Genomic DNA, 72089 nt, shown 5'->3' on the forward strand with positions numbered 1-72089 from the left:
AGGCCTACTAATGGCGCACCAGTTTTGCCTACTAATGACGCAGTAGGCGCACTACTGGTGCGCCATTACTAGCACGCCAGTAGTATCTCTACTCCTAATGTCTCAGTTGGTAGGTCGCGTTCCGGGTTTTATTTTCGTCCCACCTAACCCGGTCTATTTTGGTACTTCTTTGGTACTACTTCCCACCACCCTCCCAACCGCGGAAAACCAAAAAAAAACCCGCGATGGAGTCCCGCACCTGCACAACCTCCCATTCTTATCATCTGAGATGAACGCAAAAAAAACTGAAAAACCGCTGGCCACAGACCGTCGAAGATTAACCAGCGAAAAAAAACGGCATTGGTCTCGAACGAGTACTCGTGCCCTCGAGCGAGGTCTCGTGTGGATCTTGCGAGTGCCCTCCTTCGCCCGCCGCCCCCCATCGGTCCTTCCCCGCCATCCCTCCATTGCTCCGGCGCTGGTCCGCGGCACAACTCCCCGCTGATCTCTTCGAGGATCCGGCGCGGATCAAAACCGCCGGTATCCATTGCGCCGGCGCGGATCCCCTTCTGGACCTGACGCTGGACAGGTCCAGGATGTGGCGCCAGCTTCAACGGCGTACAAGATCCGCCCTCCAGGTATCACGTATCTGAAATTTACATCCAGATCTGGAACTTACATCCATACACAAAGACAATGGTATGAACCTACATACACAAAGATCTAGAACTTATTTACATCCAGATCTTGAACTTACATCCATACACAAAGACAATGGTATGAACCTACATACACAAAGATCTGGAACTTACATGATTTCATATACACAGTCATCACATACACACTGCCAGCACATACACACAGACATATCTGGAATTTACATCCATACACAAATACAATGGTATGAACCTACATACCAGATGTGAAATTTACATGATTTCATATACACAGCCATCACATACACACTGCCAGCACATGCACACAGAATAGATGCAAGCCGTAGATACACAAAGACAATGTTATGAAACTCACAATATACAAATCAATAACATAACGACAGCCAAAACCAGTGAACAACTATAAACCGTAGAACTTAGGGAACCACAGCCAAAAAAAAATGTGACTGCGTGTGAAAATAAAAGAAATATTTCTTTGCAGGTAGGACGTGCCAGAGTTCTTCAAAACATTTGATGCAGAACGTTTAGTGCAAAGGAGAATGATATATATTTCACTCTCAAAAATATAACCAAAGGTTATCCCAGAATCAAAAGTTCCCACTTGTTGTGGGGTCCTGGGAAAGGGAATTTTTAGGTTCTTACCCAACATTTCCCTTGTTTGATTTTTTAAGTGGAGATACTGCCATTCTCTTGAGAAACAAGCCCAATAATAAGGGTTTGGTTCTAAAAGTAATCCTGGACCTCCAGGACACAGATGGAGATAATTTGTTTGTTAATGATAGCTCAACGAGAAATTAAAAAATGATAATCAAATTAACGGTATAAATACGAACCTAGCGTTCCGTATCATGTGCTCTGGTACGGGTCCCAAAACCCTCTCCATCATTGCTATGTGTTCCAGGTTCTCATGTGTCTGAAACAATGTCTCCCCCTATAAACTTTAGGGTTAGGACCATATGTCAAGGTAAAAGAGGAAAGACAGGCATCACAAGCAATCTAACCGAGCATAGCTCAACGAGGATGCAACCAACACTCCAAATATCACATGGCAAACTCCAGCCTAAGCCTGCCAAAGGAATATTCCGTAACATCAGAACACAGGATTCCACAATTGGAGTAGAAACATCAGCCACTGCTACAGCAGTTGGTCTAACACCAAGGAAAAAGGAGAAAAGATGAGTTCTTATTCAACAAAGAAAGAACAGAGTTCAGTATAATCAATATTTATCAGTAGTTCAGCGGGGTAGAATAAGAGGATCATTGTGCAGGTTTCAGCTTGACATGTATAAAACGCACTGTACAATTTAGACCAATAAATACCCAACTGTAGTAACCACTAACGGGCACTCTACATGTGCCTTTTGCTGAATGTGTTCTATGTTTAGATTAAAGTTCAAGATCTGCTTAAAGTTCAAGATAGAATAAAGTCGAGGAACTCAATGATTGACTGTTGATGCTTTGAATTAAAGTACCTTCTTATTCATGCCTTCTAGTTTGCCATATCTCTTGCGTTCATGTTGCATCCATTATATCCATCTGATCATCTCCCAGGCCTCAAAAACACCAGAGCCAGCGGTCATTTCATTTGCGAATGGGTAATGCAAGAAGCAAAGCCGGTGAACATGAACAAGAAGACGGCATAGCTACAGGTGGTGTTCACTGTACTATGAATACTTGCTTTTCTGCTAATTACGCTTCTTGCATAATGTGTTGCAGATCAGACGAGCCTAAAACATGCTGAAGAATACAACGCAAACTTGATACCCGTTGATGAACAAGTAGATGCTATTCGCGCGATTGAACCAGGTATATAAACTGTGAAAATACTGTTATGTGATGCCTGACGTGCAATTCTAACAATGACTTGTACCATGCTTAATGTCTTGCAGCACCTACGAGCGTGACAAAAATGAAAGATGGTAATCCAAACATCATATCCATAGCTGCAGATGTTGATCCTTTTTACACGACGGAGACAGGTACATGATTGACTGCGTGCATACCAGACAAATATTGAAGTTGTATTCATGCTTACTATACTCTACAGAAGGACCGGAAAGGGTAAGGCCTGGGTACCATGATGATGGTCAAACATTAACACCTACGGCTAGCCTAACACTCCATCATGCCATTCATAACATGCAGCTACGAGATAATTCTCAAGGTATCCATAGGCATGATATCCACCTTCCCAACCGTCGTTTTATTTGTTTTCTTATTTGTATTTATACATGCAGACGACACTGCTTCCGAACATCATGAAACTCTATCATTAACTAATGAATGCAAAAATACGCGGATAATGCAAGGGCGGAGTACAATGCAAGGAAACGTGCAGCTTATCGGATTAAACGAAATGAGGATATTGTCAGCTTACAAAATGAGAATCAGCCGGTAGTTGCAAAATCTGGTAAGCTTGATGGACACTCTTAGTTTGATGTGCATACGTATGTTGTTTAGTAGGTAATATTGTGCTTATATCCCGGGTAACAGAATATATGATGCACAATAATTTGCCATTTATTAGATCATAGGGATCTTATCAACGCTCGTAGGCGGGCTGCTTATCGCAACAAGTTGTCAGATGTTTTGGGTAACCAACAAGTCATTGGGAAGTCTGCCCGTCGCCAGTCTCTATGTGATATCACAAATGTTCTCGAAGATAGGGAGAGAACTAAACCTAATGTCCAAGATGAAAATGCACTTGCCCTTCATTCATCAGGTAAGCTTAAAGAGTATTATCCATGATATTCTGTATGTCAAAACCATTTAGCTGACATGTGTTTGGACAACTTTTGTTCACCAGACAACCCAGCTAACTCTAACTATACAGCATTCTCTCATGATGCGTCAACGTTTTCTATTACAACTACGGGCCTTTCTGGTCTCGTTAATGAGAATGAAAGTCAAGGTGATCATATTTTGAGTACTCATTGAATAAATTGCTCACATTTTTCTGTTATATTCTCTAATATTTGTGTTTCCCCCTAATGACATCAGATGCAGTAGCAAACCAGTATTACACCCAAGAAACAGAGGATAGAACGGAGGCAGAACGCAAGAGAGACCATAGAAACGCACTGAGAATGGCCTCCTATCGGCGGAAAAAGCTACCTAATGTCCTAGATGAAATTGCAAAGACCCTTGTGTTAACAGGTATGGTTCAAAATGTTTTTAACATTATAGTTGGTATCGTCTTAACCAATTAGCATAATTTTTTTTGGTCAAATCTGGTTCACCAGACAACCCAACCAGCTCGGAGTCATTTCCAGTTCAAATACGGTGTCATCTGGAATCATCTGTGACACCGAGCATCAAGGTGATCATAATGTTCCTAATCATCCACCAATTTCGTGGGTGTATCTGTTTTATTCTCTAATATTCGGGAATGTAATCTTGTAAGACACCCAAGAAGCAGAGCATAAAACGGAAGAAGAACGCAAGAGAGACCATAGAAACGCCCTGAGGAGGGCTTCCTATCGGCGGAAGAAACAATCTACCGTCCAAGTTGAACATGCACACAACCTGCATTTATCAGGTATGCTAATAATGATTTAGTCATTATGTTAAGACCGGATTTTATCAATAAGCAATAATATGTCTGGACAACTTTTGTATGCAAGGCAACCACACTAGCTCTAACTATACATCATTCTCAAATGATGCGTCGGCATTTCCTGATTCAATAGAGGTCTCGACTGGGATCGTTAATGACATAGAGCTACAAGGTATTGTAATTTTGTTCTACTATAACAGAAATTGCTTCCATCTTAGTTCCATGATTTTTTTGTTTTCGGTAATGTTTGTAATGGCTCCAGACGGGATCTTGAATGACATACAAGAAACAAATGAAAGAACTGAAGAAGAACGCAAGAGAGACCATAGAAACGCCCTAAGGCGAGCTGCTTGTTGGAGGAACAAGGATAAGCGTATCCAGGATCAAAACAAACATGCATCTGCTACTTCAGGTATGCGCGTACGTTTAATATCCGTTTCTATGGCAGTCCCTGCTATTCTATATGTGACTCCTCCAAATCCGATAAATCAGAATTAACTAAATAAGAATTGAACTTGTTTTTGATCCAGACGACCAAAATAGCCCTAGCGTTACAGAATTAACGAAAGAGGGAGCAACATGTCCCCCTTCAACTTTACACGCGTCTGTCATTCAGGACACTGTTCTAGCTAGGAGGCAGACTGACAATGAGCGGAAACGTAATTTAACAAACGATCAAAGGGAGGCGAAAAACGCAAGGAGCAGAGCATGCCACCAGAAGAGAAGTGACGAATTAATGTTCGTGGTCAAAGAAATAATGAACGAAAAAAGACGCGAGAGGAGCGTGCAACGCCGCAAAAGCATGTCGGCGAATGAGAAGGGGGAGTCAAGTGCACAGAGGAAGGCCAATTATGACCGAAGGAAAAAAACACCGTGCAAAGAATGCATCGCAATCCCCCTTACAGACCTAGCAAACTCAGACTCCGAATGTCTCACATGCCCAAGCCGCGCATCACCCGTCTCCCAGGCCGCAGAAGATGATTCATCTGATGACGATCCGGGGACGAATATGCCGACATACTCTGCCGGTGCCACTGGTAAGAATTTGCGAATGTCAGTTTCTTAAGCTCATTCTCAGCATGTTGTTCTAACATGATTGTGTCCGTTGTCACTATCTGTATGACGACAATGCAGAGGACATCGATGTTTTCCAAAGCGGCACCATGCGTCATGAGCAGGAAGCACATGAATTGATTGATGAGGAGTACTACATGTTTTGCAACGAAGGTATTGCAAACCCTGCACTATTGACACTTTGGAGCTCTATTGTTGCCTCATTTATTTGTTGTTAGTGAATTGTACGTGATTTTGCAACAAATCCCCGTAGGGTCCGATAATGACATATTGGATGATGATGAGGAAGCGAGCAAGTCTACCGATAAACTTAGCGAGATTGATCCATTTGACACTGTCTACTCAAACATTCCAGACAGCACTCACGTCCTGAAACTCGATGAAAATTGCAAACACTGTATGGCCAGGAAGTTTGAATCTGAGACTGACGGCTTCTGGTGTCGCAATGGCCAGATCCAGCTTAAGCAACAGGAACCAATCCCAGAGCAAAAGAGGCTATGGTCCAGCATGGATGCAGATTCGAGACATTTTCGGAAGAACATACGGTTCTTCAACGGGCATTTCGCCTTCACCACCCTTGGTGTCAGCCTTGATGAAAACTACACAAACATGAGGTCTGGGGTGTACACATTCCGAGCTCACGGCACCATCTACCACAATGTCCATTCGTTCGGGCCTAGCTCGCGTCCAGAACATCTGCAGTTGTACTTCTATGACGACGACCCTAACCTAGATCATCGTAAGGCGGCCACCAAGCAATTAGACCAAGATGTCGTGAAGAGGTTAGTAGACATACTCAAACAAAACCCATACTCCCAGCAATTTAGGAGTTTGGGTGCACACAAAGACAACCTCGATGATTATAGGATAGACCTAAACACCGATAAGAGGCTGGACCAAAGAAGGTATAATAGACCGGTGTCCTCTGAGGTCGCTGCAATTTGGGTTGAGGGCACTGACCTAGCAAAAAGGTTTGACCGCAAGATAACACTGTGGTAACAATGACGAAAGGCATAGTATTCGTGTGACCTCAGGGGCATACGACCCGTTGTCTTATCCATTATTCTATCCAATGGGGGAGCTAGGTTGGCATCCGAAGCTACCCAAACGTAATGTTGATTGGGATGTTGTCCAAAATCCTCGTTTGTCTCATGATGATGAGGATGATGCAGGTATGTCGTTTTGTGTCCCACTTTGTTAAAAATATCTTGTTGTGTTTAAAGATAATGCTCACGCGATCTAAATCAAACGTGTGCAGAGGGGAATAGCAGGTTATGCGTCTCCGTTAGAGACTACTACTGTTACATGCTGCAAACAAGGCCTGCAATCTTCAATCCAATTCTCTGTGGAGCACGCCTACTGCAGCAATGGCGGTTGACATGTACATTAAGATTGAGAGCTGTCGGTTGAGGTGGTACAGGAAGAACCAGACGCAGATTCGTGCCGATCTGTATAAAGGAGTTGTTGATGCAATAACATCCGGGGAGACCCGAGCAAGCGCTGTTGGGAAGAGAATAGTTCTCCCTGGAACTTACCCTGGTGGCGACCGCGACATGAAGAAGAGACATATGGATGCCATGGCAATTGTCCATACATACGGGAAGCCTGACATCTTCTTGACCATGACTTGCAACCCTAAATGGGAAGAGATAACAAATGAGTTGCTTCCCGGACAGACGGCGCAAGACCGACCTGATATTGTGGCTCGCGTGTTCTATGGCAAACTAGAGGCTATGAAAGATTTGTTGCTCAAGAAGATGGTCCTGGGTGTTGTTGTTGCTTATGTTTACGTAGTCGAGTTCCAGAAGAGAGGCCTCCCCCACGCACATTTTTTGTTGATCATGGATTCAAATTATAAGCTTCTTGTCCCAGAGCAGTATGACCGACTCATTTCGCAGAGCTCCCAGACAAGCAAAAGTATCCGGAATTGTATGCAATGGTGGTAAAACATATGATGCACGGCCCATGCGGTGCTCTCAACCCGAAGAATGTTTGCATGCAAGATAATGAATGCAAGTGCAGATACCCGTGGCCGTTCAATGAAAACACGATACAAGGCAAGGACTCATACCCAGTTTATCGTCGTAGAGACGATGGCAGACGCGCTAAGGTTCGAGGGAAAATGTTGGACAACCGATGGGTTGTGCCATATAACCCTTACCTTCTGCGGATGTTTAATTGCCACATCAACGTCAAGGTCTGCTCTAGCATAAAGGCTGTAAAATACATTTATAAGTACATTTATAAGGGCCATGATAAGGCTTCTTTCAGCATTAACCAGCCAGACGCTGATGGTAACATTGATGAGATCAAGAGATACGTTGACGCAAGATGGGTCACCCCTCCGGAGGCTATGTGGAGGATATTTGGTTTCCCACTGTGTGCCAATTACCCGCCTGTCTTGTAGTTGCCTCTTCATCTCCCGAATATGCACGGGGTTGCATTCAATGCACAGGCTGACTTGAAGAATGTTGTATCCTCCGAGAATGCTTCAAAATCCATGTTAACGGAATATTTCAAGGCAAACGAAAAACACCCTTGGGCAAGGCATATATTGTACAAGGATTTCCCCGGAAGCTTCACGTGGGAGAAGAAGAAGAAGTTCTGGAAGAAGCGGGTGGAGCGTTTTCAGATAGGTCGTATCGTGTCTGCCAATCCTGTCGAGGGGGAGCGATACTACCTTCGTGTGTTGTTGAACCATGTTACGGGGAAAACATCATTTGAGGACTTGCTCACCGTCAACGGCGTTGTATGTGGGAGCTTTAGAGAGGCCGGTGAAAGGTTGGGACTCATCGAGGCAGATAACACGCTCGACGACTGTCTTACTGAGGCGGAGCAGTGGGCTATGCCATGTTCTCTTAGGAGGCTCTTTGCAACAATATTGGTGCACTGCGAGCCAGGCGACGTGCGCGGTTTATGGGATAGACACCTCGAGCCTATGTCTGATGACTTCCGTCGGACACGCACGTCCCCGAACGAGGTGGAGCAGATGGTGTTGCTTGACATTAGGGGTATGTTGCAGTCTATGGGTAAAGACATTATTGATTTCGCTCTTCCAACGATCGATGATGCATTTGACCCAACCGAGGGCGAGGCCAGAGAGATCATCGAGGAATCAACTGTTGAGTTTGACGGAAGTGACACTAAATTGTCATCTTCCCTGAATTTTGAGCAAAGGGCTGCATACGACGAAATACTAGCGTCTGTTGAACATGGTGATGGGGGTATATTCTTTGTTGATGGTCCTGGAGGTACGGGGAAGACCTTCCTCTACAGGGCGATGCTCGCCAAGGTGAGGCGCAAGGGCAAGATTGCTATCGCTACCGCGACGACGGGTGTCGCTGCTTCTATCATGCCTGGCGGCAGGACTGCCCACTCAAGGTTCAAAATCCCACTGAGTTGCGATGATGGAGCGTCGTGCAACTTCACCAAGCAGAGTGGGACCGCCAAGCTGCTAAGGGTGGCCTCATTGATACTATGGGACGAGGCCAGCATGACTAAGCGACAAGCGGCTGAGGCATTAGACAATAGTATGCGCGACATCATGGGAATACGCGACCGACCCTTTGGAGGAAAGACAGTTGTTTTTGGCGGGGACTTTAGGCAGGTGCTTCCGGTCGTCAGAAGGGGGTCACGGGGCCAGATAATTGATGCAAGCCTCCGAAGTTCTCATCTATGGAAGAGTATGCGGCAGCTTCGGCTCATCACCAACATGAGGGCTGGTAATGACACTTGGTTTGCAGATTACTTGCTCAGGGTCGGTAATGGCACTGAGGAAGCCGACGACCAAGGCAACATAATACTCCCTGATGATATTTGTCTGCCATCAACAGGTGAGGTTGACGACCTGGAGAAGCTGATTGACCACGTGTTTCCAAGTCTAGATGACAACATGGCATATTCAAGTTACATGACATCTCGCGCAATCCTTTCCACGACAAATGACAACGTCGACAAGATAAACATCCGCTTGATAGAGCATTTCCAAGGAGATGAAGTAATCTACCATAGCTTTGACAGTGCGGAGGACGACCCATATGGCTACTACGCTCCTGAGTTTCTAAATGGATTGACTCCCAATGGTCTTCCTCCGCATGCACTCAAACTAAAGCTGAACTGCCCTGTGATACTTCTAAGGAACATTGATCCAGCTAATGGTCTGTGTAACGGGACTAGGCTTGTTGTTAGATGTTTTGAGATGAACACCATTGATGTAGAAATCGTGATTGGACAACACGCTGGTAGGAGGGTCTTCTTTCCTCGAATACCTCTATGCCCATCTGACAACGACATGTTTCCTTTCAAGTTTAAGAGGAAGCAATTTCCTATAAGGCTTAGCTTTGCTATGACGATTAACAAGGCTCAAGGGCAGACCATCCCCATTGTTGGTGTGTATCTACCTAATCCAGTGTTCTCTCATGGTCAACTCTATGTTGCTTTGTCTCGAGCCACCGCGAAGAGAAACATTAAAATACTTATTCAGAAGGAGAAGCCAAAGGATAAGGCCAACAAGCAACATAACAACCCGAAGAAGCGTAAAAGACCGACCGTTTCCTTGCTGACTTCAATGAAGAACATCGTCTACAAGGAAGTACTTACAGGATGAAGTTAGGTCGTATAAGACCTGGTGGAATTATATATGCAATTTACTCTTCCGATGGTCAAGAATTGCTGTAATGCGGTTGTATGACATATTTTTTTCATTTGGTATCTCGGTTGTTAGAGGTATACACCAATAAGTTAAAGTAATAAATCCATTTCAATAAATTTATACTGTGTTATGTGTAATCTGATTTTGTACATGACACACAGCGTACTGTGTTATGTGTAAGACTAGAATCAAAAATAATGATTGGCTTCATGAAGATCTGCATAATGTTTAATTAATATTTAACCTTTATCACTGTTATTTGCTTTCCACTATCGCAATTTTTCTTGCAATGTATATGTCACACAGCGTACCATGTTATTTGTAATTTGATATTCCGAAATAATGTTTGGCTTCATATAGAGCCGCTACCTGTTACATTTACTTTGTACAGTTTGATTAAAACCTGTAGCATGCATGTGATGTCATCATTTAGCATGCAGATTATATTTGATACATTGAATTTCAGTGTGTGATAAATTTATTTACATACTCATTAAATGGCTAAAATCTTACATGTTGGCCTACTGCCTTGAGCTTTATGAGTGTGTATGACTGTAATATATCCTTTGTTCAACCCAGTTTTAAATGGTGTACATTTTTCATGTACAGCTATAGCTATGAAGGTCTCTTTTTATTTAGTTCCCTAATTCTTGCTTATTTTTTGATGTTCTCATCCCTCTTTGAACAAGGAGATGTAAGTAAATGTTACAGCTGGCACAAACTTGAATGAAATGTTGATGCATTCAACGTAGACTTGGAAATGTTACAGCTGGCACAAACAGTATTCAACGTGGTTCTAATAAAATCGCGTGTATAAGTAAATGTTACAGCTGGCACCATCATCGTTGTTATATCTTTTCTACTATCGCAATGTTTATGGCAGTGTACATGTCACCCACCGTAGTATTTCATGTGTAATATGTGATTCAGATATAATGATTGGCCTGAAAAATACCTGGAACATGCAATGAAACTTTTGTTTTACGGCAAGTGATCATGTCCATTGTTATTATTTTGATATTTTGATAATATGGTTGAATGTAAATTTATTGGCGTCCTTATTATCCCTGTATGTATCTGATAGGTCAGAAGTATAGGATTACGACTGGTCTTAATTATAAGACCAACACACGCAGAACGGAAGTTTGTGCAGCTTTTCAAGATATATTTTCCATATGTACATCTAATAAATAATAAAATGGTAGCCTGTGTTCTTGCAAATATGTTCAAATGCCCGTGCGACTTTGGAAAAAAGATTGATTACTTTTACTTTCATGCGTCTAAACTAATTATTTATCAGTTCAGTTCAAGTTTCATTTTTATTTTTTGCATTGGTTCATGTACCTTCATTAGTTTACTGCGGATCTGAAAGAGTTCTAACCTAAAAAATTGTACAAGGCTGCATTAAACGATTGGTTCAGAGAGCAAGCATCGTTCTGCAGTATCTTAAGGACGCTTGTTGGGCTGAGGGTGGTCGACTTATAGGTTGCACCCAGCCAAGACGATTGTCTGTGCAGGTATCAACTGTTTAAATGTTCATCAAAATGTGTATCCTTCTCTAGATGCCATGTAATACTAGGTTTCTCTTTTTACCTTCTGACATGAGCATGCACCAGATTATTCTTTTGGGTACGTCCCTAGCAACTAGCATGGCGAGTAAGGATCTTAGCTAATTATCTAGAGCAAGCTTATGTGTTACTTATGGATATGCTGGTGCAACATGAATCAAACCCGGGCAACATGAATCTAAGAAATAAATTATTAGAGATAGATAACTCCTAAAAGATAAGCTTGGAGGACTTTTGCAGAGCTCCCAGCCACGGAGATTTATCCAGCTTCCACTTTGTTACCTAGCCGTTTGTGATGACAGGGTTGCCATGTGGTAGTGGCCATAGTGCCCAAAAGTGTGTCTGTAACAGGAGACTTCATCCTGCAAAATTATTCATGTGCTTCGGCAGTGATTTCTAACATTCTATACGGAGCAGTCATCTGATAGAACCCTGTCTGTACTAATTAGAAGATGGTAGCTGAACTTTTGTTTACTGCATTGGTATTAGAAGTATCTGTGTACACAAGTGCACAATTTGTCTTAGATATAAAAATATATGAACGCTTTGCATGCATCATTTTGTTGCCAATCGTCACATTATGAAGTGTTCGCTAATGTCTTGGAGGTTTAATAATATGTGATATTCAATAAAAAAAACTATTTAACAGTGTCGTCATATTTCGGAGCCATATACCGTGAAGTTCTGAACTATATATTTGACTAATATATATTTGATGACCAAACTGTCAATAGTGGACTTCAAATGGTAACCTGTCTACTCTCATTTGAGCTACACGTATGAATCTCTTTCAGTGTAGGTTCAAATTTTTTTATATACAGTGCAGCGCAAAAAGGAAAATACGTTTACCTTGACAGATGCTATCGCATGCTATCATGCATTATGACATTCCAAATATAATATAATTTATTTTGTACATGGAATCAAGGACTGCCGTATGCCCGTGCGTTCTGTTTCTTTCTACACACGGAAACAACAATACTTCAAGTGGCGCGGGCTTTTTGATCGTGGTGAGGAGGACAAAAACGGAAGAAGAAAAAACGTTGTGTTTCTTTATATTTCTCGAAGGCCCGTGTTTGACGTATATTTGGGAAATAAATTAATTGTTTCTTACTATATATCTGGAGGCAAAGTTTGGAAAGCAGACAAAAATTAGGAAATATATAATCCGGCGTTGATACATCTGCCGGGTGGAGCATGCAACCAAAATAATTTTATTCCATGTTTTCGTATAGTTTTTGTTATGGGATATTGTAATTACGGAAGGATATGGGCCACCTTCCGAGTACATGCCCACGATTCCTCCCAGCCAAGATATGTCAATTAGAACTATAAATATCCTTAAAGTCATTTCCTTCCAAAACGTTATAGTGTCCAATCTCCCGGTCCGGCCTTTCATACGTTCAATGTGTTTCCCAGTGTGGCCATTAATATTCCCTTAATCGGATTTGTTTATAAGGAAAGTTAAATTATGGATCTTCCGAAAGGGAAAGGGAGACATATATAATAGATATATAATCCGGCGTATAATTATTTGCCCAGTGGAATATGGAAGAAAAATATATGCTTGTCCTTTTATTAGCAAGGATTTGTAATGAAAACATGCACGGATGGAATGATAAGGGGCACCTTCCAATCCATACAACATGCTGATGCGTCACCGAACTGGTGCCGGACGATTCCCCTCCGGCACTCATATATATGGTCCGGCTGTGAGTCCACCGCTGTCCACTGCCCCCTCGCTCGCTCGTCCTGGTGCTAAGACGACTTTCTGCCCGTGCCAATGGCTGCAATGCCGATTTTTTATGGAGTGAACGACGCAGTCGACTACATATACAACTACGTCATGCTTTCCTCAGACGAGGAGCTGTTAGAGTTAGTTCTGCCAGCCTAAACTCTATCTATAATTTATTTGCAACTGTTAGCTGCAGATCAGTACCATTGTATTATGCATTATCGGCTTCTTATTTTAAACCCGAGTAAAAATCTGTTCTTTCACCTAATCCACGTCGATGAGTTGGTCACGTTCATAAGTTGTTGCATGCATGCACTGGTTAGGATCATGCGATCCTTTCTAAGTCCATAAGGTTCTTAAGATCTAACGTAGGCCCTGTTTGATAGCAAAGTATTTTCTAAGTATTCTAACAATACTATAGTTTTTTAGATTATCATAGTTTTATTTACAATAAGGTGTTTGGCTGTCCTTTAAAACTGTGTTTTCAATACTACGGCCCCGTTTGGATGCAAAGTATTTTCAAAGTATTACTAGAATACCACAGTTTTTTGAAAAACTGTAGTTTAGAATACTTAGAGGTGTTTGGCTATACCAAAAACTGTAGCTTCATAAACAGAGGTATTCTTGATACTGTGGTTTTTTTGGAGTATTAAAAAAAGATGTCCGGACCTCTTTTTTCTCAAACTGAGGAAAACTCGTTCGTGTCATCCTCTCGTTGACTACCGTACATCTTGGTCTGTAACCATAACTAGCCATACTGCAGTATGGTTTCGTAGTATTGATTCATTCCTCTCCAAGGCATGCACCACCAGGATACTGATTCATATTCTTTGTAATTAGCTACGGCCGATCAAGTCTCCAACTTCCTAGAAAAGATAATACAACGTTGCATGCAGCCGGGTGGTCATTAGTGATCTGGTCGTGTAGCTCGGTAGGTGTATGAAGCTAGATTAAAGTTGTGTAACTATTGGTCAAAACTACAGTAAAACAACACCAACCAAACATATCGGTAGTTTTTCTAAAACTGAGAAAATTGCAGCTTTTTAAAAACTGTAGTATTCATTACACATGCATTGCAATATCGATGTTTTGAAATACTACGGTATTTTAAAAACTGCGCTGCCAAACTAGGCCACAATATTTACTAAACCATGGTTTTTTCTCTGTATTGAAAAAAGAGCCCCACACCTCTTTTTAAAAAACAGAGCAGCGGCAAAGAACGACATGGCACTCCGTTATCCTCTCCCCTGCTATTCTCAACAACTCGCCTTTGCTCCCTGCCGCGGCCCTGCCCAAGCGTCATTTTTTATAACCTGCAAGCCTTGAGCATGGCTGTGTAGTGGAGTTCAGTTTCTGCAAGCTTGGGTTGTTATGCATGCGGATGGTAAGGAGTGGCCAGCTGGGTAACTAGATAGAAAAATGCCTCTATGGCTGTGTGCATGGCCATTCTTTGGCCGATCGCTACATGCAATGGCTAGCTCCTCTAGAAAAACGGATGTGTTTAAAGCAGTACAACTAATTTTACAACGCTGTGTCAAACAGCTTCTCTGTATTGTTAATACTTTAAAATACTCTGCTATGTCAATACCACGGTATTTCATACCAACTGACTAAACTACTGTAGTTTTTGATACTATAGTTTTTTTAGTACCTTGCTATCAAACGGGGTAGTGGTTGAAAAATTCTGGTCATGCGCTAATATTATCCTTTTACATTACGCCATGTTAGTATCATCCACAGCATGTTATTTTAAACTACAAATTTTCTTTGAACTGTAGTATATTGCAACGGGTCCTGGTACATGATACATGTACCATCTATAGATTTTATCATCACTGTAATAGGAACAAGTTGCAACCGGACATATCATCGTAGATTTGGTTATCTTACGAAATAGTACTTATGTCCTCAAATGATACTACAACTTCAATTTTTAGGTACATACATTTCAGACCGTTCTAAAGTTTTGAAAAAATATACTATTGTTTGCCCACACATTTAAGTACAATATTTTTATGATACCCTGATTTTATCATCCCGGTTTGTTTGCAGCACAATATGGATAAGGAGCCATCGTCCGTTCGTGATGGAGTTAAGTCTACGGACTATCCAAGACACCATGCGAGCTGATACACGGCTCAATCCGAGCTGCTTCGACCTTGCAGTGCGTAAGCTTAGTAGCGACGCTATACAGAGGAACATAGGAACAGACTTTGTTGGCTCCACGCATATGTTTGATTTGCAATTCCATGGCCTAGCACGGGTGCTGAGTCAGACTGACTTATGCCAAGCTGAACGCACCAACTTTTTGATTAACAATGTCATTGTACGGCCTTTGCCGAAATACAATGTGCTCATGACCCCGTCCATGGTAAGGATTTTCCTTCTTAAATGTTGGTGTTTATACTATCTGTTCACCACTAACTTTGTATACCTATTGCAGTACCTATTGCAGTTGTATTTGGTGGATTCCTCCTACGGCCTCCTTGCAGTTAATATTGAAAATAGGAGGACTCTCCTGATTGATCATGCTAATGAGTCATTCCTAGGCCCAGAGGACTTTCATGACAAGGAACTTAAGAAGGAAGCCCTGATAGTTCTGAAAGAATTTGGCAGTGTATTGCAACAGGAGAGGCCTGGTTTGAATCCCCAACTCGTGGATTGGCCACAAGATAATACCTATATTACAGTCCCGCGGTAATAGTTTTAATTGGTCATGCACAATATAGTCTCACTTGTATAGGTTCTAACATATGGAGTTTTTTTTTGTCACAGCCTGGACTCTGGATTCAAACTCCTACAGGAGATGGCTCACCAAGATGATACTCTCGGGCATAACATTTCCAGGACTTCGGTAGGTGTATATATAACAAGTTTTTCTCTTCCATATCATTGTTGAATATAAATTTATGTTCTTCCACTCACATAGGTTTGTTGTGCAATTCATTCTTGAACAATTTATTCCCTACATATATATATATATATAACAATTCATTTTTTATATTTTCTAGGATTCAATACAGCTCAGAAAGAACTTGCTGGTCCAGATGCTGACGATCAAAGGCAATGAAGCAGCTGGAAACATCCCAGCTGAAATTACAGCGGCCTTGAGGTTTTTGGACGAATGATTATGGACTAATTCATATTGAAATGTCGCATATATAATAAGCCAATAGAGCTTTGTTAGGGATTAATTATTAGATTATCCTTTTGGCAATATGAATAATGTATCGGATTATATATATGTAGGGAATAAATGCTTCGATGGCACCCTCTAGCTTCGTATTTGCTTCAACGTTGTCTGCTTGTTTTGGTTCTATCTATATAATTTGTCTTCTATGTATATTTTGTACTATCATACCCGTGCGGTCAGGAGCAGGTTTGTTGCTCCCGGTGAACCGGAGGCATTTTGAAGGTAATAATCTTTTTGAATGCCCATGCTGATCAGATGATCAAATGACATTTTCTGAAATATTTTTAAAGTTTAAATAGTGATTAATGGTGGCATCCACTAGCTATGTTGGTTGTATATCTATCTTTCCTTCTATCTAAATTTTATGGTTGTAGACCAGATAGTTTGGACCAGGTTTGCTACAGGTGAACCTAAGTACTTTTGTGTTGGACCATGGCAGGTTCACAACGTACTCAAAGTCCGGCAGGTGATGTTTTCAGACATTCCGTGCCTCGCATCATATACTACCTCATATAGTATAACTCCATCCTATACGAGGTTTTCTTCATCGAAAATAACCAGCTAGAGAATAGTCAACAAACATATGACGGTCATGCAGGCACCATACACTACCTCGTATAGTATAACTCCATCCATACACGCACTGTTATACTATACGAGGTTTTCTTCGTCCGAAATAATCACATTCCAGCTAGAGAATAGTCAATAAACATATGACGTTCATACGGCACGTACCTTGCATATATTCTTAAATTTTGAAGTTGTCCTTGATCTTGCTCTCTCGCCGTTGCCTTTAATTCCAGCTAGCGAATAAACGCTGATTATCTTTTATGTGCTCCTGAATAGAGTAACAAAAATGAGAGAGGAATAGTTTTTCTTATTGATCAGTACGTACAGTAAAAAAGTAAAACCACGGTAACAGTAGATATGTTAGTGTGCAGGCTGTGAATTTTAATGAGTTGCATACAAATCAATGATAACTTCATAATATAATGAGTTACATACACCACGTTGTAGAAAGCAAACACATCTAGAAGACCACATGTATATTAGTAGTAGAATAAATAGCATTTCTTGCGGACAAAAGCAATGAAATAAGTTGATATTCTTTATTCACTTCAGTGCAGATGCGTCCTTTGTGTGTGCTTGTGGGTGGTGAGATGCACCAACCTATTCAGCATATTCAAGAGAAGTGAGACACATAAGATGCTACATGAAAGCTGTAGTTTTTCAGCTTTAAGAGCTGCCCGTGTGTTCTTATGGGTAATAGAAATCATTTTAGACAAACGTGTTCTCATAAAATTATCAACAGAATACGGTTGACACTTCACCCATTTTTGGAGAGGTTGAATCTAAGACACAGAAAGCAGTGCAAACCAAGCAAGATAGTTTTACGAACTGAAAGAAGGTTATTCAGGTGAAGCTTGTGCTCTGAACGGGGCCCCATGTCGGCAAGTTGGCAAAGTCACTGGGATACGCAATATAGTAAAAATCCATGGAATTATGAAAAGGCAGAGTTATGAATGCGAAAGAACTGTTAAATGCATGCTATATTAGGCAGCTTGTAGACACTTGCCATATCAATCACCAACTATTATCTTTCATAACACAAGATTTGTGTAATATAGTTGTCCAGTACATGAAACTTGTGGGTAGACGAAGTAAACAAACATGTGGGTAGGCTCATAATTTAATGCCTCCGTGTATAATACGTCCTCAAACCCGTTGCAAGTTGTGAGCAAGTTAGCTAAATTCCTGAGCTAACCACTGACTGAAGAGGAGGATAGAGCTCTGGTGTTGCTAAAGAGGTGGTGAGACTCTCCAGTTTTGATACACTTACCAGCCTATAAGTTAACCAGGTTGGGGCCGTTAGCCACGGAACAGAGTTTACTTTGGTAATTCCTGGTTTATAGGAAATCAGGAGTAGGGGACTGGGTGAACCACATGAGCCGTGAGATGGGCGAGAAGTTAGACTGCATCAGCCAACAGAAGCTTCACTAGTTTGGGCTTGTGCTTCAAGTCAATTTTGTTATATGTTATGCTATCAATACCATAAGCACATTACAGAATGTTCCCTACTTATATCTTACTCAGTCTACTGTATAATGTTGTCAAAAATCTGATCCCAGTGTTGTGCAACAAGATTACAAGTGTGTGCATTTTATCTGATACCTGTGTCAACTGTACACCATAAGCAAGCTGGCATTTGAAAACTACGGTATTTTGTATAGAAAACAAATTAAGTAACGATTTGATCTCAACACATTTTGCCCGTACACTTTTGCAGGATCAATAGAAAGTAGTGGATATGAAAATTAGATAAAAAATGTTTTGTTTAGGTTTGGCCCCCTCAGACTTGTCCATCAACATTCTAAAACCATCAACCTTGTGGTCTTATCTGAGGTTAAGTGGTTTTAAAGATGACAGTGGCCTTGTATTTGACTCAGGCCGGGCTAAGTGGTTTCAAAGGGAACCTGGTGGGCTAGTTGCTGTTGTACTCACAATATCACAGACCCCCACACATATATAATCCCAGGCTTGCATATACGATGCAGTGATTGTTCGACATAAACTTGCGAGTATAGGATCCTACTACTACTAAGCTACTATACTAATCAAGTCAAATTTTGTTCAATTTGCTACCATGTAGTTGTGTAGAGGATGTACCTGGCTGGGCAAAGTCGCTCGAGTCTGCTCTGTCTCACCATAAAAAATCACCACCGTGGCCGTGTCTTGGCCGTCGGGGATACGTCTTCGCCCTGGCCCTTCCTGTGAGGCCGGGTCACGGCTCCTCGATACATCAGTGAGGAGGATATCAGGTCATGGAAGCAAAAAGGAAGAATTTTCTTCAAGTTGCTACCAAGTGGAGGATGTACCTAGCTGGGCAAATTCGCAGGAGTCTGCTCTGTCACAGATGGGCTGCAGCAGTTCCACGCCCCCTTGTCACCAACTATTGTGCAAACAACAAAATCCGAAGGCTGTTAATTGCCATCTTTCAGAAACAAAACATTTAAGATTGTTTGTTTGTTAATTTTACTTGATTTATAGTACATGTTGAACTGATTAGATACACATAAATTATATAGAAAGTTCATGTTTACCTCTTCAAATTGAACAATATTAAAAAAGAAAAAAAATTAAATAGACTAATAAGATATTTCGTTTTTATATCGGAAAATTTTATAAGAACTAATAAGTAACTTAGTGGCATGCAATCAATGATAAGTTGTTTATTTAATCAATACAACAATTTAATTCTTTAGTAAGTTCTGATTTCTGACATATTTTCAAATTTATTAAGAGGTGTGCGTTTCATGAAAAAAGGAAAGCTATCTGCACCATACATAAGTACATATCTGAAAAAGGAAAGATATCTGCACCATACATAAGAATATATCTGAAAAAAGGAAAGATATCTGCTACCCAGCCTTCCCCTGCATGGCCTACCTATATATGTTAACCTCATGTGCCATCCCTCATCCCCCTCCTTACTCTCCCTTCCCCCATCACAGATATCAAAGGATCAAAATACCCAGACTTGGAGGACAAATTCCCGAGGAGTACCTTCTGTAAGCAAGGGGCATCAAGAAGACGAGTTCCTCTAGGTATGCAAATTTCTGGATCTTTCTCTTCTGTAAAAGGGTAACAGTTATTATATTAGGATCATGTTTGTTCAGTCATACCATCAAATTCCGAAAAAAAAACACCAGTGGAGATAGTGCCATCTTATAAAAAGATCATAGCCAATACAATTGACTGTAGATCTAATCAAGCAGTCCTATTAGGTGGGCTGCAACTGAATACAAACAGTTTTTTCAGATATTATAGGCTAACAGTCTATTCTGGACATCGCACGTGTGTCATACACCTAACTTTTGAAGTCATGACCATAGTTGACTGCCTAACTTTTTAATGAAATCTCATATATATATTTCAGCCAGAAAAACAAACAAATAACTTATTAAGTGTTTCAACATGCCAGAAAACAAACAAATATAATAGGACTGCTTGAAGATATATATCATCAGAGTCATAGTATTAAGTCATTACATGTAATAGAAATTGCTTGAGGACAAAATGCTTCGATGGAATAGTCTAAAATTATTCACAATGGATATGTAATACTCTAATACCAACTATATCCCTACTATATCAAGATAGAGCAAGTAATACAATGAATATAACAAATTGAGGACAGTGTCAAAGCACATCATCTGGACAAGCAAGCAATAAGAGCAAAGTTGGGCAGGAAGATCTGTTGCTTATTGATGCAGTACGTAGAAGGTTGCATAGTCAAATTAAAATAAACTACCACTGGTTTTGAACAAAAAAACTGTACAAAAGTCAAGGGGAGTAATTGTATATGACATAAATAAAAGAATATATAAGGAATACAGATTCAGGCATAAGTTCCAGGTAAGCATGGTACTAAAGTACAGAAAAAAAGATAATATGCTACTCATAAAATTATATACAATTTGCCTGTTTTCCAATTCTTTGTGAACTGTTCTCTTCCTCTTTAAGTACTTTTTGAACTCTTTGTATAGCAGCTCTAGCATTTTCAATCTCCATGCGTGCATTAGTTCGTTCTTCGTCAACAATTCTCCTAGCATCTTCAGAATCCTGTGAACAATATAGAAAGAGTGATTTGTGAAAATGAAAAAATGGGAATATACCAAGATTAAGCATACTTGATATGGATAAACGATGTTTATAAAAAATACTAAAACGACGCGCCAATCCAAGAGGAATTGGAACATGCTTTACTCACAAATCATTGCCAGCATGTTATTTTCTTAACCATGGTAAGAAAATCAGGCAGAACTCCTAAAAATTTGCTGTTCAACAAACCATCGGCAGGTCCCTGAAAGTTTGCTGTGCATTTGCAAGAAAAGAACACCATTTCAAATTTGTAGTACTGTTTGTTCTCTGTTTCAGAAGTCCCAACAAAGGCAAAACTTCAGCTTGGCTTGCTTAATCATGGCAGATAATTTACATTTAAAAACGACGGAACTAAGTTTTCCTCCAAAGCCAGTAGCAAGCAGGGAAAATACACATGACATTTGATAGTACATTGTAAACAGAGAACACAGAATGGATCATGGTACTAAAATGTGCTACTCATTATATATGAACATCAAAGTTTCTTGTTTTCCCCTAATTTTGTGTTAGTACAATTATTTAAATTATGTAATGTCAATTATGTTTTCTATAGAGAAATTAGTGTGTTGTTTTCACTACTATTTTTTCATTACTATATATGATTATATTATGTAGTAGAAAACATCATTTATATTTGCTCAGTGCAATCTCTTTCAATCCTACCAATCCGCGTGTACTCAATTCTTCAAACACACAAGTGATCGACTCCCAGTAAAAAATACAAAATCCATGACAAAGAACAAATCACCTGGTGTCATTTCCCTTGGCTGCAGCATCAGAGGACAATTCCTCTCCTCCAACTTGGAGATCTCAAAGCCCCTTCCGCTGCCTGCGAACAAAGAAACAAAATTCAGTACGTATTACAGGCGCGACCACGCAGTAAGCAGGTAATTGAAGTGGTCAGTGGAGTGAGCAACTGACGCGCGCACCAGAGTTGTCGATGGGAATTAGCAGTAGTGCAGTCCATCTACCGTGTGTGGCGGTCACGGGAGCAGAGCAATGGCGCCCGAACCCTCCCGCCCCGCTCTTAGCATGAGGGTGGGGAGAGCGCGCGGAGAAGAAGCAATCGGCAATCGAGGAGACGAGCAAGCAAAGCAGTGCACGCAAGCGCGAGCGGGCGGGCGAGACCATACGCGACCCGCCAACCGATCGAAGCCGGCGACTGGGAGCGGCGCTGGGGCGGAGAGGCCCGGTCCGGCGGGTGGACAGGCGGGGCAGGAGAGGGCGGCGACTGACCTGGTCGCCGGCGGGCGGGACGGAGCCGGCTCCCCCGATCGCGGGATCGCTGCGCGCGCGGGTATGGGGAGGGAGCGAGGGCGCGGCGGGCGGGCGGCGAGGAGGCGCGCGGCCATACAGCGGGGGAGGGGAGAGGGCCGAGCTGGCTGGTGGGGGTGGAGAGGGCCGGTGAGGCCGCCCGGAGATTTGCCGCCGCATGGGATCCGGCGGTCGGCGGGTGGAGCCGCGCGAGCGCCATGCTCGTTGACGCACGCGGCGGGGAAGGGGAGACGGCGAGAGGAAATCAGTGAGTGGAGGGGAGTGTGGTGAGTGAGTGGGGAGTTTTGGATGCGGCGGGGGGAGGGGATAAGCCTAGGGTTGCCAGTGAGTGGGGTTATGGTTTGGGCCCAGTGTGGTGAGTGAGTCGGGTTAGGGTTTGGGCCCAGACGCCAGCGTGCCAGGTGGGCCGTCGAGCCGGCCCATTAGGCAACCTAGGCCGTGGAGGCCACCATGCCTTCCTGGCCGGTAAGTGCCGGCCCACTTGTCGTGTTATAATGTAATACCTCAGAAAAAATATAATGTGGATAAGGTAATTAATTTTATAGTTATTTTATTATGGGGCTAAGTTTGGGTGCAGGTTCGGCCGTGCTGTGTAGCTAATTTGGGTCTTGTGTGCAAATTTTGCTCGACGAAATAAATGCTATACTCGCATGTGTACGTTTTTAAAAGTATACATACCTCGCAGAAACAATAAAAGTATATATATTTGTTAAATATTGTTCATAAAAATAAATATTTTTTATATTTACCTTTCACATATTAAGGGTACCTCAACAAAACTTGGTTGATGTATAAATAAATCTACTAATTATAAATAATTATAATTATGAAATCTACCTTGGGTGCATGTTTTTTTTCTTGAGGTAGACAAATTTCCATGGCCTATATAAATAATTTAAATAATTTTCATATGACTACTCATTATATATGAACATCACAGTTTCTTTTTTTCCCTAATTTTGTGTTAGTACAATTATTTAAATTATGTAATGTCAATTATGTTTTCTATAGAGCAAATAGTGTGTTATTTTCACTAATATTTTTTCAGATACTATATATGTTTATATTATGCAGTAGAAAACATCATTTATATTTCATCATATATATTTCATCGTAGATACAAAGTGATGGGTTCTGTATGTATATTATACATGAAAACACGAAAGGATTATTTTTATATTTTTATTTTTTTCAGAATATAGGAGACATGGATATGGACTTTGGAGATGCACGGAAAGTATCCATTGAGGGTTCATATGCAATGTTGCTGAAGGGGGACGAAAATTCACAACATAAAAATGTTGAAGAGGTTATATCTCATAACAAACCAAAAAAGGATGCTAATTTACATGTTATCCCACAAGGTATTTTTTAATATTACTATTAATCTTAATTTTGTGATGATATTGCCTTCTGTATTCAACTTTTTTTGCTCAGTTTGATTGCTAAATTGGCTCATTTATTTACATATTCGACAGACTATGTTTGTACGCCTAGGGATATTACAGTCATTGAATCAATCAAGGCTGCCCCCAAGAATACCCAGTTTGTGGACATTGGAGATGCCTTATTATCAATCGATGATTTGGAATGCCTTATGAAAGATGATATGTTCTTACATGACGGTGTAAGACCAATTGCACAAACTTTAAAATTAATAATATGAACAATATTTAATATCATAAAATGTAAATATAATCTAAATGTTGTTTACAGGTGATAAATGCTTACATATATTGCATGCTTGCTCACGACCATCTACAAAACAGAGCGGGTGAAAAGGTACACATTGTTAGCATGTTTGTATCTGGCCAGATAAAAGAAGACGGGGAAAGAGACATAGACCCATCAAAATATCGTCGCATTGTGCGTCATGTTAATAGTTATCTACAACAAGATATGGTTAGTTTTTGTCTCGTAATCCATGCATATAATTATGGATTGTTTTTATTTAGTTCATATGTTTAATGATTTATTAATAACTATATCTAATTCTGACCGTGACTTGTATCTTATTTACACCAGTTGTTCATTCCGATTAACATGCCGGGCTACCATTGGTATCTAGCAGTTGCCAACGCCAAAAAACGAGAGATCCAAGTATTGGACTCACTTGGTGAGAATGTCAAACGCAATGACCTTGCTACTACGGTAACTATCTATTTCTTTTCTCATCTTAGCATTTATTTTGTTTGACTTTATCCTTAACATTTCTCGTATATACATAAAAGTTATTAGGGCTCGAGAAATGGCTGAAACTTGCAGAGCATAGTCTGGAATTTATCAACGGTCATAAGTGGCCTGATCTCAATGTTACAAAATGGACTGTTGTAGAGCAAATTCAGGAGGCAATACAAACCGATGGGTAAGTACTTGTTTCAATACTTTGTTTTTAGATTCATCTGTGTGATATTCTAAAGCATTATTTTATAATATTATAGCGTATCATGTGGATTGTTTATGCTAAATTATATGGAATACTGGACACCACATGGACTATCAGACCAGTTTACGCAGGTATTTTGGTTTTATACATTATCTCATGATGTTTTATCAAAATATCTTATAAATTTTTTTCAAATTTTTTTTTGTAGGTGGATATGAAACATTTTCGACAAAAATTAGCAATTATTTTGCTCGATTCAGAGCTTAATAAGTTAAAAGGATGTCCCGTGTACCATCAACCTCTTAGCGAAGAAACTTGTCTGCTCCATGATAATTCTGATCTTGAGATCCTGTATAATCCATCTGACGTTGTCGAAGAGAAACGTCCCGCCCCAATCACTACCATTCCCATGGACCAACGCGAAATACTTGCGGGCCTCTGCAGCTACATCATGTCGATCTATGATGCTGGATGTTTGGAGTAAGTACCATGTATCAATATTTAATGTGCGGATGTATATTATTGTTCTTCTTACCATCCAAATTACAGGGAGGTGTGGGTCCGGAGCTCCACACCCGATCCAATGAGCTTAAGTCTTAAGAAACTTCAGTGCATACTTAACATGGGGCAGCCCATGGACAATGATTGCTTCAACACCGCCGTGCTTATGCTGGCATGTGACGAGGGAGTATTGTTCACAGACCCTCCTATACACTACATGGATCTTCGATTTTGTGTAAGTTACCATAACTCTTCATTCTAGATGCCATTAGTATCAACATGTTGAAACAATATTTTTCTTCTTCTACTTAGTCCATGATGCTAGAGTCAACACGAGGTCAGAAGTTTTGTGAGAAGGAAACTATCCAGACGTTGGCAACATTATTTGATAGCTGGCCTGGGATGCAGACCGACATCTCATCTTGCAATAAGGTAAATAAAATATTTTGACCATTGTTATCATGGTTTGTTTTGTTTCTAATAGCTCCACTTGTAGATTTATCTTCCCTATGCATCCATCGGTCGATACATCCTGTACATCATCGACAAAGAGGCACGTCGTCTACATATTATGGATCCTATTCAATCATCACAATTGTCAGAGGATAAAAACTTGAGGCATTCACTGAAATTAAAAAGTTTTTCAAGGGATTTCAAAGAAGCACTCGAAATAAAGCTGCCTGGGTGGAATTCTGATATATCTAAATGGCATCGTTTATTTCCGGCCGGTGTTCCAACGAGTATAGACGGGTAATGAATTCATAATAAGAATATTTACTTTTTGTATCATTATATTATTTATAATATTAATTGAAAGTTTTCCAGGAATGTGTCTGGCTATTTTGTTTTTCATTTTATGCTCTGGTGGAACGGTAAAGAATTGGTCAAGCCGGTTTGCGCGGTGAGTATTGTGGGTTACATGTTTTAAGACCTTCTCCGTGCATTTTTCATACTAACTACATTTATTTTTTCTGCAGGATGGGTATGAATTGAGGCAGCAATTTTTATTATACTTGCTAAAACATGGCGGGAATGAAGCTAGAGGAAACTTTCCTGATATTGTGAAAGATTTTCTTAAGCGCATCATCTAGATATTAATATTTTTGTAATAGATGTTAAGTTGTAACATCACTCAGCTTGTTACATTGTAATAATGGACTTCAGTTTGTGTTATATTGTTTGTATGTGTGGATTTTAACATGTAACTCTGATAAACTATTTCAAGAGCCCGTGGCAACGCACGGGCACTCTACTAGTTTTTTACTAATGGCGCACCACTGGTGCGTCATTAGTATACCACATACTAATGGCGCACCAGTAGTGCACCATTAGTATGCCTAGAGGTGCGCCATTACTATCTGACTTAGTAATGGCGCACCACATAGAAGTGCGCCATTAGTAATAATTTTTTTCAAATTTTTTTCCTTTTTTTAAAGAAATTCAATTTTTTTTTTCATTTTTTTGAAAATTCATTTTTTCATTTTTCTAAAAAAATTCAAAAAAACTTCATTTTTTCTAAAATTCAATTTTTTTTCATTTTTTTTAAAAATTTCAAATTTATTTATTTTTTTTCTTAATCTCGGGTAACTATGGCTTAATCTCGAGTCAATATGCTTAATCTCAGGTCAAATCACACTCTGTGGTCAAACTTCCCGAAAGGTCACCCATCCTCACACTACTTCAGCCCAAGCATGCTTAACTTCATAGTTCTATCCAACCCCAGCACCACCTCACTTCACAGACACTTGTTGATATATCTATCATATCAATCCTATTAAACCTTGCTGATGTCTAGAACTTTGTTCATGTTCATGAGTATGATGAAATTTTGAAAAAGTATTTCAAACTTCCTGATCATATTACGTATCATATTTTGAAAAATAATTCAATTTTTTTCAAAACCAATTTTTTTCTGTTACTAGTGGCGCACCTAGCATACGGTGCGCCACTAGTAAGTTTGAAATTTTTTGAATTTTTTTGCCTCTGGATCTTAGAAGCCCCGTAACTTTTTTTCTGTTAGGTTTTTGGGGATTTTGAAAATGTTTAACGGGGTTCCCCCCGTTAAATTTGAATGTAACTTCCCGAATAGATGATTTTTCATATAAAAAACTTTTTCATCCGAGTTCGTACGCAAAAGTTATGCCCATTTTTACAAATTCTCAAGAGATTTTGCAAAAAAGTCGAAAATTCATGTTTGTAAATTTTGCTAACAACTAGACCACATATCACATGAGAATCTTATTTTCTTTTATTTTTTTGACATTTCTATCATTTTCTTTTTTTTTGAAACTGAAAAGGCGGGTCCACGGGGGGGGGGGGGGGGCGGGGGGGGGGGGGGGGGGTGCATTCGGGCGAATGTTTGGGCCAAGTTACTAATGGCGCACCGTGGGAGTGGTGCGCCATTACTAGTAATGGCGCACCACTCCCACGGTGCACAGCTAGTAATGGCGCACCACTCCCACGGTGCGCCATTAGTAGTTTTGGAAACTAGTAATGGTGCACCGCTCCCACGGTGCGCCATTAGTAGTTTTGAAAAAATTAATTTTTTTTACATATGGCGCACCGTAGATGTGGTGCGCCATTAGTATTTGGACACTAATGGTGCACCAACACATGGTGCGCCATTAGTATATACTAATGGCGCACCACATGTCTGGTGCGCCATTAGTGTCATTTCCATCTATAGCCCTTTACCTAGTAGTGGAGTTATGATTCGGATGTGGTATATTCTCTTTTCAAACTATTCATTGCATTTCGTGTCTATGACAAATTATGCCCATCAAGTTGACATAGATATTTGTATGTAGGAGGTAGTTGAACCGGAAATTCCAACCGACCCTATTGTCGAGAGGTTAAATTTAGTTGAAAGAGAAAACGAGGATTTGAAGGAAAAATTGAAAAGAATTGAGGGGGAGAAGATGGAATTGGAGTTGCATGTTGCCGATGTCGTCGATGATCACAAGATTAAGATGGAGAAAATGCGCTTGAAGATTAGAAATATTAGAAAATATGCCATTCATAGTGAGGCTTGGTATCATTATGCTGTTGGATCAATTGTTACCTTAGTTGCGATCTTGATCGCATTTGTTGTTGCATTTAAATTCTTTAGCTAGAGAGTTATTTGTTTGTTGCATTTAAGTGTTGTATGATCTTTATGTATGAACTTTATGTATTGTATTAATTTGGTGTTTCGGTGTTGTGTATTGAAGATGAGCCGGCAATGGATGTACGATGACCGATGCTCTCCCGAGTTCATTAATGGCGTGCGTACTTTTCTGCTTGCGGCTGAGGCAAACAAGCGGGCGGATGGTTTTATGCCTTGTCCATGTGCCGGCTGTAAGAATGGTCGCAATTACTCTACGTCAAGAACCATTCACGTCCACCTGTTTGAGTCCGGTTTCATGCCCCACTATAATGTTTGGACCACATATGGAGAAAGAGGGGTTATGATGGAAGACAATGAAGAAGAAGAGGACGACGACAACTATCCTGGCCATGGGTTCCCTGAATACGATGATACAACAATGAGGGAAGATGCTGAGCCGGTAATGCGGGAAGAAGCTGAGCCGGCAATGCGGGAAGAAGCTGAAGAAGAGGCATCGGATGAGCCCGTTGATGATCTAGGTCGGGCCATTGCCGATGCAAAGAGAAACTGCGCAAGTGATTTGGAGAAGAAGAAGTTGCAGCGCATGTTAGAGGATCACAAAAAAATGTTGTACCCGAATTGCGTAGGTGACAAGAAAAAGCTGAGCACCACACTGGAATTGCTACAATGGAAGGCAGAGAATGGTGTATCTGACAAGGGATTTGGAAAGTTGCTGGTAATGGTAAAGAATATGCTTCCAAAGGACAACGAATTGCCCGAGAGTACGTACGAAGCAAAGAAGGCTGTCTGCCCTCTAGGGTTAGAGGTGCAGAAGATACATGCATGCCCTAATGATTGCATCCTCTACCGCGGTGAGTACGAGGATTTAAACGCTTGCCCAGTATGCGGTGCATTGCGCTATAAGATCAGCCACGATGACCCTGGTGATGTCGAGGGCGAGCGCCCCAGGAAGAAGATTCCTGCCAAGGTGATGTGGTATGCTCCTATAATACCACGGTTGAAACGTTTGTTCCAAAACAAAGAGCATGCCAAGGCGATGCGATGGCACAGAGAAGACCGTAAGAAAGACGGAAAGTTGAGAGTACCCGCTGACGGGTCGCAGTGGAGAAAAATCGAAAGAAAGTATGAGAAGGAGTTTGCAGATGACGCAAGGAACGTATGGTTTGGTCTAAGCGCAGATGGCATTAATCCTTTTGGGGAGCAGAGCAGCAACCATAGCACCTGGCCTGTGACTCTATGTTTGTATAGCCTTCCTCCTTGGTTGTGCATGAAGCGGAAGTTCATTATGATGTCAGTGCTCATCCAAGGCCCTAAGCAACCCGACAACGACACTGATGTGTACCTAAGGCCATTAGTTGAAGAACTCTTACAACTGTGGAATGGAACAGGTGTACGTGTGTGGGATGAGCACATGGGGGAAGAATTTGACCTAAAGGCCTACATACGACTAGAAACCCAAATTCTAGTTGGGCCAGGATGCAGACCCGCTAGCCCAGTAGGCCCAACAGGGCATCGCAGCAGAGGTAGGCCCAGAAGGCCTGCTTAAGAGAGGAGCTCGAGACAGCAGCGACGGTGGGGCTTATAAGCAGGTGCGAGTGCCCCTCGGCTAGCGAGATGGGACTAAACTTCGGCGCCCCTCGCCTAGCAGCGCACACCCTTTAGTACCGGGTCGTGGCTCCAACCGGTACTAGGGGGGGGGGCTTTAGTACCGGTTGGTGCCACGCCCCGGTACTAAAGGGGGTGCGGTTCCCGCCGCTTCGCCTGGCCAAAACAGACCTTTAGTACCGGTTGGTGGCTCCAACCGGTACTAAAGGTGTCCCCTATATAAGAAAACACTTCGAAAAATTTCAGTTTCTCATCTCCCACTTCTCTCTGCCGTCGCCCTGTCCCGCGCCGTCGCCGCCCCTGTCGCGTCGTCCCCGTCGACTCCGCGATGCCCCCGTCCTCGTCGCATCGTCCCCGTCGACTCCGCGGCGACCCCGTCGCTGGCCTGTCCCGGCCGCCGCACCGGCCCGTCGCCGTCCCCTCGCCTCGCCGCCGTCGCCTTGGATCGCGACCTCGCCTCGCCATTGCCGTCGCCTCGACCTCGCCCGCGCGCGCTGTGAGCCCCTCCCCCGGCCCCTCTGCTCCCTCCAATCGATCAAAGCCACCGTGCGCCGACGCCGGCCATAGCGCACACACACGCGCGCGCGCGCACACACACACACACACTACACGCGCACACACACACAATTTTTCTGTTTCTAGTTTTTAGTTTTTTCTGTTTTTCTGTTTTTCATACAAAGTTTTAGATGAATTAATTAATTAGATTAGATTAATGTCAAATAGTATATAGAAATGTTAGTTATAATATATATAATGTCAAAGGTTTTTTTTGTTTTTTATACAAATGTTATAGAAATGTTAGAAATTTTGGAAATGTTAGTTTTAGCTAGATGAATTAGATTAATTTCAAATTTTTAGATGATGATCGATGTTTTTTCTCTGTTTCTTATATTTTTAGTTATAAAATTTAGAATTTGCATATATGATATCACAATCCATCATTTAAAAAATGTTACTTTACTTTTGCGGCATATAGTATTTGTTGTCGACGATGCCCGGCCCGCATCCTCGCCGTCGACCCGTTCGCGATGACGTCCTGCTTCAGAGGACCCATGTCCGGGACTGGGCTCCGCCGGGCTGGCACTGGGAGGTGCTACCTTCAGGGGCGCGACGCTTGGTGAGGAACCCGGCCCCGGGTCCCGTCGTCGACCCTCATCTCCTTTGGTGGCGTTCGCGTGGGCCATTTTCGGTGCGGAGGGAGCCGGCCCCGCTGGAGGTGGTACGTCGCTGTGTCAGGGAGGAGGACGAGCACGTCCATCGCTACATGGCTGCTATGGACGTCAGGTTCTCCAATACCTGGCAGGTTCTTTGGGGAGATCACCCGAGCTATGATCCAGTGATGGTTCCTTCATTTTGGTTGTCCACCACCTAGATTACTCTCTAGTATTCGATCTTTATTAGCTAGCTAGCTAGCTAGCTAGTGATGTATTCGATATATAATATTCGAGATGATTTATTCGAGATTATATATATTATTCAAGATGATGTATTTGAGATTATGTCTATTATTCGAGACGACGTATTCAAGATTATATTCGATGATGCTTATTATGTACTATGATTGATTCAGTTTTTCCTTATTAATTGATTGCATCCGTGCATTGTAATTTGAATATATTTCTTTTGGAATAGTTAAACAAAACCTATGGCGGACAATACCGGCAGAGAGGGAGAAGAGGCCCTGTTCAATATCATACGCAATCCTCGCGGGCTAGATGATGATAGAATGAAGAAGATTATGACGGCTCCAAATATCTAAACAACACCGGGAAGGGTGATATGATATTCGATCGCGACGACCGAATTGATGAAGTCATGAACTATGAACATGACGAAGAAAATGTTGATCTTGAAACAACAAAGACCGGCGAGGTATATATATTTATATAAGCAGGCATATGGTGATCATCACATGTTTTAAATGACTTGAAGATATATTAACGAATCGATCTTTCTTCTTTCAGCCATCCAGATCGAGCAAATCTTCAGGCAACAGGAAACGAGGCCCGAACAAAAAGTTGAAGGAGGGCGTAAAGTACAATATCGAGGCCATCAAGCCTAATGCCGAACCATTAGCGCCTAAGAAGATTGCGGACAAGTTCATTCATCAGTGCGGAGTTCTTGTGAAGGACCAACTCCCGATCTCCCTTCAAGAATGGAGAGAGCCAGCAAAGCCACGTCCAGGAGTTACTTTTGTCGACGACAAACAAAAACTTATGCTTTGGGAAACGCTCATGGAACATTTCACCCTACCAGATCATTTGACAGATGCAGATGTGGAGAGAAAGTCAAGGACGCTGCTCTTAGGAAGATGGCGGTTGCATTCAAGAACCACAAGATTCATGAATGGGCCAAGTACGTCAAGGGAGGAAGGAAGACTCCAGTATTCGAGGGAACACTAGAGAAGCAAAGTGCTCATTGGGACGATTTCGTGAAATTCAAGGATTCAGAATTATCTAAGGAATGGTCGAGAATAAACAAGGCCAATGCCGCAAAAAAGGATAAGTTCCATAAGCTGGGGCCAGGTGGCTATGCGGTGGGAATGCCTAAGTGGGATAAGTCCGAGAAAGAGATGGAGGATGCAGGTGTCACTCCAGAAACATTGAGCTGGCCCCCCAGGTGCAGGACTTGGTTCTATGCGCATGGGGGGGGGAGTTGGACCCGAAGACAGGCAAAGTTTCGAAGAAGGCATGTCTAGACGGAGCCGAAGATAAGCCACTTGTTGTAATAGAAGAGGCTCGATCGGGGGTGTTCGAGCCCAACAGAGAGAACGACGAGCTTACGCGTGCCCTGGGAAATCCTGAACACCCGGGAAGAACACAAGGCATGGGCGCTATTCCGTGGTATGAGGGGTTTTCGGACTGGAACGCCGACTACGGAACCCGTGCGAGAGAGAAGATTGCGGAGGAGAAGAAGAGGAAGATGAGGAGGAGCAGAGGAAGCTAGACTATGAACGCCTTCAAGGCCTAGAATCACACGCGGACTTGGCAGTCAAATTCCAGCGGCAGCAGGAGCAGATCGACTCACTTAGCCAGCAAAGGGGGTCTCAGCAGCTAGCGGATGATCCACCATTGGATAGCACCGTCCCATCCATGCCAAGAAGCAACGTGGGTTCCGCCCCGGGCGACGCATTGCTGGATAGCTACCCAGTGGATGACATCATGGAGAACACTAACTACAAGCTACACTTCAAAATGAAGAACATATCCATGAAGGTGGCGGACGCCCTTGCTTTTACAAATCCCCCCGAGGCAACCTTCCATTGCAACCCGATTCCAGTGGGCTATGCTCGTGTCTTGGTTGATGAGGTGGTGGACCAATATTCGGGGCTAGAGCTTGACATTCCTGGAGGTGATGATGAGCACACACTGGGAGAGGACAACCATCGTATCATCCTATGGAGAAAGGATTGCATCATCTTTTGAAGGCCACCGACACCGCGTCATCCGACTCCTCGTCGAAGTCCGCCACCGAGTCAGTAGACTCCCGCTCCTCCAAGTCCACCAACGTGTCAAGCCACTCCTCCTCCAAGTCCGCCACAGCTTCAGGCCACTCCTCCTGCTCCAAGTCCGGCAAAGCGTCAGGCCACTCCTCCTTCAAGTCCGGCACAGCTTCAGGCCACTCCTCCTCAAGTCCGGCACAGCTTCAGGCCACTCCTCCTCCTCCAACTCAGCCACGTCAGCCGTCTTCGCCGCCTCAGCAATCACGGAAGAGAGCCGCCTCAGCTATGGTGCGTAGCGGTACAAGTCGAGGTAGTACTGGAGGTACAGGCGGTGGCATGCGATTTCAATATGGTCCAAGCCTCGCGCCTCTTCCGCAGAGGCCTTACGACAAGTCCGAAGAGGAAAACGTAGCCATATCGAAGGCCGAGGTGGAAGCCCATTTTGCACTGAAACCGCCACTGCCGCCAAGGGAGAAAGTGCCTGTGGAAAAGATTGACCACTTCATTCGTATGGCTAGAGCACCAGCTCCCAAGCCTGTTGACACAGACTATGAGCGCCACATCAAGAAGTTAAATCGAGCACGTCTACAGAAAAAGGCGAGCTCGAGCTCGAGCAAATCAGCTGGCAAAAGGAGCGGTAAAACCGTTCCCCAGCTGGGAGAACAGGCGGTGCAATCAATCCCCCCGCTTGTTGTGCCAACAACACATGAGAGTAGGCGCGCCCAATATTATTGTGGGCAAACCGTTAACGTTCCCGGGCTGGGCGATGTGGTAATAACCGAGAAGCATATTGAGCAGGCTGAAACGCTCATGATCACTGTTGGACAACTCCTTGATATCGAGCCCATGTCTCCGACTAGAGAGGAGGAAATAAAACGGAAATATGTCTGGGGCCAACCTTCGGTCGAGCCAGACAAGGTCAAGAACCACCCAACGAGAATGTATGAATTGCATCAATGGTACATGGACATTACCAAGATTTCCAATTGAGAGTCCCTCATGGTGAATGTCAAGAAGGATCATTTACTACCATGAGAAAACTGTGACCGTTGAGTATTCAGAACTATTTCAGCTATACAATCAAGACGCACTCGACAAATCTATCGTCAGTTGCTATTGTCTGTAAGTGATTTCTTTCTGTAATTTAAGTCTCAAGCTAGCTGTAGTGATCATTTTGATCAATCATTACCTGTAATTATCCTTACTATATTTTTTTTGTGGTATTATGCAGGATGAATACTTATGAAATGAAAAAAGGTGGACGCTATGTCATTGGGTTCGTTGACCCAAATACCATTAATGAATACACATGGAAATTAGATCCATGTTACGAAAAAAGTGTAGAGGAAAGCATGCTAGAGTTCTTCAAGTGCCTCAAATACAATGAAGATATACTACTTTCTTACAACTTCGAGTGAGTCACACTGTCTTGTACTACAAATTCTGTTTTTGCCTACTAGCTAGCTACATGTTTTTGCTTATATATGCCTGCTTAATTAAGACATGCAAACGTACTAGATCATTAAAGTTGATGAAGGAACAGTTGAAGTACTATACTCACTACTTAAGAAAGCAAGTGACTACACCATCGTGAAGGGGATAGTCAATAGGTAATTTCAATCATTATTAACTATATCTCGGCCTATTTAATTAGTTCGTCATTTCCTGATAATAACGATTTAATAACCCATTTATTCATTTTCTTTGTCGGCGGGCAGGGCTTGGGCAAAGTTCATCAGGGCGACTCCAGGCCCATGGAAACAAAATCTGAAATGGTATCGACCCCAGGTAAGTAATTAAGTAGTACTAGCTAGCTGCCATCTCTTTAATTATCATGCTTGATTAATTATTATCTGATCAAACTCCATTCTCGTAAAGGCCCTGAAGCAGGCGCCGGGGAATAATCTGTGTGCATACTACGTTTGCGAGAACATTCGCATGATGGCGTTCGAAAGGAGCAGATCTCAAAGACAGGAGTCGGTACATTTGTCAGAACACTATTCATAATTTTTACACCATTATCGATATCTAGTCACACAACTAATACACATGCATATTGATCTCCTTCTTAACAGTTCAAAGAGGTGCGGGAGAAGCTCCTAACAGAGGACCGCATAGAAGCAATTCAAAAGGAAATAGCGGGTTTTTGCTCGACCAGGTCATAGATCCCAAAGGAGAATACTATTACCCGCTACCGCCCCCATGAACCACTTCCAATTGTTATCATGCTCCGAAGGCTCCAATTAGGCTAATGCCACTGGCTCCGAAGGCACCAATTAGGAGAAATTGTATATATATATATATATATATATATATATATATATATATATAATGATCGGTTCTACTAGAAATTCTATTTATATATATGCATAACGTGTACAATATGTAGTATCGTAAAATACCAGCAAACGAAAAAGAATTAAATGAAAAACACAACATTAAATGAAAAAGAAATCATAAACCCACCCCCCCCCCAACCTTTTAATACCGGTTGGTGACACCAACCGGTGCTAAAGGGCTCCCTGCCCCCGAAGCTGGCTCGTGCCACGTGGTTGCCCTTTAGCACCGGTTCGTGCTGAATCGGTACTAAAGGGGGGGGGGGGCTTTAGTGCCTACACTTTAGCGCCGGTTACCAAACCGGCACTAAAGGGCCTTACGAACCGGTGCTATTGCCTGGTTCTGCACTAGTGTATCACCATCATATTTATATAGCAGCCATATATCGGGGTATATATTTTCCATCAATTTTTGACCCATGATGAAAAGTTACCATAGTATTTACCGGGGTGCGTTATCATAACTTTTCCCTGCCTCAAAATTACAATTGTATTTTTGTGTGTAAAATTACCGCATAAAAATCCTCAGCATTAATGCAAAAGTAGCTCTTTAAAAAAATCTCCACATAAAGTCCTGAAGAAAAAGGGCATGGTTCGGTGGGAAAGTAGAAAAAAATGGGTTGTTACGCTAGTACAAAAAATATTGTAGCTCATCAAATCAAAACATGGAGGTCCTCCAGATGCTTACATAGCCGAATATTTAAGAGATCAAATCCTCCAATATCAAAGGTTTGACTAGTACAGGCTCCTCTTTTTGGCGAAATTTGCCACGATTACGATTTAATGCAGCAAAATAAGTGCCGCCAGATTGTAATCAATCACCATTTAATGCTACGAAAATACAGCGGCGAGATCCGATTGCCATATAATTGAGCAAAATCTGTCACGATTTAGATGGTGTTTGGTTCTCTAGTCCTAAGACTTTTTTTAGTCCCAACTAAAAAGACTCTAGTCCATAAAAAGTCCCCGCCCTGTTTGTTTCCAGAGACTAAAAAGTCCCTAGTCCCTTCCTAGAGGTTATTAAATGACCATGTTGCCCCTAGTATATAGAAAAGTAACAATCAAACAACACCATGGGGTGACGGGCCAATAGGTGCATGGAGAGGCATTGTTGGAAAAGTCCCAAAAGACTCTCCTTGAGAGTCTTCTTCATTTAGTCCCAAATGCCTAGTTTAGTCCCTAAAAAGTCACTCCCGTTTGGTAAAAAAGTCTCTAAGAGGGACTTTTTCTAGTCCCTACACAAAAAAGTCCATGGAAACAAACACCCCCTTAATATCAGCGAAATTAGTGCCGTGAGATCGGGATCAGACGAAGATCGGATCGTTCGGATTTGTTGCTAAAATCCATACGTTCGGACCTTTTAGCTTTTCCGTTAAATCATACTCCCTCCATTCTTTGATATAAGGTGTATAGATTTTTCAGAAAAAATTCAAAATATAAGATGTATTGTGTTGCACCACTCGTTTGAATATTTTTTTAGAAATTTGATTACATTTTATTATATTATATCAGGCAAGCTCATCTATTTTCTCATGTCAGTTAGTCAGGTGTAATCTTAGCCAAAACTTGTGAAATTTTTCCTCCATGTGCGTTCTTTAATTTCCGTGCCAAAAATTATACGCCCTATATTTAGAAACAGAGAAAGTATAGTGTTGCAACACAAGTGTGAACATTTGCTCAACAAAAAAAAGTTGTCCTTGATGTACACAGGGTTGCTGTTGTACTATCTCAGTTACCGAGCAAGGCAAACTCAAACGCACCTAGAATTTTCCATCAGCAGCTATAAGGAGAAACGTGAGACAAGATAAGATATTTTCAAAGCACAAACGTTGTGCATAAGTTGCCTGCCGAGCCCTCCCAGTCCTATATAAGAACCCCCATGGCCGATGAGGAGAGGAAGTGAGGTGCGGCCAGAAGAAACTTCGCTCAGAGTTGTTCGCTCATGTTTGTCGTTCTAACCAAGTAACCATGGCCACCACTGTGGCGAGACTCCTGCTCGTGGTGACCATGGTTTTCCTCCTCGCCACGCCCATGGCGAGTGGCGGCAACATCACAGTGTCGTTCGCCTCGGAGGAGGTCACGTCGGAGGAGGCCCTCCTCTCTCTGTACGAGCGGTGGGCGCAGCACTTCGGGAAGATTCTCCCAAGAGGAGGAGCACGCGGCAGCACCCGCTTCGCCGTCTTCGCGCAGAGTGTCCGGCTCGCGCACCAGCGCGGCCCGGGCAAACTGAAGCTCAACGAGTTCGCTGACACCGCCCTCAGCAATGACTACGGCAGCCGCTGCTACATTCCGATGGCGCAAGCCGTCGTCCAGGAGGGCCAGCGGAGAAAATACCCAGATCCGCCGGCGTCCGTGGACTGGCGCACCGCGGGCGCCGTGACGCCGGTGAGGGATCAAGGGACGCACTGTGGAAGCTGCTGGGCTTTTGCAACCGCATCAGCCATCGAGGGCCTTTACAAGATCGAGCACGGGGACCTGATCCCGCTATCGCCCCAGCAGCTCGTCGACTGCGACGGCAGCAACAGGCACTGTAGAGGCGGCACCCCGGCCAAGGCATTCCAAACCATTAAGCTTGGTGATGGCATCGCGCGATGGGCGGACTATCCGTACAAAGGTGTTATGGGCTGGTGCTACCCGGCCCGCAAAGGCGTGGGCATCAGGGGCTGGGAGCGTGTGGAGCCACGGGACGAGATTGCGCTCATGTGGGCGGTGTTCAAGCGCCCCGTCACGGTAGGGGTTGACGCCAACAGCACGGCCTTTATACAATACCGCGGTGGCCTATTCGACGGGCCCTGCAATACCACTCTCGGACACGCCATGACCCTGGTTGGGTATGGTACTACCGGACACAGCGACCCTTACGGCGAGCCGGAGGGAGTCGACTTTTGGCTCCTAAAAAATACCTGGTCCACGGCGTGGGGTGAAGCTGGCTATATGCGGCTCCGACGCGGTGCCGAAGCCAAAGGTGGGGTCTGCGGGGTAATGCTCGAGGCCACCTATCCGATCCATTCCTATGCACTATTTTAATTATAAAGGAAACAATGTGCCTTTATATGAGCTTTAACTAAATAACTACTACTCCTCAGTCCCATAATATAAGAGCGTTTATGACATTAATGCATTGACAAAAACGCTCTTATATTATAGGAGGAAGGGAGTAGTACAGTTAGTGATGAAATGAAATAAATTAAAGCAAGCCACTCATTGGTTGTACGCAGGGGCAGAATATAAGTTGGTAGCCAGAGATTTCAGTGGGGAGACCGATCTCGTTCGCGCGAACGGTAGCATGAGCGACGTCGGATTCCATGAGATCATGCGCTCCTCTATCCTTGTTTCTTTCCTGCATTGTTCTCTTCTCCACCCCTCGTTATTATCCCTAAGCCACCACTTCTTTATTCTACGTCTTTCACTACGCGCTGCTCCCTGTCATTGCAAGCGCTCCATATTCCTCGATCTCTGCCATAACTCACCTTCTCTTCCTTCACCAGCATGAGCCGTGAGGCACATGGGTGCGGCACTGCTACGGTAAACATACCACCGTTGCTTGCTGATAGGGCGAGCGACCACATGCGAAGAAAACGACAACACACACCAACGCCTCCTTCTGCCCTCTCCCTTCCGACCCACGACATGATGTAATGGCACGGGCGAGGTGACGATGCCCACGACGGTTTTTGCACACAGGTGCTACGATGGCAGCAGATCGTTTGCGATGACCTGAGGAACTCAGGCGAGGGGCGCGGCAAGCTTCGAGCGGCACCCGCCGACGAAATGTTCTGTGAGCACGTGACGGCATAGCATGGGGGGCGTTGTCAGAGGGGATGCACAACATGACTCTTCAAGTGGAGACACGAGAGAGCTGGATGGTGTCTATGGCGGGGGGAGGAGGCACGCACGAGGTACCGGTTTGCAGCTCTAACGGCGAGCATGTGCTACTCGGTAGGAGGAAGTGGTTGAAGACCAAGACTAGTAACATAACCCACGGGGTTGAACGGCCAGCGTAGTGCCAATCCAACGGCACAAAGCGTGGGGATCTGGCCTTCTAGCCGGTAGAAAAAGTGTTTGTCGAGCACCCGACAACTAGAACTTGGGAACCTGTCCTTTGCCTTGAGGGTGTGGGCCAAGTACCCTAAGCTGAGAGCTGAATTCAGCACACGTTTTGCCAAGTTTCAACTGGTTTTTGCCGAGTTTTTTGTGCACTTTGAAAATACAATAATTGTAATAGTGACCAAAGGCACAACCTCGGTGATGTGGCTTGTCGGTGAGTGCGCCGCGGTGCTGCTAATATGTCCTCTGGACCGGTGATTTGAGGAAACGATGAAACAAGACGAGCTAAGCGCTTTTAGGTTTGGGAACATCACATGATGGGAAAGAGAATGATTTACCCTTTTAATTTAATGAAAAGGTCTATTTTAATTTTCACTACTAATTTGTGTCAAATTGTGTAAAAATTTCCACACTCGATATACGCCAGGTGAGGCCAACATGGATGCACACATGTGCATCTTTAGAACCAAATTACCAACCTCCAGGGTTGGTGCTTTTTTCGTTTTATTCCCCTAGCGAAAAACCTAGGGTTTCTCTGTCCTCCGACGGCGAGCCGTCGAGAGTCTCGATTGTGGCCGCGACGATCCCCGGAATCCCTTCGCTAAGGGGGTAATTGGCTTACCTTCCCGTGGCAAGGGGTCTAGGCTTTCTTCGGTTAAGGACTTTTGCGATCGGATAGATGGCGAGTGGTTCGTGTAGCAAGCAGGGGAAGGAGCAGATCGAAGACCTGCTGGGGCGCCTGAATCTGCATGAGCAGGAAGAAGGTTCGTTTGTCTGGAGGAGATCGTCGAGCCGCCAGTGGCGGCAAAGTGGGTAGCAATAGCCAGGGTACACGCCACACGTGGGTTCAGTCCTACGGCGCTATATTCTGATATGCGTTCTACATGGAATCCGGCAAAGGAGGTTGTGTGGAGAAAAATTGATGACAATTTGTTTACAGTGCAGTTTGGGTGTTTAGGTGATTGGAACAAGGCCATGAACTTAGGGCCATGGTTATTCAGAAATCAGGGAGTCATAATGGGGGAATACGATGGTTTCGAAGATCCTGGAGCGGTGGTTCTGAACAAGCTTGCAGTTTGGGCGCGAGTGTTGCGCCTCCCTGATAATTTTTTGCATGAAAAAGTTATCAAAGGCATGTGTCGCCCGATGGGGGAGAGTACAGAAGTCCAGATTAAGTTGCCAGCTGGGTATATCGGTGAGTTCGTCCGAGTACGAGCAAAGAAAGATAGATGTAACGAAGAAACTTGTAAGGTTCGTCTCCATCACAAAAGATCTGAAGCAAGTTTGGTATCAGGTTCAGTATGAGAAACTGCCAACGTTCTGCGGGCATTGCGGTCTTTTGGGGCACTGGCACGAGGAGTGCGGGACTGGGGAGCACCATGAATCAAAATTGGACTGGGGGGATTTTATTTTAGCAGATGGAGGAACCGGCAGAGGAAGGGGAAGAGGAACCAGATCCTCGGGTGATGGCCGTGCTCCCTTTATGGGGAGGGGTCATGGACGTGGAGGACGTGGACCTGCAGATGATGTAAACCGGTCTGGACCCTGGAGACATAACTATGTTCCCCCACACCAATAGGGTCAGACAGGAAATGATGAGGATATTGATATGTTGGAGAAGGACCCTAGCAGCAGGAAAAGGCTTATGTTTGCTGGGCAAAATTCTGATGGTTCTACAAGTACTGAGCCCTCTGGGAAGGTGGCTGCCATTGTTGGGCAGCTGCAGTTGGGGGAGTGTGTAAAAACGCCTGGTGGGACAGGGGAGCATACCCCTGGTAAATATCAGCTGCACAAACGTACAAGTATAAATGGTGAGGACCATAATAACCTGATATCGGCGGTCTCCGAGGTGGAGACTGACCGGACGCAATGAGGATCCTTAGTTGGAACTGTCGTGGTCTGCAACAGGCCGCGGCGATTAGGTCTCTTTTGCATGTTCAGAAGTGCAGGAGTCCTGACGTAATGTTCTTGATGGAAACACATCTTGATGAATATCCTGCTGAATGTTTACGTCGAAGGTTGAAAATGGATCACAAGTATGTTGTTAGAAGTGATGGACGGAGTGGAGGTTTGATTTTGTATTGGAAAAAGGAAGTACCGGTCTCTTTGAGAAACAAAACTAAGGATCTTATTGATGTCTTTATTGGTAGTGGAGCAGATAACTTTTGGAGGTTTACAGGGGTGTACGGCGAGCCGAAATGGGCGGATAAGCATCTGACTTGGCAATGTCTAAGAGAGCTGAAAGCAGTTTGTGACATGCCCTGGGTTGTAATCGGAGACATGAATGATATAATGTTTTCTTTTGAGAAGGAAGGGGGCAATGCAAGACCAAGTAACTTTATGACAGCGTTCAGAGATGCTGTTGAAGAGTGTGGCCTCTCTGACTGAGGCTACTATGGGGATAAGTTCACTTGGCATAGAGGACTTATTAGGGAGCGCTTGGACCGAGCTATCTCTAATGAAGCCTGGAACATTATGTTTCCGCAAGCAAGAGTTGAACACTTGGAGTATCATAAGTCTGATCATAGGCCAATTCTGTTGCATTTGGCTGAGGAGGAAGTTCATGTATATACTGGACCGGGTGTGCTTCGTTTCGAAGCCAGGTGGTTGAAAGAGGCGAACTTCAGGAATGTCGTAGAAGAGGTTTGGCAAGGACTAGATCCCAATAATCTGAATATGGGCCTAGCAGAAAAATTGGCCCAAGTTCATAAAGCTTTGCATCATTGGGACAAAACCGTGCTGCGAAATAGTTCCAAGAAATTGAAGAATGTACAGAGGGAAATTGAGGCTGTTAGTCGAGAATCACTTACACCAGAAAATGTTGCCCGACAGAAGGTGTTAGCAGAAGAATTGGAGCAACTCCTAGAGCAGGGGGAATTGTTTTGGGCACAGAGGAGCAGGATTAATTGGCTCAAATATGGAGACAAAAATACAGCGTATTTTCATAACTTCGCTACTGCTCGTAGGCTGAAGAATCGGATAAAAAAACTGAAGGATGATCAGGGTATTTGGAGGGAAGGTACTGCGTACTTAAATCCTTTGATTTCTGAGTATTTTGCGGGCCTTTTCTCTATAGAGATAGAGGAACCTAACCCTGCTTTGTTGGTCAAAGTTATCCCGAGAGTCACCTCGGCTATGAATGATGAGCTGTTGAAACCATATACAATAGAAAAAGTTACAAAAGCTTTGTTCTCTATTGGTGATTTGAAGGCACCAGGAACAGATGGCCTCCATGCTATTTTTTTCAAAAAGTGTTGGCCCATTCTTGGTGATGCTCTTACTGTGGAAGTTCTTGATGCTATCAACAATAAAAAAATTCCTGAAGGGTGGAATGATACAGTAATAGTGCTTATCCCTAAGATTGATGTGCCTGAGATGATTTCCCAGTACAGGCCCATTAGTCTCTGTAATGTACTGTATAAAATTATATCCAAAATGATAACTGCTAGACTGAAGTACTTTCTTGATGAGATTATTTCGCCAGTTCAGAGTGCCTTCGTGCCAGGCAGATTGATAACAGACAATATTTTGTTGGCATATGAAAGTCTCCATACCATCAAGAACAAAAAGAAAGCAAAGGTTAGATATTGTGCAGTCAAGCTTGACATGCACAAGGCCTATGACCGTGTTGAGTGGAAATTCCTGGAAAAAAATGATGCTTCAACTTGGTTTTCATCTTGAGATAGTACAGTTGTTGATGGCTTGTGTCACTTCTGTACATTACAGAGTGAGGTATAATGATCAGGAGACTGCAGGGTTCACTCCGACTAGGGGACTCCGCCAGGGGGACCCATTATCACCATATTTATTCTTAATTTGTGCAGAAGGTTTATCTAGTTTATTGGCTCAACAAGAGGAGGTTCGTGGCATAGAAGGTGTTAGGGTGTGCAGAAATGCACCATCAGTGTCTCATTTACTTTTTGCTGATGATTCCCTTATACTTATGAAAGCAGATTTAATTAATGCAACCTCGTTGAGACAGGTCCTGGATGAGTATTGTGCAAGTTCTGGACAACTGGTGAGTGAAGGGAAATGCAGTACTTTTTTCAGTCCTAATGTGGACGTTGATGTAAAAGCCTAGGTTTGTGCTGAACTTAATATCATGACAGAAGCTCTATCAGACAGGCACCTGGGTCTTCCTGCAATGGTTGGACTTGACAAAAGCGAGAGCTTTAAGTACCTGGTGGAGAGGATTGTTAACAGAGTAAAAGGATGGAAGGAAAAGATCTTATCCAAGGGAGGTAAAGAAATTTTGTTAAAAGCCATTATCTAGTCTATACCTCTTTTTGCAATGGCTGTTTTCAAGATACCCAAGAAAGTTTGTAAGGAGATTACGGATACCATGTCAGCTTTCTGGTGGGGTGATACTGAAGAACAAAGAAAAATGCATTGTTTCGCCTGGTGGAGAATGTGTCTCCCAAAGATTAAAGGTGGAATGGGGTTTAGAGATTTGCATTCGTTTAATTTGGCTATGCTTGCAAAACAAAGTTGGAGATTGATTACCCACCCAAATACTTTGTGTGCTCAAGTATTGAGAGCGAAATACTATCCCGACGGGAATGTATTAAAAGCAGGACCGAAGAAGGGGTCTTTGTTTTCTTGGCAAAGTATCTTTGCAGGTCTCCAATCATTTAGGAGAGGACATATATGGAGAGTAGGCTCAGGTGCAAACATAAACATATGGGAGGATCACTGGATCCCAGAAAGCCCAACGAGGAAGATCATAACTAGGAGGGGAAATGTTTTGTTGCGGACGGTGGACGAGCTAATTGATCCTATCACTGGATGGTGGGACAAGGATCTATTGAGGTCCATTTTCATGCCTCCTGACGTGGAAAGAATCCTGAGAATTCCACTTTCTGACTCAGTTCTGGAGGACTTTGTAGCCTGGAATGTGACGAAGTCACATATGTTCACTGTACGATCTACGTACTATATTGAGTGGGAGCATCAGTTTGGCTCTAGAGCAAGGAATGATATTGCAGAGATGTCCAGAACGAATCCGGTGTGGGAGATCCATTGGAAAATGCAAGTGCCTAGCAAAGTAAAAAATTTCATCTGGCGTGCTTTACATGGAATAGTGCCAGGGATGAGCATTTTGAGAAATAGACATATCAAAGTTAACCCTCCGTGCCCAGTTTGTAAAGCAGGGCCAGAAGATATCAGGCACCTGATTTTTACATGTGCGCGAGCAAAGGAGATATGGGCTAAACTTGGCCTACATGAGGAGATTGAGAAGGCTTTAGTTATGGATCGATCTGGGTCTGTGGTTCTTTAGGAAATTCTTCGATGCCCACTGAAGAAATCCCCAGTCCTTGGTCAATTGGGATTCCAAGAGACAGTGGCCGTCGGTGCCTGGTATATATGGTATCAACGGAGGGAAGTAGTTAAAGGTGGAAAAGTTAGTACTGCTGTCAAAATTGCTTTCGCAATTCAAGCTATAACGATCAATCATGCATCATCTACTGTCAACACTGAATCGGGAGCAAAATGGGAAAGGCCCCCGCTAGGATATTACAAACTGAACACCGATGCAAGCTATTTTGATGATGGTTCTGGCGCGGTAGCTTCTGTACTCCGAGACTGGAGCGGTGTAGCAATTGCAGGAGGTACAGAGATTATCCAGCATGTCATGAACGCACAAGTTGCAGAAGCGCTAGCAGTGAAGCGGGGACAAGCTTCTTTTTGACAGAGGCTGCTCCAAAGTGGTGGTGGAATCGGATTGCCTTGAGCTCGTGAACGCTTGCAATGGGTATTCAGAGATTTGGAGCCCATTTGCTCCCGTGCTAGCAGATTGCTTTGAGTTAGCGCATGGGATTCCATCTATTTCTTTTAGGCATTGTAAGAGGGAAGCCAACAAGCTGGCACACTTTCTAGCTAGGTACTGCTATCAGCAAGGTCTTTTGTATGAATGGGACGATGAGGCCCCAAAATTCTTCTTACCGCATGTTCTCCATGATGTAACCTTGCCACGAGATGAATAAAATGACATGAGGCTTTTCCCTTCAAAAAAAACATGGATGCACACATGTAAAATAGATGGTTACATAGAAAATTAGACTACATGTATAAATAAGAGAAAGGAAATTTATGCCAAGGCCAATTCGTTATGTATAATATAAAACGCGTACAAACAATCCATTATTGACACGTGCATATTTAACCTAACATGGGAGATTACATAGAATATAAAATGCATACAACAAATCCATCATTGACATGTGCATATTGACTCCAACATGGGTGCACACATGTAAAAACACATGGTTACATAGAAATTAGACTGCGTGTATAAATAAGAAGAGAAGGAAAACTTATGCAAAGGCGTATTCGGAATACCACAATTTTTTCAGATTTTTTTTAAACCAAAAAAAAATATGAATTTTGAATTTTTCAAAACGTCCGGCGTCCATGAAGAACGAGCTACAAAATGTTGTTCTCCCTTATAGCTAACCTTATTATATGAGTGACTATAAGTGGTGACTATATTCCAAAGCAGGCCAACCGGACAGATGCAATGCCTTTGAAACGCATAGTGGCCATACGAAAACAGTCGAAGCCAGGACCAACGGACACAAGTAGGTGGGTAGGGAAATATATAGCAAATCTAATAATATATAGAAAATATAATAAAACCTGTGGGAAGGGCGGATGAAACGCTCGGCATGACGCGGTCTGTGTGGCAGGAAAGAGAACCTTAGGTTCTAGTATTGGATGCGCTAGAGATGTGTGAACTCTCAGACTTGGGGTTCTCAGGGCTGCCCTTCACTTATGATAACAAACAAGCAGGGAGGCGCAATGTCAGAGTCCGTCTCGACCGTGCGGTGGCGGATAGCTGCTGGCGGGACCTCTTTTTTGAGGCACGACTGGTGCACCACGTTAGTCCTTGTTCTGACCATTGCCCAATAGTGCTCTAGTGTGAACGAGAGACGGTGCAGCGACCGAAAGTGTGGCAGCGGCGATACGAGATCATGTGGGAACGAGATATTAGTCTACCCGAGAGAATCAGAGGAGCATGGGAGAAGGCCGGGCGTAAAGTCCATCTTGGTGATGTGCGAAGAGGGTTGTGTGAGTTGATGGCTGAATTACACCATTGGAGCAAAGCAAAGTTTGGTAGTGTGGTCCGTGACTTAGAACAGTCCAGATCAAGATTGGAGGAACTCATGAGAATGAATGCTGATCGGAATGAGATACGGGAAGTGCAGGACCATATGAACGAGCTGCTGTACCGGGAGGAACTAATGTGGCTGCAAAGGTCACGTGTGGATTGGTTGCGGGATGGAGACCGGAACACAAAGTTTTTTCATCAAAGGGCTGTTTGGAGAGCTAGAAGAAATAAGGTAAAATTCTTGCTTGATGACTCAGGCAACCGGTTTGAAAAGCATGAGGAAATGGGAGGATTGGTTGATACTTTTTTTCAAACTTTGTTCACGTGTGATGAAAGCCTTGTCCAGGAGCCCCTTGTACAACTCTTTATGCCAAAAGTCACACCGATGATGAATGATATGCTTTGCGCTGAATTCTCTGACAAGGAAATATCTGATAGTCTCTTCCAAATTGGACCGCTTAAGGCACCAGGTATGGATGGATTCCCGGCAAGATTTTTTCAGAGAAACTGGCTAACTTTAAAGGAAGATGTCATTCATGCAGTAAAGGAGTTCTTCCGTACAGGGGTGATGCCGGAAGGGGTCAACGATAAAGTAATTGTTCTTATTCCGAAGGTAAATGACCCAACGAAGGTGACAGATTTTAGGCCTATAAGCCTATGCAATGTCATTTATAAAATTGTTGCAAACTGCTTGGTTAACAGATTGAGACCTATCCTAGATGACATCATTTCTCCTCAGCAAAGTGCATTTGTCCCTGGAAGGTTGATAACAGATAATGCCTTGCTAGCCTTTGAATGCCTTCATTTTATGCAGCATGAAAAGAAAGTGGATAGTAGTTATTGTGCATATAAGTTGGATTTATCTAAAGCCTATGACATAGTGGATTGGGTTTTCCTGGAGCAATCGATGCTGAAGTTGGGCTTCGCTCGCCAGTGGGTACAGTGGATTATGACATGTGTGACCTCGGTGAGATATTCCGTGAAATTTAATGGAGCCATCTTAGATTCGTTTGCACCGTCGCGAGGGCTTCGGCAAGGTGACCCGCTATCTCCATTTCTGTTTCTTTTTGTCGCTGATGGTTTATCTGCTCTTCTCAGACAAGGCATTGAAAACCAGAGTCTCCAAGCTTTAAAGATCTGTCCCAGAGCTCCAGCCATATCCCACTTGTTGTTTGCAGATGATACGTTGCTATTCTTTAAGGCAAACCGAGAACAAGCTCAATACATAAAAATGGTGATCGAAAGATACGCCCAAGCAACTGGACAACTCATCAACCCGCTGAAGTGTTCCATTCAATTTGGAGACGCTTGCCCTCCTGATATTCAGCTAGCAATCAGGAAGGAACTTCATGTTACAAATTCCGAATTTGAGGGGAAGTACCTTGGATTACCAACCCCGGACGGAAGAATGCACAAGGGTAAGTTCCAGATGTTGCAAGCAAGTCTCACGAAGAGAATCATGGAATGGGGGGACACCCTTTCCCAAGCCGCTATAGAGACAATGATCAAGGCTGTACTGCAAGCCATACCAACATATATCATGGGTGTGTTCAAACTTCCAGCCTCTGTTTGTGATGATCTCACAAGACTGGTAAGGAACTTTTGGTGGGGCTCAAGAGATGGGGAAAGGAAAACACATTGGAAATCATGGGAGAAAATCATACAACCAAAAGGTAGAGGAGGCCTTGGTTTTCGTGACTTCAGGGTCTTCAACCAAGCTTTACTAGCTCGCCAAGCATGGCGACTGTTAACAAGACCGGAATCTCTGTGTGCCACAGTTTTAAAAGCTAAATACTATCCTAATGGCTCCCTAGTGGACACTGTTTTTTCAGTGAACTCCTCGCCAACTTGGCATGCAATTCAGCATGGTTTGGACCTGCTGAAACAAGGGATAGTTTGGCGTGTGGGCAATGGCGAAAAGGTGCGGATATGGCGTGATCCATGGCTTCCAAGACCGCCTACCTACCGGCCGATTATGGGGCGTGGTACGTGTCGTCTACACCGTGTCAGTGAGCTGCTAGATGGACATGGTCGCTGGGTTCCACAGCTAATTCAGCGGCATTTCCACCCCATAGACGCTGCATGCATCCTCAAGATCAAGGCTTCGCCGCAGCAAGAGGACGACGTCCTGGCATGGGCCCCGGACCCCCGCGGCGTTTTCTCTGTTCGCAGCGCGTACCACCTCGGCATCGACTTGTCTACAAGCACCACCATGGGTGCAACAAGCAGGGCACCGGACGGCACTCGTGCCGTCTGGAAGGCAGTGTGGGGGTGCCCTGCCCCCCCGAAGGTACGCATATTTGTGTGGCGTCTAATTACAAACTCCCTAGCAACGATGGAAAACAAAGCAAAAAGAAATCTAGAGGTCACTAATATTTGTAAACTTTGTGGCATGGAATCCGAGGATACATACCACGCAATGTGTAGGTGCCCACTCGCTAGGATGCTCTGGGAGGCGATGGCAAGCACGGAGCATATGCCACGCCTGGAGGATATCATCAATTCTGGACCGGAGTGGGCTCTCCATCTGATGAATCAGTGCACGGAGGAGCAGCAGCTGCCGGTGGTTATGACTTTTTGGAGAAGCTGGCACGTCCGCAATGAAATTGTTCATAACAAACCAACCCCATCAATCCAGGCATCTTGCAGATTTCTGGGTAGCTATATGGAGAGTTTGCGTTGCATCGAACAACACCCACATGAGGATATGACCAAAGGGAAGATGGTGGTCAAGGAGCAGTGCAGTAACATTCATGTGAGGAGGCCGACCACTTATACTGAATGTAACAGGCAACCTGAGCAATGGACTAAGCCACCTGTTGGTTGGGCAAAACTGAATGTCGACGGTGCATGGCGCGAGTCCGAGGGATCCAGAGGTGCAGGGATGATTCTACGAGATAGCACAGGCACCATCATCTTTGCTTCTTGCAGGTTACTAACGACCTGTGGGAGCGCTCTGGAGGCCGAAGTAGCAGCGTGCATGGAGGGAATCGCACTTACCCTCGAGTGGTCTACGCTGCCGTTCATTCTGGAAACGGATAGCAGTATTGCAGCCAACATGATTGCAGATTCTGAGCAAAATAGATCCCCTGTAGCTGCATTAGTTGGTGAAGCTAAGAGACTACTTGGGCTTGGCCGTGAGCATGTGATATCACTTGTGAGTTGGAGTAGAAATAAAGCTAGCCATTCCCTAGCTCAGATGGGGATTTCTGTTACCTCGTACTGCTGTTTGGCTTCGCCATGGACCTGATGAAATTGGCACCATCTGCCAACAGGATTGTAATGATCTCCATTGATTAATACAATCCTTTTTTTCGCAAAAAAAAGGTTCTAGTATTAGATAGTACAGATAGAGAAGTTTTACCTCTATATAGGGCCATGGTGTATCACGTTAGCTATCAAGCGGAACATTTGCTCAACCAAAAAACACAAAAACAAATTTAACCTTGATTTACACAGGGTTGCTTTCATATTATCTCAGTTACTAGAGTAAGGCAAACTAAAGCACCTCGAATTTTACATCAAAAGGTTCGTCCATAGTGTAGCCATTGAAGAAGTAAGACGCATGTAAATGTCAAGGTTCTATATTAAAAGGTTTTCAACAAGAAAAAACAGAGTGTGCCACTTCAAATTAAAATGGTACTTGTTGTATCCTTTTAAGCAGCCCATTCTCCCATGTAAGCATGGAACATGAAGAACGTAGTAGTGCACACCTAGGGTCCCTTTGTCAAAATACTTCCATCTTGCTGTTGGCACAAAGGGATTTTTTTTTTTGCAAGGAAACTTACAATCTATTCATCAACTATCAATGTAGTACCAAAAAAACACAACGTAGAAATGTATGTATGTTACATGCATGGATGCACATAATACCTTCACCATGGCTGTCTTTTTCTGGTTTTTTTTACCATGTTGTCCTTTTCTCATTCAGAGAGAAGATTGAATAGCTGGGAAAAAAGGTTAGTGTGTAACCGTTAGGCATGACATGATGGGGTTGCTGGTGATGTAGGCCATTGAGGCTTCTAAGTTCTAACACAAGCTGTGCTCATCAGTGCCTTGGAACATGTACAAATTGAGCAGTAGTTAATTTAACAATAGCTTGCTCAATTGGTTGATGATTCAGCGTACTTAACATACAACGATGCTCCCTTCTCACATGATGGCTTTCTGGTCATAGTAGATGTGGTACCCCCTTTTGGATACAATGTATCACCACTGTATCCAGACGGAAGGTGGCGTACACCAGCCCCGGAAAGCAATCCGGCACATGATTTCAAAATCCATGGGTAATAGTGTAAGAGCCATTCGGCAAAGTAATGCTTTATTGATCTATACGCTTCACATCGTCGACTTGTAGAGTTTCAAGAGTCAACATTGTGTTAAGGTCAGAATGGTCCGAGTAGTCGTGGTGATTACTTCAGAGATGACTACAGCGGAAACTTCTACAATGGTAGTGGCATGATCCTAGAGCAGCTCCATTTCACCCGGATCTGACTGGGCTACCCTCTCGCCTAGTGACGTGCCGACTATGTCTCCTTAATTCCTTCATACCATTTTTTTTCTCTTTCATACCCGGCCACAATAAAAGTCATGAGTATGTTTGAATGCACCCGAGTAACACTCCGAGTTACTCAAGCATGAAACTGCTCCAAAACCAACAATCATCCACAACCACTTGGTACACACTTCTACCAAGTCTTCTACAGAGATACAACAGTACCAACCACAAAGCTTAACTACAATTAATTAGTGCAACTACGGTAAGCTTAACGCCCGTCCACCGATATGATCATTCAACGCTTTGATCACCAACTCAAGATGATGACTGCTAAACTAAAGTCATTCCCAAAAAGGTGATCACTTAGTCTAAAGTTATTCCCCCAAATATTTCCAACTTTATTATAGTTAAGATTTACATTGTTTTCCAGTTATTCGAGTGTGATTTTCTGTAGCTCGGGCTACATGGTACCCCTTATCTTTGCCATCGATTTATGCATCGTGATCCGTGTAGACGCATTTGTCTTATTTGTTTCTCTCAAATGACACAGCATATAAACTTCAAATTTTGCAGAATGACAATACATTCTAACTACAATCTGGAAAAAAAACTTTCAGATTTTTTCATGCATTTTAAATACTTCAAATAATATTTTTAGTCAAACAAAATCTCATTTTGTATATTTATATTAGACCAAAAAATATGAATGTTATCTGCAAAGTTTGAAGTTCATATGTTGTTTCATTTTAGAGAAACAAAAAAGAGAAATCTTTTTGTTGTAATTTAGTTGGAGAGTACGGATCTCAAAGAAAGGCTGGAGGGTTTAGGTTAAGAGGTTCCATCTAGCCTGAGCTACAAAGGAACGTTGCGATAATAATATCAAGTACACCCCCTCTCCCTAAATTCAGATGTAACTTTTCGAGTAGATGATTTTTCATATTAAAAACTTTTTCATCCGTGTTAGTATGCAAAAGTTATGCCCATTTTTACAAATTTCAGAAAGATTTTGCAAATAAAGTCAAAATTCACATTTGCAAATTTTCCCAACAACTAGACCACATATCACATGGGAAACTTATTTTCTTTTATTTTTTTGACATTTCCATCATTTTCTTTTATTTTTTTAAAAACTGAAAAGGCGATCCGGGGGAGTGGGGGGTAGAGTTTGAAAATGGGATCTTTAGTACCGGTCGTGCACGAACCGGGACTAAAGGAAAAGTCCCGGGACCGGTGATATAGCTAGCCGGTTCGTGCCACGAACCGGGACTAAAGGGCCCAGGTGAACCGGGACTAATGCCTTAGCCGTACGAACCGGGATAAATGCTCACATTAGTCCCGGTTCGTGATTGAACCGGGACTAATGTGAAAACTGCCCCGTGACCGTAGCCCTGTTTTCTACTAGTGAAACGCACCTCGAATTTTACATCAAAAGGTTCGTCCATAGTGTAGCCATTGAAGAAGTAAGACACATGTAAATGTCAAGATTCTATATTAAAAGGTTTTCAACAAGAAAAAACAGAGTGTGCCACTTCAAATTAAAATGGTACTTGTTGTATCCTTTTAAGCAGCCCATTCTCCCATGTAAGCATGGAACATGAAGAACGTACTAGTGCACACCTAGGGTCCCTTTGTCAAAATACTTCCATCTTGTTGTTGGCACAAAGGGATTTTTTTTTGCAAGGAAGCTTACAATCTATTCATCAACTATCAATGTAGTACCAAAAAAAACACAACGTAGACACAAAGGGATTTTTTTTTGCAAGGAAGCTTACAATCTATTCATCAACTATCAATGTAGTACCAAAAAAAACACAACGTAGAAATGTATGTATGTTACATGCATGGATGCACATAATACCTTCACCATGGCTGTCTTTTTCTGTTTTTTTTACCATGTTGTCCTTTTCTCATTCAGAGAGAAGATTGAATAGCTGGGAAAAAAGGTTAGTGTGTAACCGTTAGGCATGACATGATGGGGTTGCTGGTGATGTAGGCCATTGAGGCTCAATTGGTTGATGATTCAGAGTACTTAACATACAACGATGATCCCTTCTCACATGATGGCTTTCTGGTCATAGTAGATGTGGTACCCCCTTTTGGATACAATGTATCACCACCGTATCCAGACGGAAGGTGGCGTACACCAGCCCCGGAAAGCAATCCGGCGCATGCTTTCAAAATCCATGGGTAATAGTGTAAGAGCCATTCGGCAAAGTAATGCTTTATTGATCTATACACTTCACATCGTCGACTTGTAGAGTTTCAAGACTCAACATTGTGTTAAGGTTAGAATGGTCCGAGTAGTCGTGGTGATTACTTCAGAGATGACTACAGCGGAAACTTCTACAATGGTAGTGGCATGATCCTAGCGCAGCTCCATTTCACCCGGATCTGACTGGGCTACCCTCTCGCCTAGTGACGTGCCGACTATGTCTCCTTAATTCCTTCATACCATTTTTTTTCTCTTTCATACCCGGCCACAATAAAAGTCATGAGTATGTTTGAATGCACCCGAGTAACACTCCGAGTTACTCAAGCATGAAACTGCTCCAAAACCAACAATCATCCACAACCACTTGGTACACACTTCTACCAAGTCTTCTACAGAGATACAACAGTACCAACCACAAAGCTTAACTAGCAATTAATTAGTGCAACTACGGTAAGCTTAACGCCCGTCCACCGATATGATCATTCAACGCTTTGATCACCAACTCAAGATGATGACTGCTAGATTAAAGTCATTCCCAAAAAGGTGATCACTCCACCGATATGATCATTCAACGCTTTGATCACCAACTCAAGATGATGACTGCTAGACTAAAGTCATTCCCAAAAAGGTGATCACTTAGTCTAAAGTTATTCCCCCAAATATTTCCAACTTTATTATAGTTAAGATTTACATTGTTTTCCAGTTATTCGGGTGTGATTTTCTATAGCTCAGGCTACATGGTACCCCTTATCTTTGCCATCCATTTATGCATCGTGATCCGTGCAGACGCATTTGTCTTATTTGTTTCTCTCAAACGACACAGCATATAAACTTCAAATTTTGCAGAATGACAATACATTCTAACTACAATCTGGAAAAAAAAACTTTCAGATTTTTTCATGCATTTTAAATACTTAAAATAATATTTTTAGTCAAACAAAATCTCATTTTGTATATTTATATCAGACCAAAAAATATGAATGTTTTTTCACACATTGATGTTCTAATGTTTGTTCGATCTGCAAAGTTTGAAGTTCATATGTTGTTTCATTTTAGAGAAACAAAAAAGAGAAATCTTTTTGTTGTAATTTAGTTGGAGAGTACGGATCTCAAAGAAAGGCTGGAGGGTTTAGGATAAGAGGTTCCATCTAGCCTGAGCTACAAAGGAACTTTACGATAATAATGTCAAGTACACCCCCTCTCCCTATATTATTTGGAAAAAAGGTGTTTCGCTTTGTCCCTCTAAAATCACCTCCTGCCTGGTCTTCCTCGCCGCCCACACGCACTGTCGGTCGAGTACCTTCAATACGGCGGCCTCCGTCAACCTGCAGGAGTTGGACCCTGTGGATGTCTCCCCGCACCAGCATGCCGGTGCTGCGGGGTCATCTAGCTAGCATGCTACCCGAGACGGTCAAGGCCCCAAAGTAGCAGCGTGGGAAGTAGTAGTACTGCTGCCTGCTGGTTAAAACGACCGTGTAGGTGTCCGGTGGCTTTGGATGGGCACTGCTCGGCAAAAGAGCCGAATCCGGCAAGCCACAAGCACGATGCAACTAAAGGCTTCAGATTGTAAGTGCAGTATAGCTGATTCGGGGTTCAGTTATGTATACTACACAGAAATTGAACCGCTACCATTTTTGAATGAGCTTACAATACTCAGAATGCATTGACGAAAATTAGAAGGGGCAAGTACCCATGTTGCGTACACAGCAACATCACTACATATGTGGAAATCATGTAGTAACAGGCCGTACCGAGACTGTCAACAAATTGAGCAAGAGCTGCAGCATCTCCCATCGTACTTGTCCTGCAGCGTGTCGTAGCTGTTTTTCAGTTCCCTCTTCTCCTCTCTGGTCTTTCTTTCTTTACGCACCAGCTTCTCATTGTCCTTCTTTAGTTCCCCATTGTCCTTCGCCAGCTCTTCGTTCCTCTTCTCCAGATTATCAATCCTCATAGTTTTCTTCTCATCTAGCTCCTTTGCCAACGCTCCTTTCTCCTCCACCAGCGTATTTTCCTTCTTTTTCAGATCTGCAATCTGTGTTCCCGTATATTTTTCCTTCCTCTTCAGCTCTGTGATACCCTTTCCCAGCTTTGTTTTCTCCTTCACCACTTCTTCTTTCTGCAAGTCGAGATTCCCTATCTTCTCCACTAGCTTTCCTTTCCTCAAGTCCAGCCTATCAATCTTTCTTCCCGTCTCTGTTTCCTTATTCTTCTGCTCTGTGATATCCTCTTCCACATTATCTTTCTCCATGGTCACTTTCCCGATGCGAGTCTGGTTGTCTTTAATTTTAACATTCTGTGCCCTAATCTTGTCCTCCAGGTCTTGGATAGTCCTCTTTAGATCTCCGTTGTCCTCCTCCACTTCCTCGCCCTTCGAGCTTTGGGCATTCGATGCCTTTGCCTTTGTGGTTTTCTTCTTGGTCCATTCCCCGGTGAGATACTGGGTGCCTTCAATATCATTCGATTTGTTAACCTTGTTTTTCGGTTCTTGCTCCACTGCTTTCTTGCCCTTCGAAGTTCGGCCATTCGATGCCTCTTCCTGCAACAAGAGAGTTGTCAGTACAACTATGTGATAGTGCACTACGGAAGAACGAGTACGAATATCTACAACTCTACCATTGTGTGTATTTGTGATGTGTGTGTGTGTGTGTCCTTGAACCTTTGCTTCCTGCTTTGATCAATGAAGCATGGCGGCCATCACTTATATAGCCGCAATCTGTAGGTCAATGTCCCGTCTTTGTAATATTCGCTGCGGTTTCCTAGCTACGCCCACTACTATTTTTCTAGATCAAAAGGCTCGTCGTCATGTTCCATTTCATAAGAAAGCAGCTCCACTTCCTTTTGCAGGTCATATTAGATGACAAAGCAATAACTAGGCAAGTTCGTCAATACATGCAAAATGGTGGATATGTATAATGTATGAATTTAGTACGTACTATGACATGATTAAAGGTTCAATAATGTCAGGAATTTAGTACTACACTCTACAGAACCGAAAACACTTTTTCACGCGCGTTCCTAGAAAAGTAGTAGTACCAAGTGGTGATGGGGAGTCCGAGAGAGAACGAAAGTGGAGGCTGCATGCGTGCATGCATGTGGAAGAGACATGAATGTCTCTGTCGCCTTCCGCACGCAGGAAGCAAACACGTGTCTCGGCTACGCGCATATAGCCATTAGAGCATCCTCACCGTCAAACCACTAGTGTCCGTCCGGGCCAGTCAGTTTGAATCAACACTTTCCCGTATTCGTCCCCGGACCGATCCGCAAATCGGAAGCAGGGGGCTTTCACTACCGGATTCGCCACCTATGCCGACGGCCAGGGCCGTCGCCATAGGCCATTTTCCGTCGGCATACATCTATGCCTACGTCTGCCGTCGGCATAGATCACGTCAGCGTAGTCTTGTCAGATCCTCGGCATAGTTTAGCCGTCGGCATAGGACCCTATGCCGATGGCTTTCGTCTGGCCGTCGGCATAGTTTAGCCGTCGGCAGTGATTTTCACCTGACATCAACGGACAGCGCTGTCAAAAGCGCTGACGAATCACGGGCCGCCGCGTGGCAGAGGTATGCCGACGGCTGTCGTCGGCATACCCCTGCCACGCGGCGGCCTCCGGTGACTCCTGGCAATAGGACTATGCCTACGGCATAGCCGTCGGCATAGATTTTCACTTATGCCGACGGCTTTGCCGTAGGCATACCCTGCCACATGGCAGGCCCTGGGCAGCCCTGGGCATATCTATGCCTACGGCAAAGTCGTCGGCATAGATCTGTGCTGTTTTCTTCCTGTTTTCTTTGTTTCAATTCATTTTGATAGCATTTCAAACCAGAAAATATGAGATTATGCAGAAATATGACAGTTCATCATCTAAACATACTCAAGTTCATCATCATCATCATTTAAACATACTCAAGTTCATCATCTAAAGATCATCATCGGCGAAAGTTCATGAACATATATAAGTAGTGCAAGACATGGAACATCATCATCGTCATCTAAAGAAATTAACAAGTAGGAACATGAAATGTATGGCACGACGGCCACATGTACGGGTATCATCATTGACATCAAGCAAGACCACCGCCGCCAAAACCACCACCGCTAAGACCACCGCCGCCAAAACCACCACCGCCAAGACCACCGCCGCCAAAACCACCACCGCCAAGACCACCTCCGCCAAAACCGCCACCGCCAAGACCACAACCACTCTACCAGATCGGAGTGACTGGGGTCGACGAAGCAGGAGTCGAGCCACCGGTCCCCTACATGTTTGAGAAAAGATTCTAACGGTAAATATGATATGATAGTGTTGAATGAACGAGAACTAGTTTGTCAGTAGTTAGGCAAATGCACTAACCGAACTACCACTGCCTAGTGCCACCCATTCATCGAACGTGGGCACGTGTGGGGGTTCTCCTGCAGGTAGTGGTGGGGGTCCCATTTGTGGTGGATCCGTGCGGTTACTCCAAGACGCCAACATAGCCTGGATGTTAGTTAAAGAAGCAAACTAGAAGGTCAGAAGGAATGAAGGTGCAAAAATTTAGGTCATTTTTAAGAGGGCAAAACTAACCGTCATCATCTGACGGTTGTAATCATCGTTTGCCTTCACTCGTTGCAAGTACTCCCGCACCTCGAGATTCATATGCTCGACAAAGGCCTTATATGTCTACATAATTTAGGTTGTTTCTAAGTGAGCAATGCTGAAAATAAACTAGGAATGTTAGAGAGAAAGAAGATAAAGGGGAAGTACTTATAGCATGCTGGCGGGTGATACGTCTCTGTTGTATCTACTTTTCCAAACACTTTTGCCCTTGTTTTGCACTCTAACTTGCATGATTTGAATGGAACTAATCCGGACTGACGTTGTTTTCAGCAGAATTGCCATGGTGTTATTTATGTGCAGAAACAAAAGTTCTCGGAATGACCTGAAACTCCACGGAGCATATTTTTGGAAATAATAAAAAATCCTGGCAAAAGATCAAGACCAGGGGGCCCACACCCTAGCCACGAGGGTGGGGGATGCGCCTGCCCCCCTGGGCGCGCCCCCTACCTCGTGGGCCCCCTGGAGCTCCTCCGACCTCGACTCCAACTCTATATATTCACTTTCGGAGAGAAAAAAAATCAGGGAAAAGGATTCATCGCGTTTTACGATACGAAGCCGCCGTCGAGCCCTAAAACCTCTCGGGAGGGATGATCTGGAGTCCGTTCAGGACTCCAGAGAGGGGAATCCGTCGCCGTCGTCATCATCAACCATCCTCCATCACCAATTTCATGATGCTCACCATCGTGCGTGAGTGATTCCATCGTAAGCTTGCTGGACGGTGATGGGTTGGATGAGATTTATCATGTAATCGAATTAGTTTTGTTAGGGTTTGATCCCTAGTATCAACTATGTTCTGAGATTGATGTTGCTATGACTTTGCTATGTTTAATGCTTGTCACTAGGGCCCGAATGCCATGATTTCATCAATATATGAGAGTTCTTGACCCTATCTTGCAAGTCTATAGTCACCTACTATGTGTTATGATCCGGCAACCTCGAAGTAACAATAATCGGGACCACTACCGGTGATGACAGTAGTTTGAGGAGTTCATGTATTCACTGTGTGTTAATGCTTTGGCCCGGTACTCTATTAAAAGGAGGCCTTAATATCCCTTAGTTTCCACTAGGACCCCGCTGCCACGGGAGGGTAGGAAAAAAGATGTCATGCAAGTTCTTTTCCATAAGCACGTATGACTATATTCAGAATACATGCCTACATTACATTGATGAATTGGAGCTAGTTCTGTGTCCCCCCTAAGTTATGACTATTACATGATGAACCGCATCCGGCATAATTCTCTATCACCGATCCATTGCCTACGAGCTTTGCATATATTGTTCTTCGCTTATTTACTTTTCCGTTGCTATTGTTACAATCCCTACAAAATACGAAAAACATTACTTTTGTTATCATTACCTTTTGCTACCGTTACCACTACTATCATATTACTTTGCTACTAAGTACGTTGCTGCCGATATTAAGTTTCCAGGTGTGGTTGAATTGACAACTCAGCTGCTAATACCTGAGAATATTCTTTGGCTCCCCTTGTGTTGAATCAATAAATTTGGGTTGAATACTCTACACTCGAAAACTGTTGCGATCCCCTATACTTGTGGGTTATCAAGACTATTTTCCGGCGCTTGATTTTGAGTCACTTGGGATTTATATCTGCTTATCGTTATGAAGAACTTGAAAGATCCAAGAACCAAGATTTATCCCTCAACTACGAGGGGAGGTAAGGAACTACCATCTAGCTCTGCACTTGATTCAGCTTCTGTTTTGAGTAAGTTTGCGACACCTAAACATGCTTCTGCTATTGATTCTGATATGTCGCATGTTATTGATGATGCCACTTCTGCTATGCATGATACTTGTGGTGAAACTACTTCTATGCCTGATACTACTGTGCCACTTGGTGAATTTCTTGATGAACAACTTGCTATGGCTAGAGAGAATGAAATTATTGAAACTGATAATATTGATGAAAGTAATGATGAAGACTCTCCCCTAATAAATATGAATTGCTTGTTGTTCCTAAGGGTTATGTTATGGATGAAGAAGCTACTAGAGCTATTTTAGCTTGCAATTGTAGATATGATCTAAAGAGGTTATTAGCTAAATGGAAGCAGCAATCCCTTAATGTTAGAATGAAGCCTGACCCTGCTTTTCTACTTCACCTATCTGTGTTACTGATAAGGATTATGAATTCTCTGTTGATCCTGATATAATTACTTTGGTTGAATCTGATCCTTTTTATGGCTATGAATCTGAAACTGTTGTGGCACATCTTACTAAGTTAAATGATATAGCCACCCTGTTCACTAATGATGAGAGAACTCGCTACTTTTATATCCTTAAAATGTTTCCGTTCTCATTAAAGGGTGATGCTAAGATATGGTTTAATTCTCTTGATCCTGGTTGTGTGCGTAGACCCAGGATATGATTTATTACTTCTCTGCTAAATATTTCCCTGCTCATGAGAAACAAGCTTCCTTAAGGGATATACATAATTTTGTGCAAATTGAAGAAGAGAGTCTCCCACAAGCTTGGGGGAGGCTTCTCCAATTACTTAATGCTTTGCCTGATCATCCTCTTAAGAAAAATGAAATACTTGATATCTTTTATAATGGACTAACCGATGCTTCCAAAGATTACCTGGATAGTTGTGCTGGTTCTGTTTTCAGGGAAAGAACACCAGATGAAGCTGAAATTCTATTAAATAATATGTTGACTAATGAAAATAATTGGATACTTCCTGAGCCTATTCCTAAACCAACTCTGAAGAAAAGAGGTATTCTATTTCTCAGTCCTGAAGATATGCAAGAGGCAAAGAAATCCATGGAAGAAAAGGGTATTAAAGCTGAAGATGTTAAGAATTTACCTCCTATTAAAGAAATACATGGTCTTAATTTACCGTCTATCGAAGAAATGCATAATTTTAATCCATCTCCTATTGAAGAAATACATGGTCTTAATAACCCGACACAGGTAGTAAAGGTAAATAGAGCTCTATAGATATGATAAAACTGAATTCCCATTTACTAAGTTCGCTAGCCCATGCATAGATGAGTTTGATAAATTTATGGTTAAGCAAGAAGACTTCAATGCCTATTTTGGTAGAGAATTAAAACGCAGTGCTGATATGCTTGAACACTTGGGTGATTATATGGCTAATGTCAAACGTGAACTTAAACTTATTAGTAAACATGCTTCTATGGTTACCACTCAAGTAGAACAAGTACCTAAAGCTAAAAATGATTTGCTCAATGAATTGAATAGTAAGAATAATGATTTTGCTGTTAGAGTGGCTACTAGAACTGGTAAAATGACTCAGGAACCTTTGTATCCCGAAGGCCACCCTAAGAGAATTGAGCAAGATTCTCAGAGAAATAATATAGATGCACCTAGTCCTTCTAAAAGGAAGAAAAAGAAAAATGATAGGACTTTGCATGCTTCTAGTGAACCTATTACTGAAACACCAGAGAATCCAAATGATATTTCTATTTCTGATGCTGAAACACAATCTGGTAATGAACTTGAAACTAGTGATAATGTTAATAATAATGTTCATGATGATGCCCAACCTAGCAATGATAATGATATAGAAATTGAACCTGATGTTGATCTTGATAACCCATAATCAAAGAATCAACGTTATGATAAGAGAGACTTTGTTGGTAGGAAACATGGTAAAGAAAGAGAACCATGGGTTCAGAAACCCATGCCTTTTCCTCCCAAACCATCCAAGAAAAAGGATGATGATGATTTTGAGCGCTTTGCTGAAATGATTAGACCTATCTTTTTGCGTATGCGATTAACTGATATGCTCAAAATGAATCCTTATTCTAAGTACATGAAAGAAATTGTCACTAATAAAAGAAAGATACCAGAAGCTGAAATTTCCACCATGCTTGATAATTACACTTTTAAAGGTTGAATACCAAAGAAACTTGGAGATCCAGGAGTACCCACTATACCATGCTTCACTAAAAGAAACTATGTTAAAACTGCTTTCTATGATCTTGGAGCCGGTGTTAGTGTTATGCCTCTCTCTTTATATCTTAGACTTGATTTGAATAAGTTGACACCTACTGAAATATCTTTGCAAATGGCTGATAAATCAACTGCTATACCTATCGGTATTTGTGAGGATGTGCCTGTTGTGGTTGCAAACGTTACTATTTTAACGGACTTTTTTATTCTTGATATTCCCGAGGACGATAGTATGTCTATTATTCTTGGAAGACCCTTTTTGAATACTGCAAGGGCTGTTATTGATTGCAACAAAGGCAATGTCACTTTTCATGTTAATGGCAGTGAGCATACGGTACACTTTCCAAGGAAACAACCTCAAGTCCACAGTATCAATTCTATTGGAAAAATTCCATCAATTATTTTTGGAGGTTTTGAATTTCCTCTTCCTACTGTCAAGAAAAAATATGATATTCTTATTGTTGGGGATGTACATATCCCCGTTGAGGTAAACTAGTGTTATGCGAAAATTCTCTGGTTCCATGTTATTCGGAATGAGTTTGTTAACAAGACTTGATCAACCTTGTTAGTGGATTCCTTTTGATAATCATGAGATGGATGAATTTAGAAAACACAACTCTCTGTACCCTCCTTTTACTTTCTGTTATTTATATTAAATAAAATAAAAATAATATTTTCTATCTGTTATCTGAATTATCCATGCAATATAAAAATACCCCGAAAATAAAAGTTCTCCAAATGCCCTGAAATTTAAATATGATTTTTTCTAGAATATTTGAGAATATTTGGCACTGAGAACACAGCAGGAGGAGCTGGCACCTGGCCACGAGGGTCACGGGCGCGCCCTACCCCCTGGGCGCGCCCCTGCCTCGTGAGCCAACGATGGCCCTCCTCCACTTATTCCTACACCCACACACTCCTTCTTCCTCCCACAAACACCATTATCCAGCTCAAAACCGAGTCCAAGCTCATTTTGCTTCCATTTCCGATCTCCTTGCTCAAGGCACCTCTCACAAAACTGCTTTGGGGGATTGTTTCTTGGTATGTGACTCCTCCAATGGTCCAATTAGTTTTTGTTCTAGTGCTTTATTCATTGCATATTTTTACTGCCTAGTGACCATGTTCTTGAGCTTGATTGTCAAATTTATGTGGTTCCAAGTAGTTTTGATGCGTGATATAGGCTCTAGGCACTTGTAGGAGTAGTTTCTATCAATTTTGTTGAGTTTGGTTTACTTTTATTTGAAGTTACTAAAAATTTCAGAAATTTTTCAGAGGAAGAAATATGTTTAGGAAAATGTACCAAGGTGGTCCTTCAAGGAAGCAAGGACCCAGGCTTGCAATGCGTGATGCTGATGATGAACCACCAAGGGACGCCCCAGTGCGGCCTTGTGAATGGCCTTCAGAGGACTTCATGGATCGAGCAGGAATTAAGGAAGAATTTAACGCATATTTGCGTAATGCTGATCTTGTGAGCCTCGAGGAAGAAAAATGCCATCAGTACCACTATCTCACCAGATCCTTTGTGAGGAGATTTGAATTTTCATCTTCACGTAATTCTCAAACTATCCTGTTTGATCTTATGAAAATTCTTATACTATGGACTTAGAGGACTTTACCACTGCTTGCAAACTTCTACAATGGGGTAGTACTAGTGAACCTCGCAAATATGAATTTAGAGATTTTCTAGCTAGTATAACTGTGGGGGAATCTAGAGATATAGCACAAGCTACCATAGGGAGCATTCATTTTCCTGCTATACATTATTTTGCTCTCTTCATAGGTAGGTGCATAAATGGTAAAGATGAAGCATGTCATATGTGTGTCCCTGACCTCAGTATTCTTAGGAGTGCTGTGTTAGGAGATAAATCTTATAATTTGGGAGCCATTGTTGCATGTAGGTTGCATCATAATAGATTCAATGGAGATTTCTTTGGTGGAATTTATGCAACCCGTATAGCTAATTTTCTTGGTATAACCATACGTGAGGATGATATTGAGTTGCCTTCTTCTTATTTGGATTATGAGGCTATGGTTCGTCATCAGTTTGTTGAGAGGAACGATCAGTTCCTCCAGTACCGACTAATCTTTGACAGACGACGCACCTATCATGTCGCTCTCCCTGCTTCTACTTTCTTTGATTTTCAGGCAAAGGGGAGATATTCTATAACTAGAGAGGAGGCAAAAGAGTATAAGAGGAGGGCTGAGATAGCTTGCCTCCAAGCTGCAGCCGACGATGCAATGACTGCTGCATCTCAGTATAACCCCAACTACAACTTTGGATATCCGCCAGGCCATCCGTAGCATTAGACCAACTTAGGCCAAAAGCCAAATCTTAGGGGAGTATGTATTTCTCACCGACATTACATTTACGTTCACACACTCATTGCTAGATGTCGGTGCTCATATTTTTTCATTGTATCATCCATGCTAGTTTATTTTTCCTTTTTATGCTTTCTTCTTGTGTGTTTGATAAACCTTAAGAAAAAAACAAAAAACGTAGTTGTAGCTTTTAGCTAGTTTTAATTTCCATGCTTGTAGTAGTAATTAAAAATAAAACCCAAAAAGATTTCTTGTTCTTCTTTTGCTTGTTGGGAGCTTTCCCATGTAAATAGTTTTATTTCTTTTCCTTTCTTTGGGGGTCGATAGGACAAGACCGTAATTAAATTTTTGAAGTGGATTTTATATGCATTATTGTTGATCTGGCAAAAGAGCCCATATTGCCTTGTCTTCTCATGTTTATTGAATGCTTGCAGATTCCAGCTTAGTCCAATGCACGTGCACTATTATTATTATCCACATCGTTCAGTCGTGCAAGTGAAAGGCAATTATGGCGATATATGATGGACTGACTGAGATGAGAAAAGCTGGTATGAACTCGACCTCTCTTGTTTTTGTAAATATGATTAGTTCATCATTCCAGATTCAGCCTATTATGAATAAACATGTTCGCAAGGACAACTAAAGATCATAGTTTCTTATGCCATGCTTAATTAGCTAGGAGCTTATAATGGTTTATCTTGCGTGCCAACATGCTATTAAAATGGTTGTGATGTGGTATGATAGGGTGGTATCCTCTTTTGAACGATTCGAGTGGCTTGACTTGGCACATGTTCACGCATGTAGTTGAAACAAAATCAACATAGCCTCTATGATATTTATGTTCATGGTGCATTATATCCTACTCATACTTGCATTCGGTGTTGATTAATTTTAATGCATGTTCATGACTATTGTCGCTCTTTAGCTGGTCGCTTCCCAGTCTTTTTCTAGCCTTCACCCGTACTAAGCGGGAATACTGTTTGTGCATCCAACTCCATAAACCCCAAAGTTTTTCCATATAAGTCCACCATACCTACCTATATACGGTATCTACCTACCGTTCCAAGTAAATTTGTATGTGCCAAACTCTAAACCTTCAAATAAACATTCTATTTTGTATGCTTGAATAGCTCATCTATCAACTTGGGCTGTCCGTATCTTCCATGTTAGGCGGGTTATTCTCAAGAGGAGTGGACTCCGCTCCTCACTCACGAGAAAATGGATGGTCACCGGGATGCCCAGTCCCATGCATTATGCAAATCAAATCAAAATAATTGCAAACAAAACTCCCCCAGGGACGCTTGTTAGTTGGAGGCACTCATTATTTCGAGTAAGCCATGGATTGATGCTTGTTGGTGGAGGGGGAGTATAAACTTTACCATTCTATTTGGGAACCGCCTATAATGTGTGTAGCATGGAAGATATTGCCATCTCTTGGTTCTTATGTTGACAATGAAAGTATACCGCTCAAAATATTATTCACCTCTATTTCAAAACCGAACTCTGGCACCTCTACAAATCCCTGCTTCCCTCTGCGAAGGGCCTATCTATTTACTTTTATGTTGAGTCATCCTCCTCTTATTAAAAAGCACTAGTTGAAGAGCACCACTGTCATTTGCATTCATTACTGTTAGTTTACATTGAGTATGACTTGACTGGATCTCTTTTATCATGAATTACAATGTCTAGTCAGTCCTTGATCTTTAAAGGTACTCTGCATTTATGTTTTGCGGTCTCAGAAAGGGCTAGAGAGATACCATCTTGTTATACCATATTATGATTGTTTTGAGAAAGTGTTGTCATCCGAGATTTATTATTATTGCTCGCTAGTTGATTATGCCATTGATATGAGTAAACATGAGACCTAAGAGTTATTGTGAATATGGTTAGTTCATAATCTTTGCTGAAAACTTGAATGCTGGCTTTACAGATTTACAACAACAAGAGAAAACAGAGTTTGTAAAAGTTTTTCTTTATCACTTTCAGTTTGTCAACTGAATTGCTTGAGGACAAGCAAAGGTTTAAGGTTGGGGGGAGTTGATACGTCTCCGTCGTATCTACTTTTCCAAACACTTATGCCCTTGTTTTGGACTCTAACTTGCACGATTTGAATGGAACTAACCCGGACTGACGCTGTTTTCAGCGGAATTGCCATGGTGTTATTTATGTGTAGAAACAAAAGTTCTCGGAATGACCTGAAACTACACGGAGCATATTTTTGGAAATAATAAAAAATCCTGGCAAAAGATCAAGACCAGGTGGCCCACACCCTAGCCATGAGGGTGGGGGGCGCGCCTGCCCCCCTGGGTGCGCCCCCTACCTCGTGGGCCCCCTGGAGCTCCTCCGACCTCGACTCCAACTCTATATATTCACTTTCGGAGAGAAAAAATTCAGGGAAAAGGATTCATCACGTTTTACGATACGGAGCCGCCGCCAAACCCTAAAACCTCTCGGGAGGGCTGATCTGGAGTCCGTTCGGGGCTCTGGAGAGGGGAATCCGTTGCCATCGTGATCATCAACCATCCTCCATCATCAATTTCATGATGCTTTCCATCGTAGGCTTGTTGGGCGGTGATGGGTTGGATGAGATTTATCATGTAATCGAGTTAGTTTTGTTAGGGTTTGATCCCTAGTATCCACTATGTTCTGAGATTGATGTTGCTATGACTTTGCTATGCTTAATGCTTGTCACTAGGGCCCGAGTGCCATGATTTCAGATCTGAACCTATTATGTTTTCATGAATATATGAGAGTTCTTGATCCTATCTTGCAAGTCTATAGTCACCTACTATGTGTTATGATCCGGCAACCCCGAAGTGACAATAATCGGGACCACTCCCGGTGATGACCGTAGTTTAAGTAGTTCATGTATTCACTATGTGTTAATGCTTTGGTCCGGTACTCTATGAAAAGGAGGCCTTAATATCCCTTAGTTTCCGCTAGGACCCCGCTGCCACGGGAGGGTAGGACAAAAGATGTCATGCAAGTTCTTTTCCATAAGCACGTATGACTATATTCGGAATACATGCCTACATTACATTGATGAATTGGAGCTAGTTCTATGTCCCCCTAGGTTATGACTGTTACATGATGAACCGCATCCGGCATAATTCTCCATCACCGATCCATTGCCTACGAGCTTTTCATATATTGTTCTTCGCTTATTTACTTTTCCGTTGCTATTGTTACAATCACTACAAAATACCAAAAACATTACTTTTGTTATCATTACCTTTTGCTACCGTTACCACTACTATCATATTACTTTGCTACTAAGTACGTTGCTGCCGATATTAAGTTTCCAGGTGTGGTTGAATTGACAACTCAGCTGCTAATACTTGAGAATATTCTTTGGCTCCCCTTATGTTGAATCAATAAATTTGGGTTGAATACTCTACCCTCGAAAAATGTTGCGATCCCCTATACTTGTGGGTTATCAGCAGGCTAAGGGAGGCTGCGAACGCCCCATACCCTCTGACGGGCTCGGGTTGGTAGCCTGAAGCCGTGTGTACGAGACCGAAGGAGTGATCAAGCCATCGAAACACGGATACCGGCCATGGGACTTCCCCTGGATGGCCACCACCGCCGTGTCGTCGATCTGAGACTGGGCGACTTTAGGAATAGGAACATCCGGATGCAACCTCTGAAAGTGTTGAGTGTAAGACTCCAGGTGATCCTCGGTTTTGCCGTAGTACTGGCTCTCACCATCCTTGCGATCACTCCGCTCGCGGGCCAGCTTCCACGACTCAATGTCTGAGAGCGGCCTCTTCAGCTTGTCCTCTTGGAACGTCAAACAGAAGTTATATGTACATAATAACATGACGGTAAAGAAGAACAAGAATGCATCCTGCATATAGATATACCTTCATGGCCTTGAAGCCCTAGTGCACTACTAGGAAAAAGGCTACTGGCAGCGCGGGTAAAATGGCTACTATTAGCGCGGGTACTCGCGCTACTAGTATCGCGCTACAGCTAAAAGTTAGTAGTAGCGTGGGTCGAACCCACGCTACCACTAACTTTGTTAGTAGCAACGATGGTTCAATCTGCGCTTCTGCTATTATGAACCGCGCTACTACTAATGAAATAGTAGTAGCGTGTCTATAGTCCCGACACTACTAGTATCCTAAATACTAGTAGCGCACCATTTTATCCCCACGCCACTACTAACTTATTAGGAATTTTAAAAAATAAAATCAACCAAATTCATTCTATCACACAGTTGTCGTATCTTCTCTAGTTCCTCATTGTAGCAGCAACTCATGTATAATTTCTTTCTATCGCACAGTTACATAAGAAACTACGTCCCTCCTTGTAGCAGCAACTCATGTATAATTCCATTCTAGCGCACAGTTACATAAGCAACTACCTACGTAAGTTGTTATGGCCCGATATGAAAATTGGACCACTTGTCAATGTGCGGCGCCTGCCCGGCCTGATCTCGCGGCCTGCAGCTGTGACGAAACACATTGGATAGCCTCGAAGAGCCACACCTGACTGACGGCAACCGCCGCCTTGAGTTGCGACGCAGCCACGTCCCTCGCTCTGGCCCTCAGCTCCAACTAGACTGGTCGATGTCGATCTTGTGCCTCGCCACCAGCGGATGGAGGAAGCCATCGTACACGTGCCCCGCTCCCCGCACTCTGAAACCCAAACATCATTAAGATTCAGATTCAGAATTGGCCACACATCGAATCAAGTATATCTGAATGTTGATCATCTCTCGGGCTCGGCGTGTCTGGTCGACTGCTTACACGTGTGCTGGGGTGACAAAGGTAGAGAACGAGCAGCAGCTTCGCTTCTCTGTACATCGGCAGCCACGACATCGTCCAGTCCACGAACCTCTCGACAACCGTCATTGTCACTACCAGAACCCTGCAGCATTACAAACAAAGGTTCAGAAACTTCAGATTCTTCAAAAGAATGGCACGGAAAAACAATGCGGTACATGTAGATGCCAATGTGCAACATTTTTTCCAGAGATTCTTATTTAAGCCGTAATGCACAATTGAAGCTATAAGCTATTTCCAAGTAGTGAAAAGTGTAGAGAATAGTTATATAAGAACGCATATAGATTTGACAAGTGCATAGAAAAACATAAAGCCCAATAGAAACATAGAATTAGGCAAATCATGCAACCACATAATCAGGTTAACTTCTATTTACTCACAAATCAAATGACATCAAAATCAACATACTGGCATTGGTCCTCGACACAATGGATGCGAAAGAGGCTGACTGAGATCATAAAAAAATAATATAAGAAGGACCAAGACACTCATATTTCAGTCCAGACATATACGAGGACATATCATAAGGCACATACAAAGTAGCAATGAATAGATAAGACATGCTGGATCGGTTTTCCTCAGTTAAATATAGTAACGGTTATGGAAGCAGTCATAGTGTACATTTTACACTAAAGCAATCATTTCTTTCAGCTTGAAACAAAGACACCAAAAAAGGAGGAAGTATCAGGCACACATTTACCTTGTCAGAAATCAGATACTCGGCATGCAAGCAATCTGAACAATTTCCTTATCAATGCCAAGTTCCTGCCCACCAAACTGGTTGCATGGGAAAGCAAAGATCTCAAAACCTGTAGTCCCATAAAATTGTTAGCATAACATATCGTAACTCAAAATCAAGGACTAATCATATGCAAATAGATCATCTCCTGGTCCTTGTACTTCTTGTAAGTTCCATGTAACAAAATGCAATTGGTTAGAATCGAACCAAAACCACGCGTGCTGCACGATGGCGTCGAAAGCTCACTTAATGGATGACCAAATGTGAAATCCCTATAGACTTGGCTATGAATCTAATCATTTCTAATTACCTATTTCTAAAGTGCAAGCCACAGGACATCCATTATGAATTCAGAAACTATAACATCAGTTTTTTTCCTTCTGAAGTGGACATCTTTCACTTATTTGCATGTAGCAGCTGCCATGTATCCATTGTGAATTCAGAAACTATAACATCAGTTTGGTTGTTTTTTTGCCATGACGAAAATATCAAATAAGATACAATACACGACGAAGTGATGAAGTGCCAATTTCTCTCTCCTTCCCCTTCTACATTTTTATTCTTTTAGATGATGTGATGTACAAATTATCATCAGCCTATATGTACTTACATCTTTATAAATAAATCGTTCTGTTTATGAGTGCAAGCATATTTGATTATTATTGAACTATTATTGCATCTATGCTCAATTGGGAGCATACAACTGTTTAAGTTCTTGCATACTATTCTTAATTGTTGGGTCATATTGTTCTGAACCTTTTATTATGTTCATCACATGCAGGTTTGAAGGTGTTGTGATTTTGGACAGAAGGAAGGAAGGAAGAATAGTTTGCTCAATACAAGTCAAGAAGGAGGTCCTACACGCTACAAAAGTCAGAGCTGGACATGTATTTGGAGGAAAATTTCGAAAGCACTCAGGAAAGTTTTGATATTTTGATTTGGTGGAGAACACATGCTGAAAAATATCCTTTTAGATGGTTTGATCCAATATATTTTAGTAATGTTCCTGAATTTCTTTCTTCTTAAAAATCCAATCTGTTTAGTGCTTGTTTGGATACCCTTTTGTCCATTCCTTTCTAATAATTTTTCTGTTTGTATTTTAGATCTTAATTCTGAATTTTGTATTTTGCAGTACATGTACTGTGTAATCTGACAAGACTTGTTGATCGAATCCAAGCTCGTATCAGCCGCTTAGTCCATCTATGATGTGTTGTCAAAGAAAAAGGATCAATAGAACAATACCTCGTTCGCGAGGTGCAAAATGAGATGTGTCACCGGAGTAAAGAGCCTGGCGGGAAGATCTTTTCTAGCTTGCATGTCAACTCCGACGCCTTCTTATGCATTTCTTTTATCTTCTCGGGACATACTTCTTTAGCACAAAGCGTGCGAAAGAAATGGCTTAACTCTGCAAGCACACGCCAGACACGCTCGGGAACATAGACCCGAACCATCACCGGCATAATCCGCTCAATCCATACATGATAGTCATGACTCTTGAGCCCGGTCACTTTGCCCATTGAAAGATTGACCCCCCTTACTTATATTCGACGCATAACCATAAGTGAACTTCACGACGTGTTTCAGCCACTTGAATGCCTCCATCTTATGATCCTTTTTAAGTACGAAGTCAGCATCTGGCTTGAACCATGATTTTCGACTGCCTGTGGGAGGTTGCATGTGTAGACGTGGTCTATCACAAATATTATTTTGATCGACTCTAGCAATAACATTATCCTTTGTATTATCAGGAATGTTGAGGATTGTGCTAAAAAGGGACTCTGCGACATTCTTTTCGTTGTGCATAACGTCGATGTTGTATGGAAGTTTGAGTTCCTTAAAATAGGGAAGCTGCGTGAAGGGGGTAATGTGAGTCCAGTTGTGTGTCTCACCATATCCTTCAAAACATTTTTTCCCTTTACCTTTTCCTTTGCCCTCGCCCTCGTGTTCGCCTATGACTTTGCCTTTGCCATTGCCATTGCCTTTGCCTTTCCCTTTGTCGGCAGGCTTAAGAGCTTTCAGCCGAGCAAGCACATCCGCACCAGAAAACATTGGAATCTCGTTTACTTCATGGACAACTTTTCATTTTGTGAAGTTCTTCTTGT

General features: G+C 42.7%; 2 protein-coding genes across 2 annotated transcripts; one reads left to right on the forward strand and one right to left on the reverse strand.

Annotated features, from left to right (window-relative positions):
- Positions 1-37660: 37660 nt before the first annotated feature.
- LOC125524634 (ervatamin-C-like) lies at positions 37661-38822 on the forward strand. Its single transcript, XM_048689670.1, has one exon. It carries the CDS (start codon positions 37715-37717, stop codon positions 38771-38773), a length of 1059 nt encoding a protein of 352 aa, XP_048545627.1. The 5' UTR covers positions 37661-37714; the 3' UTR covers positions 38774-38822.
- A 16416-nt stretch (positions 38823-55238) lies between these two features.
- Positions 55239-56293, reverse strand: LOC125524582 (M-phase phosphoprotein 8-like). The gene is made up of 2 exons (XM_048689614.1): positions 56225-56293; positions 55239-56147 (listed from the first exon to the last, which is right to left on the reverse strand). Exons 1-2 carry the CDS (start codon positions 56225-56227, stop codon positions 55371-55373), a joined length of 780 nt encoding a protein of 259 aa, XP_048545571.1. The 5' UTR covers positions 56228-56293; the 3' UTR covers positions 55239-55370.
- Positions 56294-72089: the final 15796 nt, after the last annotated feature.

This window comes from Triticum urartu, chromosome 7 (assembly GCF_003073215.2).
Source record: "Triticum urartu cultivar G1812 chromosome 7, Tu2.1, whole genome shotgun sequence".
Classification (NCBI taxonomy): Eukaryota; Viridiplantae; Streptophyta; class Magnoliopsida; order Poales; family Poaceae; genus Triticum; species Triticum urartu.

Bases quoted from the DNA above. Each gene is read 5' to 3' on its own strand.
- LOC125524634 (XM_048689670.1), top strand. From the start codon at position 37,715: ATGGCCACCACTGTGGCGAGACTCCTGCTCGTGGTGACCATGGTTTTC.